Source organism: Pinus tabuliformis, chromosome 5_1 (genome assembly GCF_031772625.1).
Source record: "Pinus tabuliformis cultivar Carrire ecotype Pingquan chromosome 5_1, CPIR1, whole genome shotgun sequence".
NCBI lineage: Eukaryota > Viridiplantae > Streptophyta > Pinopsida > Pinales > Pinaceae > Pinus > Pinus tabuliformis.
Window position 1 is genome coordinate 206,946,218 of NC_142305.1, and position 72,089 is coordinate 207,018,306.

A 72,089-nucleotide genomic window follows, 5' to 3' on the forward strand; every position below is an offset into this window, starting at 1 on the left:
CGGAGCAGCAGCATTTCTTTGAGGTTCCCACAGAGCCTATTCCATATGTCTTCGATCGATGAGCGCTGGTTTTTGAATATGCGTTTGTTCCTTTCCTTCCAGATGCCTCATAGGATGAGCCCTGGGATCATGTTCCACAAACAGTTGAGAAGCTCGCTTTTATAAGGATTTTGCGGCCAGTGTCTTAAGGAGTTGGTTATGTCGTTCTCTATTCTGCATCTTTTTTGACATCTAAAGCTCACCTTTTCCCATAGCTGATTGGCTAGGGGGCAGCTGTCCAGGAGGTGTTGGAGAGTTTCCTCATTTTGATTGCAGTTAAGACAAATGGATGGACCATGAAAGTTTCTTCTCCTTAGTTTGTCCCAGGTGAGGATTCTTTTGTGGCCTACCAACCATAGGAAGTAAGAGACTTTAGGCTAGGATCCAAGACCCCATATTTTGCTCCAGATTGGATTAGAAGGGGTGGTGGTGTTGCATACGATCTTGTAGGCCTCTGAAGTGGTAAAGGCACCCTTTGGTCGGTATCCCCATCTTAGGATGTCATTGCCTTCGTCGTGTCTAATGCTTCTTTTCCGTAGCTCCTTCTCCAACTCCTCAGTTTCCCGTAGGTTTGTGATATTGATAAGCTGATTACCCTGTTTCCATTTCCTAAATCCGGGCTTCGTTTCCTGCATCCAAAAATGTCGGATCTTTTCTTGCTGTTGCTCTAGCCTATTGAGTTCCAGAGGTGGATGGAGAACGTGGGTGAGCTTTGGCATCTGGCTCCATGCATCTGTCCAGAATCTCGTTGTTCTGCCATCCCTTACTTCCCAGAAACTGTGCTGCTGAATTAACTGGAAGTGCTGTTTGGCCGCATTCCATATTAGCGAACCTTTTTCATTGGGGGTGAACCTGATGAGCTCTTCCTGAGGTCTGTTATTGGCATATTTGGCTGTCCAGATTTTTACCCAAGGTTTTTCTGGGTTAGTGATCCACTGCCACCATATTTTGGCGCTCATAATGGAGTTGCTATGCTCTGGGTCTCTCAGCCCAATACCCCCTTTGTCTTTGGGCAAGCAGACTGTGGGCCATTTAACTAGAGCCCATTTTCAGTTAGTTGCCAAGCTGCCCCATAGGAAGCCACGTTGAAGATTCCTGATTCTTTTTAAAACCCATTTGGGCGCTGCTAGGATTGAGAATAGATAAAGGGGCATTGCTTGAAGGACAGACTTAATGAGCACTACCCGACTGGCCAGATTCAGAGTTTTATGCGTCCAAAGGTTAAGACGGGATTCAAGCTTCTCAATGAGGGTTCGCCAGGAGGAATGCTTTATGGCTGAAGCAGTGAGGGGGGCTCTGAGGTATTTGGAGGGGAGTGAGGCTGTGGGAAATCCTAGTATACGAGAAACCGCATTCTTAACAGGTGGAGGCATGTGAAAGAAAAAAATCTGCGATTTGGAACAATTGACACCGGTGCCTGAAGCTTCAGAGAAATCATTGAGTAGGGATTTGAAGCAGGAGGCTTCCTGGACAGAGGGATAGCCAAATAGCATGGTGTCATCAACAAACTGCTGATGAGAGGTAGCAGGGGTGTTGTTAACTCAGAGGCCTTTGAGCTGGTGATATTGGAGGGCGTGTTTGATGTGGCAGCCAAGTCCTTCTGCCATTAGAACAAAGAGGAAGGGGGATAGGGGGTCCCCTTACCTGATTCCTCTAGATGGTTTGAAGGGGTGGGAGGGGATGCCATTCACAAGGATGGAGAATTGTGTGGAGGTAATTAGACTCATGATCCAGCGAATCCACATAGAGCAAAAACCAAAAGCCATTAGCATTTTCTGAATGTAAGTCCAGCTAAGTTTATCAAAAGCCTTAGAGAGATCCAGCTCAAGAAGCATACCTGCTTGCTTTGATTGTTTGAGGGAGTGTATTATCTCGTGCGTGAGGAGAATGCCATCCATGATATGTCTCCCTTCCACGTACCCCGACTGTTCCGGAGATATGAGCAGAGTCAACAGGGGCTTTAACCGGTTTGCGATAACTTTGGATATTACTTTGTAAATGACATTACAAAGAGCAATCTACCTGTATTTGTCGGGGGTGATTGAATCCTCCTCTTTGGGGATGAGGGCAATGAAGGTGGAGTTGAGAGAGGGTAGCAGCCAATGGAGAGCTCTCGACTCTTCGACAATTTTCCAGACTTCCAGTTTTATCATCTCCTAGAAGGTGTGAAAGAATGTGGTGGTGAATCCATCCGGTCCAGGGGCTTTTCCTTCCTTAAGCTGGGACATTGCCTCGTCCACCTCCTGAGGCTGAATTGGGCGAAGGAGAAGCTCATTATGTTCCTCCGTAATGAGCCTTGGCACATTGTTGGTAATTCTTTCAATTGCCTGTCGCCTGTCTCCCTCAGGCTCTTGAAGGACATGATTGAAGTGATTGAGAAATTCCTCCTCAATTTCCTCATGCTTTTCTACTTTTACCCCCCCTTGCTTTTGAATGAAAGGTATGCTGTTGTGCATTCTTCTTTGAATAGTGGTTCTGTGGAAGAATTTAGTGTTTCGCTCGCCTTCCTTCAACCATCTGATTCTGGATTTTTGCTTCCAATACTTCTTCCTTCTTCCGCCTTTCCTCAAGTTGTCTGTGGATGCGTCGTTCCTGTTCCAGAGTCACCTCAGTGTGCCCCTCTATGGTTACCTTTTGTTGGAGGTCCGTCAATTCCCGGTTTAGATCTTGTTGCGCTTTAAAGATGTCTCCAAAGGTTTCCCTATTCCAGCGCTTTAGGTGATTTTTTAGAAACCTGAGCTTCTGTTGGAACTTATACATCTTGGACCCTTCTGGTGGGATAAAGGAAGTCCATGTAGTTTTGACAAAGTCTTTAAACGTGGGGTGCGAGAGCCAGAACTCTTCGAAGCGGAAGGGTCTCCTGGTCAAGTCACCTGGTCTTTGCCATTGAAGGGCAATCGGCCGATGATCCGAACCGGTATGCGGAAGAATTGCAGCTGAAATGTCTCCTCCGAGGTGAACCGCGTTATCTGATATGAGGAAGCGATCTAGTTTGGATGCAATTTGATGCTTTCCTGCTCTGCGATTGCTCCATGTAAAAGTGCCGTTACAAAAAGGCATATCTATGAGGGAGGTGTTCTGAATGAAGTCCTTGAAATGGGCATTTTCTTGTTCCATTCTATTTCTCCCCCCGATCTTCTCCTCTAGCTTGGTAATCATGTTAAAATCCCCTCCAATAATCCAGAGCGGGTGCCTCCTGTTGTTTTTCAAAGCTTCTATGGTGTCCAAAATCGCAATTTTGCTTCCTGTATCCTGCGGTAAATATACATTTGATAGGTTTCCATGAATGTTCGTAACTAAAATGTGGAAGGCTGCCTGGATGAGATGATGAGAAGCGTGAAAATCTGGGAGATTTAACGCTTGAGTGTTCCATGCAATAGCAAGCCCTTCTGAAGCTCCAGAGGCATCTACCGTTACCAATCAACATCCTGGCCAGGCTTTGGAGAGTATGCTACCTAAAGTAGAGCCATTACATTTGGTTTCCTGGAAAAAGCATAGTTGCGGCTTTTCCATTTTAATCATGTTTTTAACATTCTAAGTTTCCCAGGGCTATTGAGCCCTCTTAGGTTCCATCATACAAGCTTCATGGTTCAACTATTAGCAGAGGATTTATAGTACTTTGTTAGTTTAGCATACCTGCCTGAGTCTACCAGGATTTTCCCAATCTCGATCGTTCTCTGTAGATCCGTTCTTCTTCCTCTCTTTTTGGTATCTTTTGGGGGGAGGCTTCTGGTGAGCTCCATTATTGTAGCAATAATGCTACAACTCCTGGGGCTTCCTGTCTCTTAATTTTATCAACCCGGTAGTTCGTACAAACTTGGAAGCGACGGTGCTGTATGCACAAGTACTAGCTCTTGTCGCAGTTGTCACTTGGTCGGCTGGCACAAGTCCACTAGGGCTCAAGCCAACTTCTATAGGCTCACAGAAGAAGATTTATCAATGATGGTCGAAAGCTAGCTCAAAGAAGACTAATCTACTTGGAAAAAATGAACTGAAAGCAAATCAAAACATGGAAACCCTAGGAAACCCTAATTTAACTAGTCTAACCTCTATGATGCAAAGAATGTGAAGGAAACTTCTACCAATGATGTCATTACTTCTAATAAGTGAAAATGCATGAATCTAATCTACTTGCATCTTAAAAGACATGTTTTTGTATTTTTTCCTTTAAGTGGATGGAGTGATTGTGATTTTGTGCTTATTAGGGTTTGGTTGTGCAGATGTGATGCGGAAGGAAGGAAAGCTTGGGAAAGGTTGGGGAGGCTAGGAGAGGTCCCCATAGATCCTCAGCATCAGTCCACAGAGGTTCCTCACATTCAGAGGCTCAGCAACCGAGTGAGTGGCCTCCTACAGGATGTCTGCAGGGGATTCTACAGGAAACGCAGGGATTTCTACAGGATGTGCTGTAAGTGGAAGTTTGAGGATGGATGGTTGATGGAAGATGCATGGATGGTTATGGAGGTAGGATGGGGGTCTGAAGTGATCCATGAGCTGATGGATGGAGTGGTGAGATGATGTGGAAGGCTGAATTGGCTTGAAGGTAGTTGAGACAACAATGGAGAAGAAGGTAAGGTTACTTGGCAATAGAGAAGATGGGAGATGAGGGAACAGACTTGGTGATGGAGGAGCTGATCTGAACGAGGGTCAGATGAACAAGGAGGTGATGAAGATGATAGAGATGCCTTGCACAATGCTCATTTAAATGAATCAATGAATTCTTGCAAACAAACCAAGTCCTAGCTAACTTAATCTAATTGTCAATGAAATAAATGAACAACAGCTTTGTTTGGAAAGAGAACCATGTACTTCACGTGAGAAAGAGCATTCCAAAAGATCTAAATGCATAACAAACTCATACCAATTGATTCTAAGCATAAAAAGCTACGTTACCCATCAAAACCAACTACCATAACAAAGCAAGATCTAAAGAGCAGATTTTTATTTCAAGAACGCAGCAAACACATAAAGATACACAAGGGAGGTACTGGGCGCTTGAGATGGGCCCAACCCCAAGAGCTACAGCCTCCCATGAAAGATTTAGAGCTGGTGCAAAGCTGGATCCATCTTTATTAATCAAGAAATGAAAAGTACATCAAAACTGTCCATAAGGAGAGCTTGAGAATGAGCTGAAAGCAAAGCTAATCCATGGCCTAAAAATCGAACTACAAGCTAGCTAACTAATGGCTAAAACAAAATGACTAACTAGCTACAAAAATGACTACCAACTAGCTAACCAAAATGAGGCCCCAAGCCTTCTTATTTATACAATTTGAGGACCCAACAGTCCTCCTAAAAGTTAGGGACTTGGCTGCCCAAGACTTGGAGTTAACAGCAGTCCAACTTGACTTGCTTGGCTGCCCTTGAGCTGATTGATTCGGTGGCCCTTGAACTCCGAGCTGATGGTGGAGAATTCGAGGTAAGGGCCCATAAATGAGGGGGACACCTTCCTACAAATCCTATAGCTTGTTCTCCCACGAATTTGGCTGCCAAGTGCTCATTAAGACCTTCAAATTTGTCTCCAAGTTGACCAACAAGGCTACACAAAGCACCCATTAGACTTGTTGGCATAATGACTAACCAAATTCACTCTATTAACATAAAAATAATAAAAAACATGCAATAAACAAATGAGAATGGTGGATTAAGTCAAATTAGGAAGTTGAATGAGCCCAAATAATTGTACATTGTTGGGGCTCATCATCACCCCCCTACTGAAAGTGTTGCTCATCCTCTGAGCAACCAAATCTCTCCCCTTGTCTTTGATGGCCTTGGTGACTTCCTTGGCTAGCATTTCGGCCGATTTCTCCTTTGGCTTCCCGCTTTTTAGACTTTCCTGTAGAAATTGTTCGCTGGCTTCCTGTAGAAACAGTCTCTGTCTTCCTGTAGAAACAGTCTGCTAGCTTTTCTTAGTGAATCCTCAGCCTTGTTATGAGTGCACAAGTTTATGCAATCGTATGGAAGAAGTGGTGCCTTCTTCTCTGTCAAAGACAATTTACTAGCATTTTGTGTGAAAGCAAATATACCATCAAACTATCACCTCTCAGCTCCAAAGTAATACCTTCACAGAAATCACCAAAGATGAACACCTTGCCAACAATTCCTCAAATGCTAAGTTGGACCAGTTAGCAGAATGAAGCCATCACCAAATCACCCCACTTTCAAAGGCTTTGGTAAGCAGGTTATTGTGCTTAAGTAAATTGAATAAGTAGCAATATACGAACACACCCAAGTCCCAAGTTGAAAACACCTTCCTCTTTTATAAATTTCACAAACATCAGTGAAATAAGGAGACACAAGACAATCAATTAGAACCAAGCCAAAATAGTGTTTTCAGGACTTCCTGTAGAACTGTCTCAGCATCCTGTAGAGAGGCCTTTGTGTCCAACATTTTCATTCTTTCTCTCTAAGTGGATGTCTTCGGCCTTCCCTGTTCATAGCTGATGGATATTTTTGAAGGAGGCTCCTCCTTTTGTTCCGCTTTCGTGTCCTTAATGACAATTTGCTCCTTTGACAGTGGTTTGGGTTTGCCCACTTTTATTTGTGTGCTCCTTTTTTTTTGCTTCAAAGTACATGAAGGTTTGCCTCTTTCCCTTCCTTTTTGGTCTTGGAGGTGTGCTAATGGTGGCAAGTATGGCTGCTGCCTCCTTTGATAGGATGTCCACCTTCGTCTCTTTGGGTTTTACCTTTTTGGGGCTTCCTGTAGAAGCCTGTTTCTGCAATTTCGGGCTTCCTGTAGAAGCCTGTTTCTGCAATTTTGGGCTTCCTGTAGGGAAAAAACAGCACCACTATGTCCTGCTCGGCTGTGGGTGATTTTCCTTTCAGCTTGGCTGTGGCTATCCTTCATCTTCTCCCCCTTTCTTCTCTTCTTCCTCACGGTTAGAAGGACTGATATCATAGGTGAGGGCTGTTATGTCACTTTCTGCTATCATGTCCTTGAAGGCTTCCCAATTTTCTTTCTAACTGTATGGTGTTCCTGTAACCAGCTTACAGAGGAGCACTTCCATGAGACTTTTTGACCCTTTTTTCTTTTTCCCTTCTTTTTTTTTTTTTTGTTGTTTCTGAATCAAAGTCAGAGTCTAACCCAACGCGTATATTTCAATATGTATGGTGCAAGCCCTGCAAACAAATCAACAGTCATGTAGAAAACACAAATATGAGCATTTTCTTTGATTGGTGTTGTCCTTGTACGATTGGGCAGATTTGAAGAGACACTGTTTTGAGAGAAGGGTTAAGAAGGGAGCATTCTTAACCCTTGTTTCTGATGCCTGCTGACTGGGTAGAGGGAGTGCACTACTTCAGATCTGCTTTACCCATTTGTTGTGATGCCTCTTATTTCAAGCATTAAAACATATTCTATTAGCAAGTGTTTTTCAAGAAAATTCATGCATGGTCACCCTCCAATTCACAACAGCTCAATTCACCACTCTTTTGGAGTATATCATACATGGAAGAGTGTTTTCGGTCCTACCACTTTCGGGATTCCCAATTTGTCGAAGAAAAATCCAAGCTTTTATGCTCTAGAAGGCTCTGCTGTTCTTTCCTGTAGAACGTCTTCCTGTAGAAACACCTGTAGAGTGCCCCTACGCCTCTGAGCGAGCTTGATACGTGGGATAATTTTGAAAACAGGTAGAAACCAGTGGAGGATGACTAGTTCATCACTTTTGGAATCGGAGGATGCATACTTCAGTCAAGTGCAAATGGACAGCAGGTGGTGTGAGGTTCAGCCGAGCATTTTACACTGCTGCGTGATTCTTGGTGAGGGAGTGAAGTGGCCAGGTGTACGTGGCCACATGCAGACTGCAGTTCTATTTATTAACTGTATGTCTCCTTCTATTTGTTAATCAATTGAAGCCCTGTGCACTGAAGTTCAACAAATCTTCCATTAACTGTGTTTTTCAAATTTTTCATGAATGACCATACACGTACGCTGCGTGATTTTTCCTTGAGCGCTAGAGAACTGGGTGTCTTGCTACCTTTCTAACTGAATCTCACCATCTCATCCATTCATGCAATGCTTTAGATTAGATTTATGCAAACAGAGGAACAAGTTTAGTCACGTACCTGCAAGTCGTGCGTGGTTGCTTTGCTGCATGCCTGTGTTGATCTTCATTTGCTGCATGCATGTGTTGATGTAGTTGCATGGTGGCTTGATTGATGATTCATGGTTGTTTTTTTCTTGTGCAGGCGTCCTCTGGCCGGATCCAAGCTCCAGACAATTGTTTCCACGTTCAAATCTGCACGTCCAAGCTGCTGTTGCTGCATCTTCACCAAACCAGAACTTGTTTTCGACATTTCTCCCAAACGCCAAAGCGGATCTAGCTGAAACTTGCTGAGCATGTTTCTATCATCAATATGCATCTCCCATAGCAAATTCGTGATCAATGGATGCACGGATTTCGAGAAAAATAGAAAATGGCTGAAGATTTCAGAGGTCGATTTCTCGAAAACCGTGCATCGGAATCGGCTGAAACTGCTTGGGTAGGCTACTATCATCCATGTGCATCTCCCCATGAAACAGGTTTTGAAACAGATGCGCGGTTATGGAGAAAATGAAAAAATGGCTGATGGTGATGGAGGCTGATTTCTTGGAAACCGTGCATCGGAATTGCATGAAACTGCTCAGGCATGTTGTCATCAACCTTGTACAATTCCCCATAAAGCGGTTTGTCAAATGGATGCATGGTTTTCAAGTTATGGCAAAAACAAATTTGGTTCTATGGATTTTTGCCTCAAGGCTTTTTGCATGTGCTTGCATGGGATGACAAAAAGAATTTTGTTTGTGATGCAGGTATGGAGATGGTGGAGGATGAGTTGGAAGACTGCATGAGGACCTCTGAACCCTTGAGGAAGCTAGCATGTTGGCCAAACCACTTTTTGAAATGTATGCCTAGTTTCCCACAATTTCTACAGGAAGTTCCTGTAGAAGCACAATGAGAAGCAAATGAAGTGGACAAATGATGGAGAAAGGAAAGGGATGGACACACAAGTGCTTGCAGGCCTGACCAATAGACTCCCACCATCACATTCACTTTTGAAATTGGATTTGGCTCGTCCAAAGGTTCTACGAGATGTTTCTTGTAGAAATACAGAGCTTTCCTGTAGAAGACACAATTTTGAGGAAGGAAGCATAATGACATGAAAAAAATGATGGAAAAGGGGTGAGGAATGGAAACATGGATGTGGGAAGGCCTCATGGACATATTACAAGCCTTCAGGTCCTCCTCAGAGATCAATTTGGCTTTTTTGTAAGCTTCCTGTAGAAGATACGAAACTTCCTGTAGAAGGCACAAAAACTCCTTTGTCTCTGATTTGAGTGCTCCTCCTATCATGAAACGTCCTTCTTTAACCTGCAATGTCATTGCTGCAACATGAAATGGAGATTAGCTTTATTTCTCTTTTTCTCTTTCTCTTTTTTTTTTTGAAAAACAACTAGGGCGCCTCATGGAGGTTTTCACCCTAATTGCCTGCCTTGGGCGCCTCCAAGGGAGGTTTTCACCCAAAGATCTTTTTCTCTTTTATTTTCTTTTCTTTCCAACCCATTGACCGCCTCATGGAGGTTTTCAATCAATGAGCCAATCTAAGGCGCCTCCGAGGGGGTTTTCACCTTAGATTTTTATTTTTCTCTTATTTTCATTTTTTCATTTCTTTATTTTTCCTTTTTTTTTCATTTTTTTCTACCCTACCCTACTTGAAAAACAAAATCATTTTCAAGTATAAGAATACTTCCAATGGAGCCATGTGCACATCGAGATTAGAGACAAGATGATGTAAAGGCTCGGAATGCATGCTTTGACAACTATCCAACTTTCAGAGACAACATGATCTGACTTTGAAAGTACAAAACATAGCTGAGGAGGAGAGTACTGCTGCAACTTAGTGACCTTCTGAAACCATATCTCAATATAGCTTTGATATCCTTGGTCATCTTGCTGATTTGGATCATTCTTCATGTCACCTTCTATCATGACCTTCTGATCTTCCTCTTGTTGTTGATTTTTCTCTGGAATACATGGAGGATTTGATGGTAACCATGAGGGAACTCTCTCGATCTCTGATTCTGATCTCTTTTCTTCATCAAGTGCAGCCCTTGGTTCTTTGATCTCCTCTTTTGAATTTTCTTTTGCTGGATGTGATCCTTCAATGCTTCCAAGATGATCTCTTTTTTGCATTACTTTTCCTGAGCTTTGGTGAACATCATTGAGCTCACGAGGAATCATTTGCACATGTTGTGCCTCAGATTTGCAATGGGGTTGAGCTGCTCCATTGCATGGTTTTGGAAATGGAGGTACGGGTAGCTGAGTGGAGGTGTGAAATTGAGATGGAGATGGATGGCATTGTGGTTGGGTAGGAATTTGGGGTTGCCTTGGTGGAGGAGGAGGCGATGGTTGTGGATGAGCAGGTGGTGGAGGAAAATGAGTGGGATGAGAGTTGTACTGGGGCCTCCACTCCTGATAAGGTGCATTCCACTGAGGCTGTGGCTGAGCATAAGAGTGAAACGAATGAGCAGCTGGTTGGGCATAATATGGATCTGTGAAGGAATAAGGAGGAGGTGTGAACCAGGAAGGATGAGCAGGGGGACCCCAAGAAGGCATGAAGGTGGCTTGATAAGGGTCATAATAGGTCTCGAGTGTCCCTTGTAGTTCCTGCTGGTAGGGTATGGGTCCATGTGGCCTCCTTTGGTTTATATAACAGAGTGATTCAGTGGCTCCCTTGGCTCTTTGATATGTAGCTTTGATTCTAGGCAAGGAAGGGCACTGATCTGTAGGATGGTATTCTTCACAGATGAAACACACTTCTAGGGAGTGCATTGGACATTCGTTCCTAGGATGCTTTTTAAGGCACCTAGGACAAAAAATGACCAAAGCCCTCTTGGCTTCTCCTTGCTTCTTTTGGATCCGCAAGGTATCCAGTTGCATGGCAAGAAACTGCCTCATATCACTCTTGAAATCTTCGATCTGATTTTCAAATTCATCTTTGGACAAGATATTGCTCCCAACATCTCTGCTTGTAGCCATTTGCTTCAGAGGAATGTTTCTTCTTCTTCTCCCCTAGAGGTTCTTCAGATATGTCTTGATGTCCACCCAGGGGTCCTTTCATCATAGCCACCGAAGAAGAACGTTGGCTGTGTGAAGAAGTGGGGGTGTTGTGCAATCATGTTTCTAACTTATCTCTACTCCTACAAAGCATGAAATAGATTGAACTACAACTAACTATCTTGCGAAATTGAAAGGACTAATCTATTTTGCTCAAATGAAATTGCAAGAATGAAATGCTAGTCTACGCTTGTGGAATTGAAATGCTAATCTACGCTTGCAGAATTGAAATGCGGAATTGAAAGGCTATTCTAGGGAAGCAGGAAATGCTAATCTATGAAAGCAGGAAATGCTAATCTATGAAAGCAGGAAATGCTAATCTAGGAAAGCAAGAAAGGCTAATCTACTTTTGCATAAATGAAATTGCATAATGGAAATGAAGTAAACTACTTAGAAGAAGGTTGTAGTAGAAAATAGAAGAATAGCAACAATCACCAATACTCTGCCGCTTCCCCGGCAACGGCGCCAAAAAGATGGTGAGCTCCAGTATTGTAGCAATAATGCTACAACTCCTGGGGCTTCCTGTCTCTTAATTTTATCAACCCGGTAGTTCGTACAAACTTGGAAGCGACGGTGCTGTATGCACAAGTACTAGCTCTTGTCGCAGCTGTCACTTGGTCAGCTGGCACAAGTCCACTAGGGCTCAAGCCAACTTCTATAGGCTCACAGAAGAAGCTTTATCAATGATGGTCGAAAGCTAGCTCAAAGAAGACTAATCTACTTGGCAAAAATGAACTGAAAGCAAATCAAAACATGGAAACCCTAGGAAACCCTAATTTAGCTAGTCTAACCTCTATGATGCAAAGAATGTGAAGGAAACTTATACCAATGATGCCATTACTTCTAATAAGTGAAAATGCATGAATCTAATCTACTTGCATCTTAAAAGACATGTTTTTGTATTTTTTCCTTTAAGTGGATGGAGTGATTGTGATTTTGTGCTTATTAGGGTTTGGTTGTGCAGATGTGATGCGGAAGGAAGGAAAGCTTGGGAAAGGTTGGGGAGGCTAGGAGAGGTCCCCAGAGATCCTCAGCATCAGTCCATAGAGGTTCCTCACGTTCAGAGGCTCAGCAACCGAGTGAGTGGCCTCCTACAGGATGTCTGCAGGGGATTCTACAGGAAACGCAGGGATTTCTACAGGATGTGCTGTAAGTGGAAGTTTGAGGATGGATGGTTGATGGAAGATGCATGGATGGTTATGGAGGTAGGATGGGGGTCTGAAGTTATCCAGGAGTTGATGGATGGAGTGGTGAGATCATGTGGAAGGCTGACTTGGCTTGAAGGTAGTTGAGACAACAATGGAGAAGAAGGTAAGGTTACTTGGCAAAAGAGAAGATGGGAGATGAGGGAACAGACTTGGTGATGGAGGAGCTGATCTGAACGAGGCTCAGATGAACAAGGAGGTGATGAAGATGATAGAGATGCCCTGCACAATGCTCATTTAAACGAATCAATGAATTCTTGCAAACAAACCAAGTCCTAGCTAACTTAATCTAATTGTCAATGAAATAAATGAACAACAGCTTTGTTTGGAAAGAGAACCATGTACTTCACGTGAGAAAGAGCATTCCAAAAGATCTAAATGCATAACAAACTCCTACCAATCGATTCTAAGCATAAAAAGCTACGTTACCCATCAAAACCAACTACCATAACAAAGCAAGATCTAAAGAGCAGATTTTTATTTCAAGAACACAGCAAACACATAAAGATACACAAGGGAGGTACTGGGCGCTTGAGATGGGCCCAACCCCAAGAGCTACAGCCTCCCATGAAAGATTTAGAGCTGGTGCAAAGCTGGATCCATCTTTATTAATCAAGAAATGAAAAGTACGTCAAAACTGTCCATAAGGAGAGCTTGAGAATGAGCTAAAAGCAAAGCTAATCCATGGCCTAAAAATCGAACTACAAGCTAGCTAACTAATGGCTAAAACAAAATGACTAACTAGCTACAAAAATGACTACCAACTAGCTAACCAAAATGAGGCCCCAAGCCTTCTTATTTATACAATTTGAGGACCCAACAGTCCTCCTAAAAGTTAGGGACTTGGCTGCCCAAGACTTGGAGTTAACAGCAGTCCAACTTGACTTGCTTGGCTGCCCTTGAGCTGATTGATTCGGTGGCCCTTGAACTCCGAGCTGATGGTGGAGAATTCAAGGTAAGGGCCCATAAATGAAGGGAACACCTTCCTACAAATCCTCTAGCTTGTTCTCCCACGAATTTGGCTGCCAGGTGCTCATTAAGACCTTCAAATTTGTCTCCAAGTTGACCAACAAGGCTACACAAAGCACCCATTAGACTTGTTGGCATAATGACTAACCAAATTCACTCTATTAACATAAAAATAATCAAAAACATGCAATAAACAAATGAGAATGGTGGATTAAGTCAAATTAGGAAGTTGAATGAGCCCAAATAATTGTACATTGTTGGGGCTCATCAGCTTCCATCCCAATGGATTCCTGGCTGTATACCTAGTTGATGCTGCTGATAGGCTCTCGAAATGACCACTTCCAGCTTGCTGAGTTGGGTTTCGGGTATACTATCATATGCTTTCTTTTTGCATGCCAATTCTAGTTCTAGAATGTCTAGGCCGTTCAGATCTATGCTTTCTGGTTCTTCTTCCATCTGTTGCACTTGACTGCTTCCTTCCATATTAATCTCTGAGCTTGGAGGGGGGTCTATCTTTCCATCGACTTCCATATCCTTGTATTTCCTTGCCGACTCTTTCAGTCCTCCTGAGGGGTTATCTGTGATGATGATGGGGATTTGGCGTTTGGTGGGGGAGGATATGGGGGGGGGGGGATGGGAGGAGGAGGTAGGAGGGGCAGGGTTAGACTCGGAGATCGGGGGTTTCTCATCAGAGGATTGAGCAAGGATTTCGAAACTGTTCTTAGTAGCTGGGCCATGGGTGTTATTTTGCTGGGGCTTATTCCCATTTGAGGGTTTCTTGTGCGCGCGCCTTCGGCTAGGGGCTTTGGTGAAGCCGTCCTGGGTTAGGGTTTCAGAGGGGTCAGGAGTATTGGCTTTGGTATTCAGGGGACAGTCTCGGAATAGATGCCCAAGAGCATGGCATTTCCTGCAACGAAAGGGTACATGCTCATAGTCCAGAGGTTGAATCCATTCTTCGTCACGGTGAGTGAGACTTACCGATTCTGGCAGGGCTTCGTTCACGCGCATGAAGACGCAGATGCGAGCATAGGAAGTGTATCTGCACATTTTTGTTTCTTCTGCAACCCTGATGTACTCCCCCAGTCCATTTCCTATATCTTTGAGAATGTCCTCGTCCCAATATTCATCTGGAAGTCTGTACATTTTGATCCAAACTGGCGCCCAAGTGAGATCTTCTTATCCAGGTTGAATCTTTGTATCCACTCCCTCAGATACAGGCCCGCTGAGTTGAAGAAGTAGGGCCCTGTTCCAAAAATTTTGTATTTGTCCTCAAGACAGAAAAAAATTGTTGTGAAAAAGCCTTTCGGCCCTAGCTGCAGAGTAACATCTCCTTTGGGCTTCCATTTCGCCGCAATCCATCTGTATAAGGCTCTTTCTGTCGGCCAGAACCCTATGAACTTCCCAATAAGGGCATGATCCCTCATGAATTCGATTCGCTTGTCAATCTTGTGTCCAGGTAGCTCTATTCGTGGTCGTTCTTTAGATATAGGTTTACATGTTGTCGAGGAAACCTTCGGAATTTCTTCTAGTTTTTCCTCTCTGTCTTCTGTGATGCTGGCTTTGTCCTTCCGACCTCCTGTCTTCTTGTTTTCATGTTGATGCTTGTTCTCTTTGTTCAGTATCTCCTTGTCGACTGATCCAAAGATGAATGCCTACTCAGGACCGTGTTGCGATGGGGAGGGCTCTGACGCCCTCCCCTGAGGAGATTCCATTGAGCTACTCTAGTACCCTGCAACGCTGCTACGCAACAGGTGATTTGGTCTAGTTTGTGAATGGATCCAGTGCTGTACCGTCTGCGCCGTCGACGCTTTTCTCAGAACCCTAATCGCCGCAGAGCCAAGTGAAATTTTCGTTCCAGGATGATAGTTAGTTATAATAACTATATATTACTAATAAGTTGAAATTAAATGGTTAAATAACTAAAAGATACACAAAAATGAATATAAAGTAAAATGAATAAAATATAATTAAGAATGTAGAATAAATAAATAAACAATAAAAATTAAAATAATAAATAATAAATAATAAATAAATCCAAAAAATAAATAAATAAATAATAATAATAATAATAAATTAAATAAATAAATAAATAGACCTTTAAAAATAATAATAATAATAATAATAATAATAATATATTAGTTATGAATATATTCATTAATATCTATCACGAAGAAATAAATAGAAAGAGCGACCTAACATAAAAAGAAAGAGGACGGGAAAAAGTCTAGAGCAAGAAGGATAAACCCTAAGAACAATGAAAGCGAAAAAGATGAGAGGGGGGAGGAAGAGAAAGACTAGGACGAAACGACAGGGATCCAACATCTACTGATCTTCGAGTCGTCATCTCTATTGAGATTGTTAGGCCTAACAATCTCCATAGAGATGACGGCTGGAAGATCAGTAGATGTTGGATCCCTGCCCTTTCGTCCTAGTCTTTCTCTTCGTCCCCCCCCCTCATATTTTTCGCTTTCGTTGTTCCTAGGGTTTATCCTTCTTGCTCTGGACTTTTTCCGGTCCTTCTCCTTCTTTTTATGTTAGGTCGCTCTTTCTATTTATTTCTTCGTGATAGATATTAATGAATATATTCATAACTAATATATATATATATATATATATATATATATATAGTTTTATAAGTTCTATTTATTTATTTATTCTACGTTCTTAATTAAATTTTATTCATTTTACTTTATATTCATTTTTGTGTATCTTTTAGTTATTTAACCATTTAATTTCAACTTATTAGTAATATATAGTTATTATAACTAACTATCATCCTAAAATTACCTTTTATATATATATATATATATATATATATATATATATATATATATATATATATATATATATATATTATAGGTCTTTAATCTAACTAATTCCCATTTAATTTACAATTTTTAAGTATTAAATTATACCTTTTAACTAACTAATAGCGTAAACACCATATAAAATTATGTCATTTATATATAGATATATATATATATATCTATATATATATATATATATATATATTTATATATATATATATATATATATATATATATATATAATTTTAACTTACTAATAATATATAGTTATTATAACTAACTACCATCCTAAAATTACCATATATATATATATATATATATATATATATATAAGTTTGGTCTTTAATCTAATTTACAATTTTTAAGTATCAAATTATACCTTTGAACTAACTAATAACGTAAACACCATCTAAAATTATTTAATTTATATATTTTTTATATATATTTTAAGGTATGGTCACCGATGATAACTAACTTCCTCTAAATTATCAAATTGACTTTTTGACTCTCGTCCCTAAGTCGAAATGAGTCGTTGGTCAAGATAGCTATTGGAGGCTCTGCTCAGACTATTTAACATGCGAAGCTAGATCTGTTTCTTCAACTTGTCCCGATGATGAACCACACTGGTTGGTTCGAAACGCGTCGACAAAGGTCTCTCTATATGTGATTTACGCCGAAGTTCTACTTATAACTAATATACAACTGCTGGTTCGTCTTCCCAAAATATATATGTTCCTTGATCAACTAAGTAGATTATTATTGGATTTCCTATTGGCTTTTGCATTCTTTATTGTCTCTTTATCACTTATGCAGGTACGTAAGTGTTGACAGAAGTAGGAGCAAGTCGGTGACACAAGTGGTTTGAAGATCTGAACAAAGGAAATCGGAATAGCATGAGAGAGAGGCAGGTCATCTCTCTCATTATACATTTCAATTATAATCTAGGAAGATGTAGAGTTGATTGTGACCTGACTTTTTATACCCACTCATTACACTAGTACAAAATGGCTAATTAGTTACTAAAACGATGACTAAAATTTGCATATAAATGACTATTTTTCACTCGGTGACTAGTAGTAGCTAATTTATAGTATCTTATAACATAGCCAACTTTTAGTCATTAATTAATTGTCTCAATTTTATCATCTAGCAGTATATTTAGTCATAAATTTGGTCATTAATTTAGTTATTGATTTAGTCATTAATTGCCACAATTAATGACCAAATATACAACAAAATATATTACTATATGATCATCTGAGAAAACCAATTAATGACCAAAGAAATATTACCAAAATGTTGGTCGTGTTATAAGATACTGTAAATTAGCTACTAATAGTCGTATATATGCAAATTTTAGTCGTCATTTGAAACCAATTAATGACCAAAGAAATATGACTAAATTTTTGTCATGTTATAAGATACTCTCGATTAGCTACTAATAGTAGTATATATACAAAATTTAGTTGTCATTTGTAATGAAAAATTAATCAATTTCATTAATCATTTATATTTTTTTGGTAGTTTCATATTCATTATATAAACGACTAATTTAGTAGTTTATATTCATTTCATTTATTTTCATTAATAATCATTATAAACGACTAATTTAGTCGTATATTCATTTTATTTGTGTTCATCATTAGTCAATATAAACTACAAATTTAGTAGTTTTAGATTGATTTTATGTGTTCATTGTTAATCAACATAGATTAATTAGTATGATTTTTGGACTAAATAAAAAAAAGCAAAACATCATACAATGTGAATTGGTTCATCTAATATGGAAATTCAAAATTACATATGTTAGCTAAAATACTAAACAATATCAAGTGCAACTATAAATAAGTTCAACCACATAAATTATATTATATGAAAACTCGAGTATTACAATATGAGTTTCCAACTTAACATTGGTTGGACTACAATTTACACATAAAATGTTGTTTCATCACTATAAAACATTATCATTGTGTTGTCAAGTCATTGCAGGTGAATTCACCAACTATGAATACTTGAACATCAGTCTCTATGTGTGTTTCTTATGCGAGATATTGGCTTTAAGGGTACCACTAGACTGGTTCTGTTCTCTATCTTTTCGCATTTTTCACTCCAGTGTTAGTGTTCTCCTCTTTCCTCAAATCTTGCTGCTTACCATCAATACTCAGTTCCTTTTCTGTAAACAAAAGAACCTAGAATGTAGAGTGTAAGACATGAAAGACGATGAACACTAGAATATAAATGAAAGTAGACTATAAGGGATTTATATTACATATACCTAAACATCAACAATTTTAAAGCCATTCTTCCCCATAAGAGAAAGAGACTCGAACAAGTTTTCTTCAGTTAAGCGATAGTGGCCACTGTGTGGCCCAATGACCTATATAAAAAAATTAAAGTCACCATAGAAAAGAAAATCTTAGTCACTTAGTATTCAACCTTCAGGGAAAGCTTAGGCACAATCATGCCAACTAAGTTACATGCTAAAAAGCTCAAACTGTAAATAACTTGTTAAAACAAATAATCTGAGGTGTGATGTCTAATCCTTGTCATTTTATTCGCAACAAAAATTTGTTGTCTAATGCATGAACTTGGTCAAGTATATAAACAACATGTTCTCAAGTAACAACATGGAAGTAAACTTTTCTAATAATCATGAAAATTTTTCAATACAAAACTGTTAAAAGGATTTCAATCAATGTCGTGTAATATTAATTTCATCTTCAATCGTTGGTTTTTGTTTAAACAAAAATAATACCAAGTACTTTCAATTTCATATTTAAAATATAAAGAAAAATTGAAATAAATGTTCAAAATACAATTAAACAATAAAGAGAGGATATCATGGAATGGACATTGCAATTATAAAAAAATTGTTTACCTATCCATCGATATATTATCACGCATTCCTAAAACATTTTCTTGCCCAAAATAACCATAAGATGAAAGAATCACAACATTAAAAACCATAGGAATACTTACTAGAAGCATTTCCAAAGTTGATGGCTGGTGTGCCTGAAGGATTTTGTAGTGTCCACTCTAGTTTCCTGACCCTGATACAACATTATCTTAGACACTCTATTCTTTGAGGACCTCAGATTGAGGATCTGGACCCATGACACTATTATTAGCGATTGAGATATTCATGGTTGTGATGTTTATGAATGCTTTCCATTGATATTATGGTAGCATGAATGGTTATGTATCTTATCTATCAGTATTATGATGATTGCAATATTAATAGTTAAGTTGGTCTCTATTTGAAATTATGATGAGGGTAGTAAAGAATATGTATGCGCTCTACTAAAATCATAATGAGGACAAATTTTATGGATAGGTATATTTCTACGATGTTACGATGTTGACAGCTTAATGAATATGTATGTCTCCATTGATGATTATTGATGATAGCCATGAGGGATGTGTCCCCTATGTTACCTACTTCCTTTAGTTCAAACTTACAATGGACAATGATGTGAATGACCAGGAATTTTTAATGATGCTATTATGATAATTGACTAACATTGAGAAACCGTGTTACTGATGATTATTGAGTATGGCAGGGAACCATCAGAGGCACTCGCATATGACGAGTTGATGACACCTGGTTTGACGAAAATTCATATTATCAAGAACTTCCCTAGAAGTTCCAAGGGTGCCACACCTAATAGTTTATTTGTGATGCCAAGGGTGCCAAGTTGGTCGTACCCTTCAAAGAAATTCCCCTGAAGTTCCAAGGGTGCCACAGCACTTGCCCTTCAAGCATCCAGTGATTACGAGGGGAAAATATAGTGCAACGTCATAGACCACTATCATCTCTTATGTTGCCTGCTATAGTGAGACTAATGGTGTCGGGGATCAAGGAATCTGCCTTGATGCGCGCCCCCCGGTAAAGTCCTCATGAGCGACCCAACTTTGGAACCTGCCCTCATGGCATCGTGATCTTGAAGGCGAAGGTGCTTCAACCCTTCCAGCCCAAGTCACGGCGGGAGTGCTAGTGGGTGGTATCAGGGACTCTATCCCACCCCTCCCATGTAGTTCCGTCCACTTGTACAACCCCATCACCCATATGTGAGTCATTCGGTCAAGCAACTAATCTGTGCCTACAACCATTAATATATCATCATAATATAGTTAAACATATATGGCAGATTATAAGATCAACTTAGACTTTCAAAGATAAAATAATATGAATTTTCGTCAATCCAGGTGTCATCAGCTCGTCATATGCGAGTGCCTCTGATGGTTCCCTGCCATACTCAATAATCATCAGTAACACGGTTTCTCAATGTTAGTCAATTATCATAATAGCATCATTAAAAATTCCTGGTCATTCACATCATTGTCCATTGTAAGTCTGAACTAAAGGAAGTAGGTAACATAGGGGACACATCCCTCATGGCTATCATCAATAATCATCAATGGAGACATACATATTCATTAAGCTATCAACATCGTGACATCGTAGAAATATACCTATCCATAAAATTTGTCCTCATTATGCTTTTAGTAGAGCGCACACATATTCTTTACTACCCTCATCATAATTTCAAATAGAGACCAACTTAACTATTAATATTGCAATGATCATAATACTGATAGATAAGATACATAACCATTCATGCTACCATAATATCAATGGAAAGCATTCATAAACATCACAACCATGAATATCTCAATCATTAATAATAGTGTCATGGGTCCAGATCCTCAATCTGAGGTCCTCGAAGAATAGAGTGTGTAAGATAATGTCGTATCAAGGTCAGGAAACTAGAGTGGGCACTACATACAACCCCTCTTAGCAATGGACTTCGTCCCGAAGTCCTTAGAACATAAAGGAGAAACGGTGACACCTAATCTCAGGAACCCTTCCTGAAACTCTTGCCAACCTTCTGGTGGGCAGGTTAAAATTTTCCCAAGTATCTATAACATGAATTCCGTTATAACTAAAGGACTATATCTGGGGAACATTGCAACCCACTTTTTGTATAAATGTACAGAACATACATTATAGATATTATTAAAATTAATAGTGAAAGGAAGCGTCATACATAAACTTTTCCAGCAAAATCATCATAATCAAAATCACAACTAATTAAAGCAACAATTAATAACACCCACCTTCCTTCAATTTACAAATTGACTAATTTAGGAGAAATCTCTCTAGTTTTATTCATTCAATCATGCAATTAAGATAGAAATAATTCTGTATTAACTCAAATTCATAGGGGATGCCTATGCCTTTTTCATAGGAGGAACTACCCACCTTAAGCTTGGACTTCAATATTTGTAATGGTCAATAATAATTGTGTTAATTATTGTTTGATATTTCACCTATGACGTAATCCACCTTTGTTTACCATGTTCTAAATATTCAATTTTGTTCGGAACTACAATCAATACTTTGAAAATGACATATGCCACTGCTTGCTAGGGGAACCTAACAATGCCTACTACACCTTCTTAGAGACTTGATTTACCTTCATGATCCATGTTCTGAAAGTTCAATGTTGTACGACTACCATTAGCACTTAAAAATAAATACATACCACTCCTTTCTAGTGGATACCTAATGGTACACACTATCTAGAGATAAAAAAATGTTAACTACATAGAATGTAATCATCACTTGCAATGAATGAGTAGCCCAAACCTTCATCCCTTCAAACCCAACTACCCTACTTCCTAATCATATGCAAACTAGCAATTGCTCCTAAAGGTGCAAAGATACACCGAAGGAATGGAAAATTTGGGAAAAAATTTTGAACTATTTTTTCCTATATCAAATGGAGTGGGAAAAATTTTCAAGGCGTAGCATGGAAAAATGAAAAACAGATAGACAAATTGTTTTCCTCTATATACTCATTCATTGAATGGATGGGAGAACCTACAAAAAGGAAAGTGGATGCTGATATTGATCGAGGCATCTAAACATTGATGTTGATATTGATTGAAGCATCCAAGAATTTGTGATCCTGTATTTTATAAAATTAAAATCAAGATTTCCGGAAAGTGATGTCGAAACTGATATTGATAATGAGGATTTTGAGACATTGATATTGATATTGGACAAGGTATACAAGAGGATTTCGAGAACCTGATATTGATATTGGATGAGGTATACAACAAATTTGTAAGTATGTATTTTATAATACTATAATCAAGATTTCTAGACGCTGATATATGCAAGTAATTTCTAGAAACTGATGTACTACACAAGTTTGAGAGAAGTATAGAATTTGCACGACTTTGGCTAACACAAGAGTTTCTGAGTAGGGTACTCTTGTCATTCCAACATTTCATCACTGTTAGGACTCAAATTCATGGTAGGCATAATTCCCTTAATGTACAAGTAGTCATATGATTTTGTTTTCTAATTTCAGTATGAATACTTCACATTTTAGTAAAATATGTCTTAACATATCTTGTAATGTTTTTGCTTCATTGGGATGTCTTCATTCGGGGTTTGGAACTCTTGCAATAGGATTTTTTTCACAAAAGGTGAGATTACAAAAATAATGTTCACGACAAATACATTTTATAAGAAAATTCCATAATATTTGATGAGAAATTTCACAATGGTTTGTCTGCACTTGGAACATATTCCCTCTCACACAAGGAATTTCTTAACAATAATCTTAACCTTTATAACTGACTACTCTACGTCTTGTGGACCAAAATATTTAAATTTAAAGTATGACTTTAATTTCATTGTTCTCATTTCTTTAAAAACCTCTTTCAGGGCATTTATAACACTTGGCTTGCACCATATGTTAATGCCTTTATAAGCCATGCTAATAAGTGGTTCTCATTATAAGCTCACTTGGTAGATACACATAATTAATAAGTAAAAATCTATAACAAAGTATACATTGCAACTAAATAATTCATTACGCTAGATGCTTTAAATAACATATTTCCTTTCATAACTTTTCATAATTTTTATTTTTATGTCGAAGCATTGCTATGTGTCTTACTAGTTTCACCACTATTTATTGATAAATCTCTTGCCAAATAAACATGAATCCTTTTATTTAACAAAAGCCAATTTTAAATCTATCATTTTCATGTAACATAAGTCAATCTTAAATTAACTATATGCTCTTCAAATAAACTTACATACACATACTAAAATTCTTTAATCCGGATAAATTTCAACATTCCATTTAAATATATTAAACCCACGTCATATTTTTATTTGCTTTTATAAAAGACACCCATTTTCAGTGTCTTTATATGTTTATAATATCTTTGATAATACCAGAGTAACTAATACTTTCTCTAAATCCTTATTTATAGATTCTAACAAGCATTTATCAAAACATCAAATCAATCACTTAAAAAAAAATATACCATAATAACTAATAAATAAATCACAATAATAAATACCAAATCTAATATTATTGGATAACGTTCTTTTATATTAAATATATATATATATATATATATATATATATATATATATATATATATATATATATATATATATATATATATATATATATATATATATATATATATAAAATACCATAATAAGTAATAAATAAATAACAATAATAAATACTAAATCTAATATTATTGCCTTGAGGTTCGATAACGTTCTTTTATATTTCGAAACTATTTAAGATAAACCTGTGAATACACAATTGATTGGACCGAGTGATACGTCAGTTGGACAAGCAAGAGAGGGAGAGTGATACGTCAGTTAAATTTTTATTTTATTTTATTTTTTATTTTTTTATCATTGAAGCTGTAACATATTTGAACAATTATTGTGAGATACTTCATGAACAAAATCATCATATAACCCAGCTCATTTTACTGGTGGTGCGTACGCACAAACTTTTGGTTATTCTCGCTGACATTTGGGAACATTTAGCAATTTCTGAAGTCAGGAAACGACTATAACTGCTAAGGCCAGATTATAAATGCTAACATTTAATGATCTTGCTGTTTCAGCCATGATGGAACAGAAGACACCTTGACATAATGAATCGTCAAAATCCGATTCGAACAAAACAACTGGGTGTTTACTTTTGGTTAGCTAGTTTACTGGTAGGGGTAGACAAGTAGATTAGGCAGAGGAGGAAATGGTTGTAGTCAGGAGGACACAGGCCTAAGCAGAGCAGGTGGATATTGCTGGTGGTGCCAGAGTGCAAGGCTCTAATCTGAAATGATTTTGTCTCGGTCACTCTTTAGTGAATACATTGTATTTCTTCTTGTCCTTCTAGCCGCAAAAATACTGGAACAAAAGAGTTAAGAAGATGCCTCCAATTAAGGAAGAAAATGTATCTCCAGAAGTAAAACTCACTTGGATGGAAGCAAGTCTCAAGCCCTACAGTAGGGGCATGTGACTTGGTTTGAAAGACTCCTTCCAAACAAGTGTGGCTAAGTCTGTTTATAGTGGGGCAAAGCTCAAAATTCAGCACTTTGAGGGGAAAGTATAGGAAGAAAAACTGAATAATTGGTTAAAGGCAGCTTGAGGTTTATTTCAGCCAAAGAATATAATGATGTGAAAAAATTACCTTTGTTTCCCTTAAACTGTCTATAGCATGCTCCCCTGTGGTGGGAGACCTACTGCCAACATTCGCAACAGCAAAGGAATGCAGCTGAAGAGTAACTTCAAACTTCAAAGATATGGTTTGTGAGAAATTTTCATCGGCTGTGCAACGATGTGTTAAAAAAAAGAAAAAAAAAAATCTACTGATCCAGGAAATGTATCTGAACTATATCAATTGAATTGCCTATGGATAGCCATTGTCTTCTTTGACCGTGTGCAATTTATCTGAATTTGAGCAGGGAAAAGCCTCAGGGGTCGAACTTGGGCACCCACCCGTTCATGGAAATGTATCTGGATGACCTACCTCAATTGAATTGCCTGCAAATAACTTACTCGATTTTGAGTTTGACCTGCGGATAGCCTTAGAATTTGACTACTTTGACCTTGCACAATTGGTTCTGAATTTCAGTTTGAAAACTCAAGACTCGAACGTAACTACACGATTATTTGATTACTTAGACCTTGTACTGTTAATTTTGAATTTAAGCTAGAAGCACCAACATTCAAACATAACTACATGCTTGTTCGGCAACCACGTTTCCACAATGTAAATATCCAACAGTATTATTAAACTGAATCTTGTCATGTTTATTAGATGCATTGACATTTTTTACATTATTCGCTTTCAATTGACGTCCTCTTCCTAATTCAAACAGATTTTTCATTTAGGTATGTGGCCCAGTAGGCAAGTTTTTTTGTCTTCAAGTCAGAGGAAGTGGAAGTTTCTCAAATCAACATCTGACAATTCTGACTGTTGTGGGACTGCTGCAGCAACTTCAGGTTCTATGGATGTTCCTCTGCCATTGGAAAAACTTTCTCGTCAGCTGAATACAAAATGCACAACAGATCCTTTGGAACAAAAACGAATGCAAGTGGTTCTTCTATTACCAGGCAGTTTCAATCCACCAACTTATATGCACTTGCGCATGTTTGAACTGGCTAGGGATCAATTGCTATCAGATGGATATGTGGTTCTTGGGGGTTACATATCCCCTGTCAATGATGCATATGGCAAAAAGGGCCTGGCATCTGCGGAGCATAGAATTAATTTATGTCAGCTTGCATCTGAAGATTCATCATTTATAATGGTGGACCCATGGGAGGCAAAGCAAAGCAGCTACCAACGGACTTTGGTAGTTCTTAGGAGAGTGGAGTCTTCCTTGCGTGCTAGTGGGCTTATGAATACAGAGTCTTTAAGAGTCATGCTACCTTGTGGGGCAGATCTACTTGAATCTTATGTGAATCCAGGAGTTTGGATCCCTTAGCAGGTGAGGGCTATTTGTCGAGATCATGGTATTGTTTGCATTTCTAGAGGAGGAAAGGACATTGCAAAGCTCATCTTTGAGAGTGATATTTCTCAAATGTGGTTTTCAAGTAATTCTGCAGTGAAGCTTGAACAAAAGAACAGTGTCCATGATCATTTATGGCCTTATAAAGCCTTCCTTTATTGTGATCCTGATACAGTTAAATCCAGATATTATATTGTGGGAAACTGTTGCTCTGTATCCAACCGAAAAGCTGTTTGTTGAAACTCGAAAAAGCGTGGAGCATGCATGCTAAATAGTGGGAAGCAGTACCTTCATTTTTCTAGAGTTTTGCAAAGAACTTAAAGCTTCAAGCTTTGGTCTTGTTAGATTCGAACTCTAACAATGGCTCCCAAGGCAGATAAGAAACCAGCTGAGAAGAATCCTGTTGCAGAGAAATCTCCAGCAGAAGAAAAGAAACCCGCTCCAAAGGCAGAGAAAAAGCTGCCTAAGGAAAGCGGAGACAAGAAGGGAAAGAAGAGGCATAAGAAGAACATTGAGACCTACAAGATCTATATCTTTAAGGTCTTGAAGCAGGTTCATCCTGATATTGGAATTTCCAGCAAGGCCATGGGAATCATGAACTCCTTCATTAATGATATTTTTGAGAAATTGGCGAGCGAGGCATCGAAGCTCGCCCGCTACAACAAGAAGCCTACTATTACCTCTCGAGAGATTCAGACCGCCGTAAGGCTTGCTCTTCCAGTGGAGCTCGCGAAGCACGCTCTTTCAGAGGGTACAAAGGTTGTTACCAAGTTTACCAGCGCTTAAATTTGGTATTTTTCTGTGAATTGAATTTATTGGTGTCTTTTGACGCCACCTATTGTATCGAATTTCAAACAAGATATTGACTCTCAGAGTTTGATGGAGACATTTGGTTCGCCGTTATATTTTTTTTTGATCGGGAATGGAACCTATGTTATTAACAAGTTAAGATTCGGCAAGTTGAGATTCTAATAACGTTCACAGGTTGGCATGACCCTGGTTGGCATGATCCCGGACTAAACACGCCCCAGCTTTCAATTCTAAGTGATCAAGAATAGCCTTAGTCCGTGGAAACTTCTTTACCATTCACGATACAATAATCTATATATGAATCTCTGCGATTGTTGCAGAAGAAATCGACACGTAGACTGTGACGGAGATTCATCCGTTTAACTCGCGACAAACTACATTTGACTTATTCATGCCCAGATCAAAAATATGAGAGAATGCCAGACCATTTCAAACAATGTAGAAGCAGAGTCGAGTCGCATATCAATAGGAACAATTTTGTGTAATTAGCTGGGTAAAATTAACAATTTTTTATTTATTTATTTTTTGAAGAGGCTTTTAAGTAAACCAGGGTCCAGTCACATATGTCTATTGTTGAAATCAGTGCACATCCTAGCATATTGTAAGATGTGTCAACTAAACTGGGCTGGTGTTTCATTTTTGAACTGCTATGGATAATGCTTGATGTCTCTATTTCTGATCTGTGACATAAATCCACTCCATTTCTGTCCATGAATTTGGATCATAATACAATATAGAGCTCTTAAAATGTTCCTAAATTGCAATTTTTTTTTTTTTTTTTTTTTAAACTTGAGTAATTTGATTTTAGAGAAATACCCACATAGCAAACAAAACTAGTTATGCATGCATGGGCCCATAGGCCTCAAGGGTTCAACTTGGCCTCTGATACCAAGTGTAAGGACCTAACGATTCAGACTATTTTTTTTTATTTTTTTTTTAGAGTTAACAGCAAATACAACCAGAAAAGAAACGCATTGACATTCCAAATTTATTTAGCACACACATTCCTGACACTCATTTCAGGAAAACATATCATAACATTTACATATGTTTAACTAAGATCAATAGTAATGAAATACATGTGTACCGTTCACCAGAAGGCGAGACTCCGCTTGCTCTGTTGTTGCTGGTATTCCCTTGTAGCTGGTCACCTCCGCGAGTGAATGATGACGCACTTGATCCGAATGCGAAGACTCACCGGTTAACCTCCCAGCCTACTCCTTGGGTACTCTTCTTCCCCGCGGACCCCCGAGCTGCAATGGGGTTGTACAATGGAGACAAGCACTAGCTAGTAGAGGAGAGCACACCTTGGCTCAAGAGTCCCCTCTCTAAATCCTCTACCTCACCAAACTCACTATAGCTTCGTAATCACTGCTCTCACAACATCTCATCCATCCAACAATACGGTTCCCCCAAAAGTCCCTTCTTCCATGGCTTGCCCCTTCTTTTATAGGAGTCCTCATAGGTGACACTTGTCATGTCATGCATAATTAATTATTATTTTTTTTAAATTCAATAGCTTGATTATTCACCCACCCATGTGTCATTCTCACATCAAGGGTCTCCCAAAATTATTTACTTAAATTTTTATTTAAAACTAATATTTTCCTCACCTCAGCAAGATTCCTATTTCTTCTCCTAGTTGTCTCTTTATTCCCTCCTTTTATTCCTTAATTTGTGTTCATTACTTGAAGTCAATTAATGAGTCAAGATTTTATCCCCAATCTACTCCCTAATTTAACTCAGGTTATCTCCTAGATGGATATTCTTATGTTGGTTGTTGACACATGGAGCTTCTTTACATTTCTCTAAATTTAATTTATTATTCTCATTTTAATTCACCTTCCCCTTTTCTTAATTAGGTTTAAATTAGTTTAGGATTAATCTTTATCCTTACCATTATGTTTGTCTTTCCCCTCTTTCCTAATTAAACCACATAATCTTCCTAGTATTTTCCAAAATGGGAAGGGTAGAGTTTTTAAGGTACTCTATTTTAATTCTTCCTATGATCCTCCTTATTCCAAGTTTTATTTTTGATTTAATTACATTGGTTTCTAATCATCATCTACCCTTGATGTAAATTTACCTAGTTTTCATTCCTTGCTTATATTTATTTATTATTATTTATTTTTAATGACTCCAAGGATGCCAAGTTTGGTTGTGCCCTTCAAGAACTTCCCTAGAAGTTCCAAGGGTGCCACACCTAATAGCTTATTTGTGACGTCAAGGGTGCCAGTTTGGTTGTGCCCTTCAAGAACTTCCCTAGAAGTTACAAGGGTGCCACACCTAATAGTTTATTTGTGATGTCAAGGGTGCCAGTATGGTTGTGCCCTTAAAGAACTTCCCTAGAAGTTCCAAGGGTGCCACACCTAATAGTTTATTTGTGATGCCAAGGGTGCCAAGTTGGTCGTGCCCTTCAAGAAATTCCCCTGAAGTTCCAAGGGTGCCACACCACTTGCCCTTCAAGCATCCAGTGATTACGAAGGGAAAATATAGTGCAACGTCATAGGCCACTATCATCTCTTATGTTGCCTGCTATAGTGAGACTAATGGTGTCGGGGATCAAGGAATCCACCTTGATGCGCGCCCCCCGGTAAAGTCCTCATGAGCGACCCAACTTTGGAACCTGCCCTCATGGCATCGTGATCTTCAAGGCGAAGGTGCTTCAACCCTTCCAGCCCAAGTCACGGTGGGAGTGCTAGTGGGTGGGATCAGGGACTCTGTCCCACCCCTCCCATGTAGTTCCATCCACTTGTACAACCCCATCACCCATATGTGAGTCATTCGGTCAAGCAACTAATCTGTGCCTCCAACCATTAATATATCATCAAAATATAGTTAACCATATATGGCAGATTCTAAGATCGACTTAGACTTTCAAAGATAAAATAATATGAATTTTCGTCAAACTAGGTGTCATCAACTCGTCATATGCGAGTGCCTCTGATGGTTCCCTACCATACTCAACAATCATCAGTAACACGACTTCTCAATGTTAGTCAATTATCATAATAGCATCATTAACAATTCCTGGTCATTCACATCATTGTCCATTGTAAGTCTGAACTAAAGGAAGTAGGTAACATAGGGGACACATCCCTCATGGCTATCATCAATAATCATCAATGGAGACATACATATTCATTAAGCTATGAACATCGTAACATCGTAGAAATATACCTATCCATAAAATTTTCCTCATTATGCTTTTAGTAGAGCGCATACATATTCTTTACTACCCTCATCATAATTTCAAATAGAGACCAACTTAACTATTAATATTGCAATGATCATAATACTGATAGATAAGATACATAACCATTCATGCTACCATAATATCAATGGAAAGCATTCATAAACATCACAACCATGAATATCTCAATCGCTAATAATAGTGTCATGGGTCCAGATCCTCAATCTGAGGTCCTCGAAGAATAGAGTGTCTAAGATAATGTCGTATCATGGTTAGGAAACTAGAGTGGGCACTACAGATTTCCAACAACAAATGAATCATATCCAAGAGATGATCTCTATATTGTCTTGCCATCCTTTTTCCAATCACATTTCATGTAACCTGCCCACACCAAAGTCAAGTAACAATCAAATGAAGGAATTGACATTTGTTTTTATCTTTTATATGTATAAACTTTGATTATAATTGTTTTGGTAACATATTAATTCGTATATAAAGCCTTCTCGTCATGAGAATGCATCAATAAAGTAGAACATCAGAAAAATTGACCTCAATGAGGTCCTCTAACAATTTCTACAATATCAATATTTGTCTTGCTTTGATATCTTGGATAAAAAAAGAACATATCTGCAAACGAAAAATCCATACATTACTTATGTTCAAACTATGTATATCTTGTATTCTTAGGTAGCTTTTTAAGATGTCCCTCTGCCTTTACCAAGGAAAATTGTAGCTTGGTTAAACTCGTTATCCTTTCATTCAACATCAATTTCTGCAAGATAAATGTCACAATTATTCTTTTCCATTTCTCAACATGTTATATATGATAAATTGAAAGTCACATAAAAGAAAGAGAAAACCATTTTCTAACCAAAATAATAAACAAACAATGCCTCTAATAAAACTTCACACCTAATAAATTACTCTACCACGTGCTCAGACTAAAGGTGATATTCTTTGAATCATCTTTAGGTCATATTTAATGGGATATTCATATTTTTACCATGATTTCAATTTGGTGCTAAAATAAATATATAAATCCATGTTATTATCAGTGAACTTCAAGTATAATTCAAAAAAACAATGCCATTATAAGGTATGGAGGAAGAAACATCTTCATAACTAGGATTCTCTATTTTAGTTTGGTTTGAGTTGAGTTGCTATTTGAATATATATTTTTCTCTAAAGAAGTGAAATAGAAAGATGAGAATCGAAATAATCGTGTGAATTTTTAATTAATTCATATTATATATCTCTAAAACAATGAGGTCATCCTTCTCTACCATTTGATAGAGATTTATTGGCATAGAATAATAATGAATTAACTATCAAACAAAATAATGAAATATATTAACCAGGGAAAGAAAAATGACATGACTTTGGTATTTATGTGCTTGAAGGAAATCCAACAATGGTTGTGTTCTTTCTTTATCATAAAATAGTATTGAAGACAAATGTTGGTTCAAAAATTGAACTCTGTTACCAATAGTAGATGACCATGTTGGGTAAGGAAAGGATGAATTTAAGGGCTCAAGGTATAGCTCCAATACATAGGTATCCTTGTTAATACAAAATACAAAGTTGTCATCATTTGCTTATCAAGGTAAAAAGAAAAGTGAGTTTGTATTTTTGCACTTGTGATTGTATATGAAAAAGAGAGCACTTGTCGAAATCAAATTGTGTTGTCCCATCATTCAACCTAACAGAAAACTTATATATTTGGTTGTTGACTATAGTGGAAATCAAATGTAAAACCCACCCAACTTGATCTTTACATGACATAGTCATAATGAACTAGTACAATAGAAGCATGCTAACTCATAAACAAGAGATGATAAAAAAGAATAATGGAACATTATTTCCTACCACATAATTGGCATGAATAAAATTTCGACAAAATTCATCCAAAAAATGAGAAGAAGTTATGGAAAAATAACATATCATTATTGTTTTGTACCCTCTTTAAAACATGTAGCCTACAAAAGTAGAAGAGGCCAAATGGAATAGGATTCCAATTGTGTTGGATATAAAAACGTAAATGTGGAAAATCATGCCTGCCAATTCACAAAATCTCATTCTAAATATTAGAACATGTTGAGGATAGTAATGATGAAAATGTACTAAGATCAAGCCCCTTATTGGTCATCAATTAGTAGGGTGACTCGTAATTTTTACTATTAAAAAAAAAATATCATAATTAATGTAATGACTGTGTGGATCTTTTTGTGATTTTTGACATTTATATTATGGTGTCCTTGCAGGAGAGAGTGATGAAAGTTCTCCAAGTTTGGTCAAACTTGTTTCTCCTTTCATATTCTTATGTGAATGGATGGAGAGCTACCTTTCTTCAGTTTGGAAATTTAGATGTCCCTCCCTTTCATTCAATATGTGGAGATTCCCAACCATTGAAGGACCTTGATAGTTCTGAATCCAATCTTACTGTCAGACCAGGAGGTAACTCCCCAAATCAGAACTCATATTATTCATTCAAGTTGTTCATTATTATATACTAGAGGGAGTGACTATTCAGTTCATCTCCCAATGACTCTCTATCTTTATCATTTATTTACATTAATTAAAATTGTACACCCAATCCCTCTGATTAGGTGTCAACATTCTCCCCCTTAATCTGAAGCGATGTTGGGGAGTCCAAGCATCATTCTGAATCTTTCAAGCTTTTCTCTTCCATGTTCTTTGGTGAAGATGTCTGAAATTTGCTCATTAGTGGAACAATGGCGGAGATGGATTGTTTTGGCCTCAACATGATGTCAAATCAGATGATGTTTAGTATTGATGTGCTTTGTTCGATCATGGAACTTTGGGTTCTTGGCAAAATTTATTGCAGACGTATTGTCAATCATGAGTGGAGTCAATTGTACTTGTTTTACCTGCAAATCTTCAAGAATTTTCTTAAGCCACACAATTTATTTTGTTTCTCACCTACTGCCACATATTATGCCTCTGTTGTGGAATCTACTGGAACTGATTGTTTGCATGACCTCTAGGAGACAGCTCTCGATCCAAGACTCATAGCATAACATGAAGTAGATACCCCAGTTTCTTTATCTCCATCAAATTCTAAATCAAATTATCCAATCAAGATGAAGTCGCCCACCTGTGTATACTTGATTCCAAAGTCTTGAGTTCCCTTCAAGTACTTTAGAACTCTTTTTGTAGTAGACCAATGTCCCTCACAAGGATTTTGCATAAATTGGGAGGGGATTCCAACAACAAACAAAATGTCTGGTCTGGTAGTAGTTAGGCAGTTGAGACTTGGTACAAGTTGTATATACTTTGTTGCATCCTCAAATTCTTTTCCATCAATGGATGTGAGCTTTAAGTTTTGTTCCATTGGATTAGTTAGAGGTTGCATTCAGTCATGCCAAACCTGTTCAATAGATCTCTAATGTACTTCTTTTGAGAAAGGAATATGGAATTCAGATATTGAGTTACTTCAATTCCAAGATAGTAATGAACATAGCCCAAATCAGTCATTTCAAACATTTTTTTAATTCCTTCTTTATGGATGCAATGTAGCTTTCATTTTTCCCTGTCATCAAAAGATCACCTACATATACCACAAGATATAAAATTGTTTTTCCAACTTTCTTGACAAACAAAGTTGCATCATCAAGATCATAATGTTTGAAATTGAGTTTTAGAAGATGCTCAGTTAGTTTTTCATACCAGGCTTGTGGTGCTTGTTGAGGCCATACAAGGATTTCATGAGTTTGCATACTTTATGTTCATGTCCTTTCACAACAAATCCTTTAGGCTGGGACATTAAAACATTTTGTTTTAGATATCCTTTCAAGAAAGTAGCTTTTAAATCCATTTGATGAACTTTCCAACCATTCTGAGCTACTAGGGCAAAGAGTTTCTGGATGGTGGCCCATTTTGTTATGGGGGCAAAATTTTCCTCATAATCAACCCCTTACTTCTGTGCAAAACCTCTTGCGACAAGCCTGGCTTTGTGCTTGTCAAGTGAGCCATCAGCTTTATACTTGTTCTTGTAGACCCACTTGCAACCAATTTCTTTAGTTCCCAATGGAGGATCAACCAGCTTCCAAGTGCCATTCTTTATAGGGATTCATACTCCCTTTGCATTATTTCTCTCCATCCATCATGAGAAGCATATTCTTTGAAGGAAGTTGGTTCAAAATCTGTAGAAATATTGAAATCACAATCATAAGAAAGATCCATATCAATAGGTGAATCAGAGTCATCTACATTACCTCCATTTTGCCAGTTTGAATTTCTACTTCCTATCTTTCCAACCTCATCAGGATGAATAATTTCAAGTGCCTTTGTCATCCACTTTGGGGGACCTTTCTCAAATGGTCTAGGCTACTCCGTTGATTGAGTTGGGACTGAATCAAGATTGAGCCTCCCAATTCATTGTTGGAGTTTCATTAGGGGAGAGAGTGCTTCAAAAGAAGATTCCACAGGTAGATCTAGTATAGGAATCCCCCCTTCCAGATGTCAAATCTAATTGTCAAATTCTTGAATTGATTTTGCGTTTATGAATCTATCCAATTGATTAAGTTTCCTTTCAACAAAATTTTTAGTTTTGGATGATTCAAGAAATATTACATCTCTAGATACAACAAACTTTTTGTTGACTTTATCATAGAGATGACATGCTTTGGAGGTGTTTGAATATCCCAGGAAGATACAGTTAAGACTTCTTGCACCGAGTTTGTTTCTATGTACCTTTGGTATCAAGGCATAATAGGTGGAACCAAAGACCCTAAGATGCTTTACCGAAGGAATGTTCCCATACCATATTTCGTAAGGAGTCTTGTTTCCGATAGCATTAGATGGACATCTATTGTTTATATATACAACACATAGAACTACATTAGCCCAAAACATTATTTTTACATTTTTGAAAAACAACATGGAGTGTACCATATTTAAGATTGTATTATTCATTCTTTTAGCTACATCGTTTTGTTGGGGATTATAAGGCACAAATGTTTGATGTTTGATCCAATGTTGGCGAAGATAGTTCTCAAATTCATTTGAAGTGTATTCTTTTCGATTATCAATGTGAATAGAGCCAATATGAGATTTTCCATCATTTTCAATCCATGTATGAAAGTTCTTGAATGTTTGAAAATCATCATATTTGTTCTTCAATAAATAAACCCAACACATTCTGGTGTAGTCATAAAAAAATGTCATCATATATTTATTCCATTTGTAGAAGAGACAGGCATTGGACCACATAAATCTGAATGAATGAGTTCAAGTTTTCTATGTGCTTTAGAGTGTGAATCATGAAAGCACATTTTGTTATGCTTTCCTAGAATGCAAGCACCACATTGCTTAAGTTTCCTAGGAATTGTAGGCAAACTAGTAACACCATTTTTCTTCAATAAGCAGAGGTTGTCATAGTTCAAGTTTCCAAATCTAGCATGCCATAATAAACTTGATGGAAATTTACCTTCTTTATAATGAGAATTGTATTGGAAATGGTGTGCATGAGAAGAGGTACCCTGCAGCTTGAGAAGCCTTTCTTTTTCTATCCCCATCATGACAAGTGAGTGGTCGGATGTTTTTCTCACCTCAAGCTTGCCATCAAAAATATGAATGGAGTGACCTTGCTAGTAGATGTGGACCAAGGAAAACAATTTTCTCCTCAACTATGGGAGATATACAACATGATGCAAAAGAAAGTTTGGAAGACTAATCAATTTAAGCCTGATTGTGCCAAGCCCTGATGGCTTGAGTTTTGATTGGTCTGCAAAGTATACTGCTCCATCAACATTGTTAGTAAATTCTTCAAAAAAATATTTTCTATGAGTCATGTGGCAAGTTGCTCCTGAATCAAGCAACCAATCATTTTTTGAGGAAGCAAGTGAAGCATTAAATAAGTCTTCATTTACTCCAATATTACATTGTGCCACAACATAATGAGTGGATTCAAGGTGCTTTACCTTTGTCTGTGTCGTTAGTTTTACCTCTGGGTTGGTTTCTTTGCTACTAAATTTTGTCCCAATGTAACTTTCATGTGGAGGCATCTTGTGATCCATTTCTTTTGTATCATATGCAGTGCAAATCTGAATTTTCTCCTTGAGAGTGTCTACCCCTCTTCCCTCTAAAATATCTTCCTCTTCCTCTTCTACCACCTCTTCCTCTGGAAGAATCTTAGGAAAGATTCTCTTCTTTATGAGCAAGGCACACAACCTCTTCAGAAGATTCAGGGGCTATCTTGTTTCGAAAATATTTCTCTCTTTCAACAAATTTTTTCACAAGAGAGTCAAAGGTAATATCTTTGAGATTTCCATTTGCTCGCAATGACTCAAGGTAATTGGAGTAAGTAGGATAAGGTGCCTTGAGAAAATCGATCATATGGATATCCAATTAAACCTTAGTGACTTTGATATCACGTCATTATAGATTTTACTTCGGATGCAAAAGCAAGAGGATCATTATTTTGTAATTCAAGGGTGAAGAGTTTAATCATGATTTGAACAACTTCAAGTGCAGAGTGTGAGGAATATGAAAATGGAGAAATATGTCAACTCACCTCTTTGCTTATTGATGTTTCTATCAATGCATAGGATTTCATGTTCTTATTTTCCCAAATTGTGAGTTCCTTGTCTGAGGTAGGCTGGACTGTCGCTTAATCTCCTTCTCCAACACACAGTCCTTTCCATAGCTCATTAAAAATGAGAGTGTGTTGGATTTTCTATTACCATTCAGGATAATTCTCCTTTCTATTGAGAACTATTCCCACAATAGATATAATTGAATGCATTGTAAAATCTGTGTACAGTGGAGAAAAATATTGTTGCTGCAAAATTTTACTCGTAAAATGATTGTTATACCGAAAACGTTCAACTTAAAAACATTCAACGTTCACCCGAATATCGAATTCTAACTGTAGTTGAAGTTCTTTTGTTGCTTTGTATGGCAAAGATAAATGTCGGAGATGAGTAGAGGAGATGAACGGAGGAGGGTCGTCAATGGTAAGCGATCAATGGTTATCACAAGAAAGCCAAGTCAGGGTGATAACCATCGCTAAAGGCGGATTTTGGGTTACAAGCAAGATTTTGGGTAGATAAAAAATGGTAAGCAGTATTGAGAGGGGAGCGCCCGATTCCACTAACCGACTGACACATAGCGACTAGGGGAGAGAGAAGAACCACTCATATTGAGCAGGTAAATCGCATGTAACTAATTCACCCGAAATTGCTATAAACCATCAAAATTGGAGGTGATGATCAACAGTGGAGATTAAAAGGAACTTTTCGGGTGGGTAACCACTGTGCAAGTGGTCCCCCCTGAAATCAATGTCAGCTGTCAAATCTGGAGGTTGAGGTCAACAGTGGAGAACATGCGAGATAAATTGAAACCTCGAGAACTATGTTCGAGCGAGTTTAATGAAGGGCATGATCACATCGCAAACATGCAGCGGTATGATCAAGGCAAGGATACTTGCGATATGAAATTAAAAGCATACCAGACAATATTTATATATGTGGGTTTATAGTATTTGAGATCCGGTCTAAGGGAGGAAATCAGAGTTACTACAACACCTTCGGCTTCAATGCACCATTTGACACAACAATAATGAATGAGATTTTGCAAGGTTTTGATAGAAATTTCAGCCTACAAAAGATGTAAAACAGAGGAAAAACAGAATAGGAGTTACAAATTAAAAGGGAAGCCAAAAAAATGGCTCCTGCTCTTATACCATGTTAGACCAGGAGGTAACTCCCCAAATCAGAACTCATATTATTCATTCAGGTTGTTCATTATTATATACAAGAGGGAGTGACTGTTCAGTTCATATCCCGATGACTCTCTATCTTCTCTATTATTTATTTACATTAATTACAATTGTACACCTAATCCCTCTGATTAGGTGTCAACACATACAAACATAACAGATGGATTTGGTCCAAATCAAGATGTTGCTAAGGTGATTGGAGAGGGAGAAACAACTCGAGAATTGTTTAGTATTCCTCTTATGGAGCTTAAAATACAATGTATTAAAAATGGTGTATCTATTTGTGGTGGGAAGGAGGTAATTTTTTTCCGATTACTTAGCTTAGAAGAAGAAGAAGAGAAGCATAAGAATGAAGATCGAGATGAGGATTTCAAGTATGTGTATAACTTTGCAATCGGATGGAAGCATGCAAGAGAAACTAATGCTTATTAATAATTTGGAGGGCGAAGGTGGAGCACAGGTGAAGAAAGAAAATCCATTCTTTATGATGACAAGCACTATATATCATTATCATCATCTAGGGAAAAAGTTCAGGAAGAATCATATTTACAGTCACAGATTGAGGAACGTGAATCACTGGATGCCTCTTGCAGTGGAACCTTACCAAAAAAAATTGGTGTCGTGATTTTAGTGTCACGTGATGTGCCCCCGAAAGTTCAAAATATGCTAGGAAATGTCAAGGAAAAATTATTTCTCTACTCCTTAACTCATATTTCTCCCCATCCATGTATTGATAGACCAGTTCTCAAGATCATAGAATGATATTTTCTTTAATGAAGCAGTCCAAGGGCTAACAATTTAAGGATATGATTAATTTTATTTTGAAATGGACAGTCTTGTCTGACTTGCAAGGACTTGGGTGTCAAACTTGCTGTCGATCCAATGTTATTCATGTGTCAAAATTTTGAGTATGACTTGGGGTTGAGTTTGAATGAGAGGATTTTGCTTAATATTTTTTAGTCAAGGAAAAGAACCAAATTCAGAGTCCATTTGAATTATGATTAATGAAGCATAGTAATAGAGTTGGTGAGCTTAATAGGGATCATCCTTGTCGTGACATGTTACATTCGAATGGCATGAATGCATGAATTTCAAAAGGTTGAGATATGATATAAATGTTGGGAAATTTGACCAAATAAATAACCCAAACCTAAAAATTGAGATATGATATAAATCTTCAGAAACTTTAACCAAATACATAGCCTAAACCTTAAAAATAGTAGTGTGAAATCCATTGTTTGAAGTGTGGCTACTGAAGAAAATTTTCTTAAATACTTTTAAAAATTAACATACAAATAATTTATAAAAGTATGGAATTTCATTGTCAATCAAATGCCAAACCGGATAACAATTAAAGTGATAACCTGCAATGACAATCCAAAATCGACAAGGCATATTGGAAAAATGTTCAAAACTCATTGGGAACATCCTAATCCTACAACATGCTCATCTAAAGAAAGAAAAGATGTTACCTTGCTAGGGAAACATGGAATGTTAATGATATAAATGACACAAAGATAAATAATTAAAACTAACTATTAGAATTGGTGCGAAAAATGAATGATAAAAAAAATGAAAATGGGGCAAAATGTCACATACCCTCTCCATGAGGCTATCATCTGCTTCCATACTCCATGTTTCCCAAGACTAAAAAAGTCTTTCCACTAGTCTCCACATCCTCGTATCCACAGTATAATTCATCCTCGTATCCACATACAACCTGCATTGGTCATACCCTTCCGTAAAGAAAAATATAAAAGAAAATGAAGCTCGAAAGTTGTTTTACTGGTCAATGGTTTAAAGATTTTGAAGCATGTATTTAAAAAGAATATTCTCATACGAATATCCATGCTTTCTTTGAAACTCTATTCAAATACATCACTTCCTCCAAAAAATTTACATATCGTGGATCATCATAATTCAAGTCATCAATTAAACAAAGTTCTATCATCTCTAGAGCACGAGTGCTCTGAAGAAAGCAACCTAATACACTAATTTCCCTGTCATGAAATTCAGTTACGTCTACATAAACATGTATATATGGAGACAACATATATTTCATTAAATTTGGAAGTACTCCGTGGATCTAAAATTTAGAAATTTAACTAGATTAAATTTTTTCAAAATGAGGCATTAGAAAGTCACTTAGTTCACTAATTTTAATGTAGATATTCACCATTTTTTGTGTAAAAATTTTCATGATAAACTTTATAAAAGAAATTTATATAAACTTGCTAAAGCAAATCTTTCACATTTTAATCATGGATTCCTTACATTATCTATTTTAATATTTTTTATGGTTTATATGAAAGATAAGTTTGTTAAGGTTATTTTATGAAAATAATGATGTGTATGTTACAATTATTAACCAATTTAATTATAATCTCATATAGTAAATATCATGTATGTGTTAAGTTACGATTATTACTAAGATAGTGTTGGCACAATTTAAAAGTCTATCACCTTTGCAACACTAGTAATATAGTTGAAGATTAAAAAACTCTCATAGACCATCCAGTTTATACTCATATTGGAATTAAATTTCAAAATATTTGTTATACTACCAACCTTCTTTATTGTTTAACTAAACAAAATTATGATGATCTTGAAACACTACTTTTAATGTTTTTTTAGCATAACAATAGAATTCGAAATAACTTTTAGTAATATCATTTTACGTTCTTATTTACCATATTTGGTCTTAGTGGATGATAATCATCATTATCACCATCATAATTACATACTATTGTAGGACGTTTACACCATTTTAGAGTTGAGGAGAAAAATAAATTTAGGATCAAATTAAATATTGAATGTGAGTAGTAGCATAGTTTATTTTTATTTATTATTTGTATGTTTATGTTAATGAAGAAGTTGATTGAGGCTCACTTTATGAATGATAGATTAATATGCAAGATATATATTAAGTATAAAGTTATTTAATGACAAATGATCTTAGTAATGTGTCCAATATGTACCATTATTTAGAACTTTCACTAGATTAAGTTTTTTCAAAATGAGGAATTAGAAAGTCACTTAGTTCACTAATTTTAATGTAGATATTTAACATTTTTTGTGTAAAAATTATTATGATAAACTTTATAAAACAAATTTATATAAACTTGAAAAAGAAAATATTTCACATCTTAATCTTCGATTCCTTACATTATCTACTTTAATATTTTTTATGCTTTATATTAAAAGATAAGTTTGTTAAGGTTATTTTATGAAAATAATTATGTGTATGTAACTATTATTAACCCATTTAATTATAATCCAATATAGTAAATATCATTTATTTTATAAGTTACGACTATTACTAAGACAATGTTCGCACAATTTAAAATATTGGAATTAAATTTCAAAATATTTGTGATGCTACCAACCTTCTTGATTGATTAACTAAACAAAATAATGATGATCTTGAAACACTTCTTTTAATTCTTTTTTAGCATAACAATAAAATTTGAAATAACTTTTAGTAATATTTTTTTATCTTCTTATATACCATATTTGGTCTTAGTGGATGATAATCATCATTATCACCATCATCATTACATACTATTGTAGGAAGTTTTCACCATTTTAGAGTTAAGGAGAAAAAAAAATTTAGGATCAAATTAAATGTTGAATGCAAGTATTAGCATAATTTATTGATTATTTATTATTTGTACTTTTATGTTAAAAACGAAGTTGGTTGAGGCTTACTTAATGAATAATAGATTAATATGCAAGTTATTTATTAAGTATAGAGTTATTTAATAACAAATGATCATAGTAATGTGTCCAATATATAGCATCATAGATCCATTTTAAGTGCAAATGTAGGGATCAAATTTCTTCACGTGCAAACATTTTTAGAGTAAAAGATACAATGTGTTATTTTTAATTGTTGAAACTATATTTTTGAATGCTAAAAAGAGTATATATACGACCAAATAAAGTTTGAACCATAAATTTATTTATTTATAGATATATATAAAGTTGCAATTCACATAAATTAGTTAACATAAATCTTCGAATAGTTTCTTTGTATCTCTAGCTTAAATATTTTTGAAAAGTATAAGATTTAGACATCTAATTCATACATTGTTTTTACTTCTAATTACTTTACAAAATATTCATTTTTATATTTAGAACATAATTTTTATTTTAAAGGGGCACAGACGGACAGACAAACTTAAACATCCCCTCATATTGGGCTGTAAAATGAGCCTCTCATCTCAAATATTAATCATTTTAATGATAAAAATCAATCATGAATTGTAATAGTAACAAAGTAGTACAATTTGATTATTTTCAAATACAACAAGAAAGAAAGAAACTTGACTAAGATATTTATTACAAATGTTTAGTTTTTATTCCTGTAATGTTTAAGGATATTATATTGAAAAGAACATGTTAAAATTCATCTAAAACTTAGAATCCTTACCTTATTTATATTATCATTGACATTTATATTTATGTATTAAATTTGACTCATGAATACTAGATTTTGTAAAAAAAATCTTACCTATAAAGTTATTTAAAAATATATTAATATTGTTTTTCTTACTATTATTGACCATTTTAAATTGACACTAACTACTTTTCCTAAGTTGAGTACAAATTAATTATACTAGTACAATGTTGTCACCACTTCAAAATCTATAAGAGGAAATATTTTATAATTCTAATTATGTTGTTCAATGATCAAAATATCTTTTTTTATAAATTAGAATGCAAAAAAATAGCAAATTTGATTTATATCAATTATAATAAGGAAAATTAAGGAAAACTCACCTCGAACATTTTATCAAGTGTCTAGCATTTATTCATTAAGTGTTTAAATGGTTTATATTAAATAGAATACTAATTAGGTACTCCACTATTTTTTAATAGACCAAGTTTAGAAGATGTTTTTAGGTTCATTATTGAATTTGATTATGCATATTTGATATTCTGAGAAGTCATGCTAGTCAAATAAAGCTTTGAAAACTTAAATATTTTATGGCATTGTCATGTAATTTGTATAACACATGATTACATTGAAATATTAAATAATATAAAACTCCTTAAAAAAGAATATGAAGAGAATATTTGATATACAACGAATATGGAAAAGTGTGTCTGAATGTATATTAATAGATGCTTAAAAAAATAATTACATTCATGAATCAGATAAACCTACTCTTAAGATATTCACTCAAGAAGATCAAGAGTGGCTTCTACACCATATTTTTTATCTCAATCTTCTTGCAATGTTCTTTCTTTAGCATCCATGCCCACACTATGGTATTAATTGGAATAGAGCCAAGTTCTGTGTCATCAAGATTTGGTAACCAATATCGCTCTAAAAATTTTACATCGTATTTCCCTGACATAGGCTTCCACCAGTCAACCTTTACATGAACAATCACACTTTCATTATCCCTAAAGATATTTGAGATGGATTTTTCCATCCAAATCATCTCTCCTGCATCCTCATTTCCTGATCTAACTAGCAACATCTTTCCTTTCTCAACATCAATCATCGGATTGAATGTTGGCTTTGGATTGTTGCATTTGGGTCCAACATATATTGGTTCATCTATCGCATTATGAAAATATCCATCCATAATACTTGAGATTACTTGTAGTGCATTACGATCAACATCAACAATGTGCCTTGTCCTGGGCCAAAAATTCTCAGAAGATGAATCACTTCCATCTATTATTCTATGATAATTATAGATTCCATCTAATGTATATGGAACTTTTTCCCAATACACTACTTTATTTTTCCATTCCTCTGTAACAATTGGTGAATCCTCATTCCCAATAGTTTCTTTCAACATTTTTATGTATGATGTTATCCCTTCCTTTATTTCTTTTAAATAGACATCATTCTATTTGGAAGATAAGAAATATGGCTTCCCTATGGGAATTATAGGCTAACCTCCATCATCTATATTCCATAGCTCAATCGGTTCTGAACACTCAATATCTCTAATTGACTCTTTGTACCTTAGTATTGGAACATCATTGAGTATAAGAAATTGGAAGTATTGGACATGAAGATGTCCAACTAGTGGATTTTTTCCCTCCTTAATGTATCCATTAAGGAAACTTTTGAATTCATAGACCTTGTCAATAAGTGTAGGTGGAAACACTTGATTTTCTTCAATTATGCGATATATATCCATCATTTAAGGTAAAAAATAAATATCTTTACTTTTTAGGTTGGAAGACATTCTTCCATATGTTCCATCTATGTCTTCATGGGCGTGCCCCACAGGCAAGAACCCAACCTCAATAGTGATGAAGACACCAAGTTCAGTTAAAAGTGATAGAAAAATCAAAAGATAGTGATTCTTATTATCACTTGCTGCATTGTCCAATTGTAACAACAAATGTGGAGGAAAAGGTTTAAAATCAACACTTTGACTTTTTGAACATCCATGAGATATAAAATCTTGCTTGTACCCTTGACATTTTGAGTAAATAGAGCTGTTAAGTAATGCATTTGTAAGTGGGTTTCTTGAAATTCCACTTTCATAAAGTATATCACCATACATATCCATTTGTGGGTATTCAAGGTCCCTTAAGCACTTTGCAAGGGATGTAATAGTAAACTATCATCCTATATGGACAAATGGTAGGGAGAAATGACCAAAACCTCTCACCTTATGCCCATGTGTAAGCATACATATCAATGACAAACCTAAATTTGTTCCTACGATAGATTTTGATTTGACACGTAGCCTTGGGATTCAAGTCTTTGTTTTGTCCATTTTATGATGGATAATGCTCAAATTCTCCTTTGGAAACTGCTCTCACATAATTCTATGGGCATAGTAGCAATATCTTCCACACATAACAATCTTGTTATGTTTCTTCAACCTACCTCATGCCTTTTCTTCCAACTCTTTTGTAGTTGTTGACTTCATTTGTGCTTTCAACACAATGCATTCACTGCATTTATTGAAGTCGGTGTTCTTTCAAAATGCCACATCTCGAAACTTAGTATTCCAGATCTTGCTCATTGTTGGTTGTGATATTGATGGGTAATTGAGATTTTGAAGAGCCTCATTGATCTCTTTTAACAAAGAATTTTGTGTGTAGGTCGAAGGAAGTAATCTTAAAGGAGTAGATGTTCCATCTTTTTTAACTTGACGTGTTTGCTTTGGTGAAAAATATGAATTATACATTACAACTTTCTACAATATTTCTATCGTTGCCACTGTGTGAGCTTGTGCTTTGCATGTTTTGGTGTTACCATGAATATCTTTGATCTGTCCATGTTGGAAATAATGTTCGTAGTTATAGAATGTGCTTTGAGGAATTTTATGTATCTTATACCATGCTTTCATACAAATAATATTCCCATTAAATCTCATGTCCTTTACATTTCTAGCAATAGGTGGCAGGCCATGGCCATGGCCATGGCCTTTTAACATGACTGTGTTTGACATGAATGAATTCAAGACAAATTATCTAATATCATTTGTATTTATTTGTCTCATACCCCTTCTAGCACCTGCAATGGCCTTCCTATCCACATGTTGAAGACAATCTTTTCTACAACATACATCTACTGTCAAAAGTCAAATTTCTTTCTCTTCATCTATTTTTTTTTGACATTTTGCAACTTTTTTTGTATCCATAACTCATTTAGTCCTTTTATATTGCCTCATTACATGCATATCAATTGAGCTTCTACCTTTTTCATTACAAAGGTACCCATCCCATATCACCATTTCTTTGGGTGGCTCCTTGAACTTTTCCTTCATCCTTAATATCACACCTTTGTTGTCCACCAACTTATTTATTGGCCATCTAACCAAACACTGTATAGACTTATCCCCAATTCTACATATCTCACAATTTCCATCTACCTCTTCTAGGAAACACGAAAATCCATTTCACCTAGTGTTTCACCCTCAACAATGTCATCCTCGTAACTAGCATTCCTTTAGAAATGCACATGCTTGTTCCCATGCATTCATGTGTAAGAGAAACCTTTGCACATATGAATCTAACCTTGTCTTGGGGAATATTTATGCCATGATCATGACAATGAGGCTCCAAATATGATTCTGGACAAATTTCATAAGATTCTAATGCATCCCCAAGTTTATGCTCAAATTCTGTTGGATGTGGTAGAGGAGCATTATTTTCAACAACTTTTCAATTTTAACCGCTATGCATCCTTTCTTTACCATACTTCCATGCACTTTATGCCCAAGCTCTATATTGAATATGGAGCCCTCACCCACCTTCACTCCATGTTGCAGAAGATTTACCTTGTCTCCAATAGAAAATATAGAAGAAACATTTGTACCTATAAATGAATGTAAATAACGTTAATATTTACTCAAAAAAAACATTTATTATAGTATCAATAATATATAGCACATGCTTCAATATTTTGGTTTACCTATGTGGTGTCTCAATTCCACAATATTCCATGGATGGATGTCCCCTTCATTAACATCGTCATCAATTAAATGTGGTTGAGTGACATCAATTATCAAAATTGCAACATAACTAGCATTAGTCGTTTCTCAAACATAATAAGTTCTAGACTCTGCAAATTCGACCCTTCCTAGCCCAATGACTTGATCATTAATAAGGAGATCAACACAGTCCACTTTTGCCAAAATTATATTTTCCATTATAGCTTAAATCAATTCTGTAACAACAATCAAATTGTAACTTGTAATTAAAAGGATGAACCATGTAAAGCGCGACTTTATATTTTCCCAAAAACACCCAACTTATGAAAAGTTAATATAGATGCAAAAATAAAAATAGTATGGTAGTCATATTGTATGTAATGAAACATTGTTTCCTCAAATGAAAGCTAACAATCACTATCATTCCTTCTACTACAAACATAAGCATATTTCTAGAAGCAACATTACATGGTCAAATAAATCTAGCACATGCTAGATTTCCTTCTAGCACAAGCACAAAAACATTGCCAATAACAATATTCTAAGGCGAAGGAAATCCAACACATGCTAGATTTCCTTCTAACGTAAATAGAAGCATATTACTCACAAAAACATTTCAAAGTAAAAGAAATCTTACACATTCTAGAGTTTATTGTAGCACAAACACAATCACATTGCCAAAAACAACATTGCAGTGTAGAAGATTATACGCTTGATTTACTTCTAGAGTTTATACGCTTGATTTACTTCTAGCACACACAAAAGCACATTGCCAACAATAACATTGTAGGGCAAACAAAATCCAACAAAATCCAACAACTTCTATCACAAACAAAATCACATTTCCAATAACAACGTCGCAATGTAGAATATTAACGCATGCTAGCTTTACATGTAGAATAAATACAAGCATACTACCAAAAACAACATTTCATGTCAAAAGAACTATAGTGCATGCTATATTTCCTTATAACACAAACCAAAGCACATTACCAAGGTGAAGGAGATCTAACACATGTTAGATTTCCTTCTATAATAAACAACCAAATTGAAAACAACAATATTGCATAGCAAAAGAAATCTAGCACAACTTCTATCCCAAACACAAACACAACATTTCCAATAACATTGCCAAGTTGATGGAAATCTAACACTTTCTAGATTTCCTTCTATCATAAACAACCAAATTGACAACAACAATATTGCAAAGCAAAATAAATCTAGCATAGTTTCTAGCCCAAACACAAACACATTTCCAATAAAAATATTGGAAGGTGAAAGAAATTTAACGCATGTTAGCTTTACATGTGGGACAAATACAATCATACTATTAGCAACAACATTGCATGCCAAAAGAAATCTACTACGTGTTATGTTTATTTTAAAAAAAATCAACAAAGTGTAATGGTGATTCTCTGTTGTGAAGACCCATATGAAAAGTGGCATAATGCTAATAAGACAAATGCAACTACTACGAGGATACCAACTCACCTTTCCCTTTATCCTACAAAAACTTCTCAGGTGTGAAATCCTTTTTTTTCCAAGTGTTTGCTTGTAAAAGGGGAAAGTAATGAATAATTTTTCCTGCTAGAATAAATTTCTTTGGGGAAAACGGGGTGGAAAACATGAAGCCTCATCTCCTTACCAAGAAAGTAAGGCTAACTAGGCTTGATTGATATCCATGCCCAATGAACTATATTAGTGGTAAAATTCATTGTTTGCACTATGATTGGTAATGTACCTTGAAAGACACATGTCCTATCATCTTCATAATGTTAACAATTACACATCCATGACACCTCTAGTTCTTCCAACTTCTATGACATAATCAATGTAGTTGAAGCCTTTGAGATTTCTGGATCCAATGTTCTTAGAAGAATGTGGCAGGCTTAAAAGTTCGTGTCCAAGTAGTTACTCACCTTTATCACAAGTTGACCAACTAGTTTTCTTGTTCTGGATTACTCTCAAGATATCATTAGATGCCACAAACAAAAGTAGGTATTTTAAATAAAATCTCTCTGTTTCTAAAGGAAAACAATCTCTGTTTAATGACAAAAGATATTCTTTTGTTATTTTTGGAACAATTGCCTTGAGAACATTGCGAGGGAAATCATAACACATGAAGAGTTTATATACTCTCAAAATCTTCCAAGATCACGTAATCACAATTGAGCCTCAGGACCTATACAATTATGACGCAGCCTAACCCATATTCATGTAATCAATTTTCGTTTAGATGATTACGTAATAAACAGCTATACAGACAAATATGCATTCTATTAACAAGAATCTATATACCCCTATCAAGGTCTTACAAGGAAAGCAACATTTGTAGCAAGAAGATCCACCTGAAGAAATCAATTCCTATTGGCTCAACCAACATAGGTCGTTTTGCAATTTGCAGGTACCAAGCAATATTCCTACACAACAGTGTCTAGGTTTTGATAGCATCTTATTAAAAAAAGTTTCATTTCTCCCCATGTAGGTTGACCATACCAATGTAAATTTTCATTGTTCAAAAGTTTAGGGCCTCCTTGGTAAAACCATGCATGTCATATTCAATGACTATTGCATATTTTGATGTAAATTCAGTAATAAATTTTGTGCATCAATAGAGTTTTGGCATTTTATGTCTAAGTTAAGGCACCAACACCACAACTATTATGAATGACCTAGTCAAGTCTCAAGAGAGAACCTCTTTTGTCTCCTCTCTGTATCAATCCATGAAATGGTGGAGAGCCTAACAACCTTCTCTTTTAATCACTCAAGATAGAACAAATTGACAAGTTGTATTCCTACCTAACCAAACATTTTCCATGTTTTTGCTTCCTCATAAAAAGATATCAGTTTAGGGGATATCCTGATGCAAAATATACCTCTTGGAAAACTATGTTAATACCTTGTTTTAGGAGATTAACCTAATGGCCTTTGTTCTATGGTGACTTTCCAAACCCAATAGCTCCTCCATAATATTACTCTCGTATTGAATCTAAAACCATTTAACTATGATTAATTGGTAGAACATGTAATTTGCAAGGAAGGGTCATAGTTTCAGGTTTGGACCATTTAGTCAGGTTTATAGCTTAAATGGCAGTTTCATTCTCCAAGTTAGGCGAACTTTGACATATATGGAACAACTGCCCTAGTCCATTTTTATGTCACTACTACAACAACCCATGAAATGTGCATGCAAGGTCTAAAATCAATGCTTAACTTGGCTTCCATGATAATGTTCCACATTTGATTGGACTTCCCAAAAGATTGCATTGTGTTTATATAATGATTCATGCATCTATAGTAAAAACTAAAGGCTAGATGCCAAATGTGTTTGTTAGATGTTGCTTATGAATGCATAGATAAGATTTGTGTATTTCATATATTCTCATGCATGTATAGTAAAAACTAAAGACTAGTTGCAAAATGTGTTTGTCAGATGTTTTTTGTGAATGCATATATAAGATTGGTGTATTCCATATATTCTCATTACAATATTGAATGTTGGATCTAACTCTTCAATGGTCAATGGATTGAGTTTTAACTCGTTGAGGTATCTCTTACAATGGGCCAGTATCTTGAGCACTGAGGAATCAGATGAACTTGCAACTGATTTTATCTCTCTAGAGGTAGTACTGGTGTATTTTAGCTATGTAAGTGTCATTTAATGAGGTTGCAACTTTTCACATATTACAAAAATACGTCAATATATGGAAGGATCTTCTGTGTGCCAGGTGGTAGAGGGAGTAAAAATCCATTAGCATCAAAAGGCACAGGGTACAGTAGACAATGATGATGACCAATTTTTCTATCTTATTGATGTAGAGACCCAGTTGTTGCCACAGAAGTTCAATAGCTAAATTTATACTCGTGATTATAATAACACTTTCCTCATGGTATCTATAAGTTGGTACCTAATCATCCTTGCACTCATTAAGTGAGGAAGAAAGAGAGCACAACTCCTGAAGTACCCTGAGAAATATAGCACTAGAAATTTGACTTGAAAGAAGCATGGCTTCTGCCTCAGCAAAAACACTGGATTTCATTCACTGAAACCTTGCTCAACCTTTTTTTATAGCATTTGGCATTTTGGTTATGAAAATATGTCAACGAGGAGGTGCCAACTTCACTAACTTAATCAATACATCTACATCATGAGAATATACAAGGTTTGACAACCCTTCACATGCTAACAAGGATTATAACAATATAACCTCTATTCAAGGAACACTAAGCAACACTGTTCATAAAATGCCATTTCTCACCTCAGCACAAGCACCAAACCAACTCATTTTTGTGGTGTACACTTATGCTGAAGAAGCCACAAATGCATAAAGATGCACCCTAAATAGATGTGCTAATACCTTCCGTTCATCCAATGAAGGTGGGTTGGCCCTCAGAGTTGTTTTGAGATTGCATGAAGATAAGGCTAGTACTTTGCCTCTAAATTTAGGATCATTCAGCCTTTCTGGAAAGGAGAAAAATTAAATAGGTATAGGAATGAGTTTGGATATTGGGTTTTGATGTTTAGAATGATCAAGTGATATGTGTTCTCCAAAACATAAGTAGAAGAGGGCTTTTCTGGGACACACATTTTAATAAATTCACAAAGTATTATTTCCATCCATTAGGAATCACATGCTCAGGTGCTTGAGAATAAATAATAAGACAGTCATATGGATAAGCAGGTCTAACTTACAGAACCTCACCCAGAATCTCACTCAAATCTAACACAAGGTACAGTAGACAATGAAGATGACCATTTTTTCTATCTTACTGATGCAAAGACCTAGTTTTATGCCATAGAAGTTCAACAACTAAATTTAGAGTGATTATAATAACACTTTCATCATGATATATATAATTTGTTACCTAATCATACTTTCCCTCGTTATGTAAGGAAGACAAAGAGCACAAGTCCTGGAGTACCCTGAGAAATGTAGCACTAGAAATTTGACTTGAAAGAAGCATGGCTTCTGCCTAAAAAAAAACACTGGAGTTCACTCACTGAAACCTTTCTCAACCTTTTTTTTTATAGAATTTGGAAATTTGGTAATGAAGATATGTCAACAGGGAGGTGCCAGTTTCACTAACTTAATCAATACATCTACATCATGAGAATATACAAGGTCTGAAAAACCTTCACATACCAACAAGGATTATAATAATCTAAACTCTGTTCAGGGAACATTGAGCAGCATTGTTCATAAAATGCCATTTCTCACCTCAGCACAAGAACAAAACCAAATCATCACTCTGGTGTACGCTTGTGCTGAAGAATCCACAAATGCACATAAAGATTTACCCTAAATAGATGTGCTAGTACCTTCCGTTCATCCAATGAAGGTGGGTTGGCCCTCAGAGTTGTTTTGAGATTGCATGAAGAGAAGGCTGGTACTTTGCCTCTAAATTTAGGATCATTCAGCCTATTTGGAAAGGAGAAATATTAAAGAGGTATAGGAATGAGCTTGGACATTGGGTTTTGATGTTTAGAATGATCAAGTGATATGTGTTCTCCAAAACATAAGTAGAAGAGGGCTTTTCTGGGACACACATTTTAATAAATTCACAAAGTATTATTTCCATCCATTAGGAATCACATGCTCAGGTGCTTGAGAATAAATAATAGCACAATCATATGGATAAGCAGGTCTAATTTACAGAACCTCACCCAAAATCTCACTCAAATCTACTAGTATCATTTCCATGATTTAAATAATGAATGAAGGAGTCTTAATACTACCATTCATTTAACATAAAAGTGACTAAGATGGTTAGAGGATAATACCACATGACTCTCAAGACATATGTGTCCTATTGATAAAATTTGTATACCTCGATCAAGGTCCGGCAATGCAAGGGCATCGATTGAGAAGAGTCTATATACTCCACACAAAGTATCCCATGTTCTCAGAGTTGCAGTTGAGCCTCAACAACTGTACATTTTTGAGGCATTTAAACTTGTATTCTTGTAACTGTGTTTTTTCTTCATATGATTAAGATAATAAGCAACTATATAAAGTCAAACAAGCTCTACATTGCAATAATAAGAATCTATATCCCCCTGTCCAAGTCTTCCAAGGAAAGGACATACACTGAGAAGAGTTTATATACTCTCATAACCTTCCAAGATCACATAATCACAGTTGAGACTTAGAAACTAAACAATTACAAGGTAAACTAACCCATATTCTTGTACTCTACTTTCCTACATGACAAAGTGATAAACAGAGGAAATGAATATTTTTTGAATATTTCCACCATTGATACAACCCATATGCAGTTCTAGGTAGGTAGAAACCATGTTTCTACCCCAAAAGATCAACCATATGAAAAGTATGATGAAGATCATGCTTTCCTTGCTAATAATTTAAATCCTGAATACACTTTCGAGGCCACAGAAATGTAGTTCAATAAACTAATCCTATTTTCACATACACTGAAAGTAAGGGAGCTGTAGAATTTCATGGTAATACACTTGTCACCTTAACATTTCATTGTGAGTTTGAGTAGGAGTAATATAACCCCCATGTTGGAGTTTGATGTTGATCGTGATCGTGTAAGAAATAAATGGAAGTAATCATGGTTTCCTAGGTTTGATGTCAAATAAACTTTTTCAATGCCAGCAGAACAATAATGTGACCCTTCTGATTATATGCGTGAAGAAATAATTAATTTTATAGTTCAATCCTAAAAGATAGTATATCATGGAATCCAACAATCCTACTATTTTTTATGCCTACGATCTAAGTTTATTCCTCAAGCCAAATGGGATAGGGAAGTCTCTTCATTTTACTATCAATACTCATCTGGAATACAAAGTTATTGACATATGTGATGGACATTCCTTGGTAGAAAAATAAAGGGTATGTTATAAACACATAATTATTGAAGATTTCAATCATACAAATCCATTTCCACCTATAGATAGCTCTATTGTTGACAGATAAAGTTGGACAGTTTGAGAAGATTGATTAAACCTGTAATGAAACCCTCGATGACATATACAACTACAGTGTTGAGAATGAAAACGATGTCAAGAAAATCATTGATGAAGAATACAGGCTTGACCAAATAAAAAATTTCACTCTAGACCACATCAAATGCAAATATGTTCTCTTCTCCATGAACACATTGTGGACAATCATTCATGCACTAGATTTTTAAAAGGAAACATAGACAACAAACCTCTAACAAATCCACATGAAGTCAATGCTGAGGGACAATTTTGGGGCCTGGAAAAGGTGCACTCTAGAATGATCGATGATATAGGTAAAAATGCTCTTGAAACGAGTAAGAGGACATTTTCTCAATGTAGTCATAAACAAGGTCTGGCTGCTCTGACCACTCAGCTTATCGGTTTTAGGCTTTGATGGTGATACAAACATCGTTATGAAGTGTTGTTTTGTTTTTGTTTATCAATTTCTGGGCATTATATTTCATAAACATACTCTAAGACATTACTTATAGTGGACCACTATAAAACAATCAGGTTCCATCTTTCTAATTCCCTTCAATGTGTGCTCAATTTTTGAATGAGAAATTACTTTTTTTGGGTATTAATGGTCTTTTGGATCAACAGAAATTGCATTGGATATTCTATCGAGTTCTAAGAGATTTGTTGGAATCATTCTCATTGTAGATGATGTACTAAAGCTCTATGGACCATACTACCATCTACTACTTATATTGCTTACCCATAGGATTGATAATTGCAATGTATATCTACCATACATTTTGGGTATTCTCTACTTCACAATAGTGATTTCGACACTATGATTTGTCATTCTTGCATGTGACATTATTTGATGTATGGATTCTCATCCACTATGTGGTTTCTTCTGAATATTTTTGTCACTGTATATGTTGGTCTGGCTTTCTATTCAAGATAGTGGCATCATTGTAATCCCAAACTAAAGTATTGATATCTGTACTTTAGCACATTGGCATCTCAGTGAATCAATTATCACGATGGTATGGCAACTTAGGGATCGTGTTGAAGGTGTCATCACTATTAGGTTTAGTCTTCGATTAGTTAGCATTGAATATAGTCTCACTGCACTTTTAATTATGCATAGATACGTTTGGATACTTGCCAAATATATATAGTTAAAATCATGAACCAATGATGATACCTATGTTACAACTTGTTTGACCGAGAGAGTGTTATGCAGTAGTCTTCTTCCCAAACAAGATTGTGAAGAAGCCTGATTAACATTAATGAAGATTCATTCATGAGATTTTGTATGTTGTATCTTATTGATGAACTTTTGATGACAACTAGCTGAAGAAGAGCAAGGAACGGGTGTAAGAAGGACCAGTTGAATCCAAGCTCTGCTCTTTGCAGATTCTTCTCTCAGTACAATTTTGCTTAGCATATATATCTTTAGTAGAACGACCAATATTGGCATTAAAAGCCAGCACCAAAAGAATAATTCACTGTTCTCTTTGAAATCAAGTATGGCCTTAAGGAACTTTAAAAGATTTGGTAAGCAGACAAAATTTGAAAGGGCTTATGGGCTTATAGCTTATTTTATTCTTTTAATGGTTGATCTCATTTGCAGGTGGTTCTCAACATGTCATAAATTCTGGACTCTGAAGTAGTCAATGGTTATACTCCATCTTTAAGATTTCAAACCTCTAAGATAGTTCAAAATTCCTAGTAATGCATCAAGATTAAAATAGAAGGTTCAACCCTCCACTCACTGTGATTTACCTATGTTTTCAACATTACTCACTAATGTACCACATTGCTCAACTGACTTATATTTATGGTAGAAGGGAAAATAGATCTAATTTTAACGTCTCCTAAAATCCAAGATCAAAATACAGTGGATTCAACGCTTGTTGAATTTGGAGTTTAAAAAGGGAGTCTCCCACTCTGATTGGTGATCACAAACTCAATATTTGGCACTATTTTAGTTTATTCCCACCCATTCAACATTTGATGTCGCTTATGGGTTTGGAGTTTGCAATCAAAGATCCTCAATATGACTAGTGATAGCAGCCAAGCCATGAGATAGCATGTGAAGAAGCCTCTCATCCCCCACACTAAGGGCTTGCAAAATTATACAATTGTGTCCACATTACAGTTATTTCAAAATTTGCAAAGACACGTGAAGCCATTGTCTCTCTAGGTTTGATAAAGAGGTGTGTCCTTTCTGATGCCTCAGGTATATTGTTAGACATATAGTATTGGTTCTTGGTCCAAAAAATTGTAAGCCAAGATAAATGGACAAATCAACAACTTAACTAAAACCTTTAAAGCCAAAAATGAGATGCCATCTTATTATTGTCTCAATAATGTTGGTATTCAAGACCATAACCTTGATTTTCCTGTGATCCAAATAGGAGCATGCTTAGAGAATGTGCAACCACAACAAGAAATCACAGAGTTTAATTAATTGTGGACACTTGTTATATTATGGAAAGACATATAAGATCAACAAATCAAAAAATCCACACACAATGCAGGTCATCAAGGAAATGGCTGACTCTTCAAATAAATCAAGGATCCCCAGGTATGAAGAATCAAATGTTGTTTTTGATAAGATAAAGAAGTGTTACCTTGTATTGGCCCTCCCCTTCAGATTTTTTGGCAATCTAGCTTATTGATTGTAGTGCCTCAAGGCACTCGATCGAATAGAAGGGTGCACTCTCTAATTTGGTAGAGATGGAAACAATCATGGGATTATAATTGGAGTCGATGCCACCTATCCTGGAAAGGGTGTAGGGAATGTTAGCCCTCAATTGAATGAGGGTAACTCGATTCATTTACAAAATATATTTTATGTACCTGATCGCAAGAAGAACCTGGTGTCCATTTCGGCAATGGAAGTCATACGTTACATGGTGGCACTCATCTATGGAAAGGTGCATGTTTGAAAATAGAATTTTCAAAGATGTTTTTGAGTTCAAGGTTGTATCAAGTTGCAGGAAGTCCAATGGGGACCATTTCCATTGACAGATAACACCGGAGGTCTATGAGTCAAATGGTGACAGGGATGCCTAAATTCAAAAAGAGCATGAAAGTACATGTCTAAGATGTACCGAAGGAAAATATTACAAAGGGACCATTCCCCTCATGTAGCAGGTCCATAGGTTCAGAACAACTCGAGGGGTTTGAGATTCATGATTAGGAATCTCACGTATGTAGGTGGAGGAAACCCTTCTATGGCTTGAAGCAAAACTCCCCGGGCGTAGTATGAGGGGATTGATAGTTGTCATATGAAGCTGAGATTCACTAAGAGTGAAGCCGATCCAAACCATTGTTTGAAGGTTGTGGATGATAGACCTCTCATACCAACACCTTATGAGGATGACCTATTTCAAACAGGTGTGGATCCTCTCACTTGTAGAAGTAAGTGGGAGTTAGATTCTAGATGTGGAATGGTAAACTGCAAGCCCGTGACTAACTCGAGGATCTTAACTTTCTGCAGTTATATGGTGATGATGCCGAACAAAATTTGGTAAATGCCTCTGAGTTTCATAAACTTTTTTGCATTGATGTACTTGGTGAACGTTTGTCCGGACATATGTTTTGTAGCTAGCATGGTGAGATCATATTTAGTTGAGCCTCACTGGATTGGTGCCAAGAATTTTTTTGATATCTTCGGGGCATAGTCTCTCATGGATTGAGATACACTGCTAGAAATATGAAGCTACATGATTATTCGAATTCTGACTCGGCAGGTAGTGTGGAGGATCACTAGAGCACTTCTTGGTGTTGGTTCTCTTTTGGTTATGCTTCGATATCATGGATGAGTAGGAAGCAGAATTCAATTGCTATAAGCACCACCGAGACCTAATACATAGCTACGAGTATGATCTCATATAAATTTTCCTAAGTTTTGGAAGCTCTTTAGTGAGTTGTTTGTACATATGATGAATACCACCATGATCCTCTGTGACAACCAGGGGGGGATTCTATTATTGAGGAATCCCATATTAGATTATTGCTCTAGAATATAGACATCATATACTACCTTGCGGTAAGTCGATGAGCTAGGAGGCTCTATCACATTGAGACTGATGTATAGGTCGCAGACATTTTTTCAAAGCCCCTGGGCAAGTTAAAATTCTTGACTTTCTGAGAACAACTTGGTGTTGTTCAGAGACCCTCTTATGAGGGTCACGTGTGATGCACACATTGAGCTTTGGGAGCTCCAGGGGGCACAGGGTACTTCTTGGAGCGACATATGACCATAGGGTGATTCACCCTCCCCTAGTGGTCTGCTATGTAAAGGGTGATAGGTCCAACCTTCCCTTGTGATACCCTATGGCGACAGTGGAACAGGACGATTAGTTCTCCTGTGGGCCAGGATGATCAGTTCTCCCATGGCAACTGTGGAATAGGATGATTATTTCTCATGTGGGTTGGGATGATTAGTTCTCCCATGGAAACTGTGAAGCGGGATGATTAGTTCTCCTATGGCAACTGTGGGACAAGATGATTCGTTCTCCTATGGACAGGATGATTAGTTCTCCTGTCAAGGCATCCTACCCATGCAGTCTGGGACTCATGGGAAGTACCTCTCATGTTATCAATGAGTAGGGAAGTGGGGTTAGGGACCATAGTAGTACTATCGATGGACACTCTGTTGTATCTACCATACTCCCTATGCTAGGATGACTTCCACTGATCTGGGATCAGTATGAGTGGTTTGAGACACTCTCTTGTGATATTGATCTAGGATCAATAAAATTGACTTCAGGTCAGTAAGAGTGATATGACACACTCTCTTCATATGAAACTGACTTTGGGTCAGTAGAGAATGGTATGAGACATTCTCCATCAATTCTTCTTCTTCATGGTTCAACGGAGTAGAGCAGAACTTAGCAGACCTCAACAAGGCAAAGAAAAGCAGAGCTCAGTAGAGCAGAGCAGAGTAGAGCAGTATAGGGCATTGACGGTAGAGGTAATGTAGTCGGACATATGGATCAACGAATGGAGTTCTCCCTAGTTGCGAGGGAGTGTGAAAATTGGAAACTAGGGCCAAACTCCATGTGGGTCATCTTATTAATGGAAGCTAATATTTTTCTTGGATCCCTCTCATTGAGAGGTGTAGGATTGATCTAAATATAATCCGATTCTGATAAGTGTCATGGAGATATGAATTTATTTGTGTTATGGGACAATTTGTCAAGGTTGGCCAGCAACCAATTAAACCCCACTTGTGCTCAACGTTTTAGTATAAATAGACGTGGCCTTTAAGTCATTTCAACACACTTGGGATATATTCCTCTCTACTTGTCTTTGGGTTTTAGTAGGAGGAGAGATCCAAAGGGATAACGCTACCCTAATCGAGAGGGTAGAAGCCCGAACTTTCGGGAACTACCGCAACAACCTGTAATGTTGATGCAGAGGGCAGAAGCCAGAATTGTTTAGAATAGTCGGAACTGTTGGGAACAGCCGGGAAAGCTGATATAGAGGGTAGAAGCCGGAACTACCAGGAACAGCTGGAACTGTCGAGTACTGTCGGAACTACTAAGAAAGCTGACGTAGAGGGAAGAAGCTAGAATTGTCGGGAATAGCCAGAACTATTGGAACTACTAGGAAAGCTTATGCAGAGGGTAGAAAAGGATGACGCAGTCCCTAGAGGCTGATGCTGGGGTTTTTTGTGAGGAAGATTGGAGTTGAGGAGATGCTATAGTGCTTATCTAGAGTTTTAGCACGAGCATTTGTCTCGGAAGGAGAGCAGCATGGAAGGGACAATTAACTAACATTGGGACAAATGTATGGTACTTAGTAGCAAGTACACCAAGCATGCAATGTTATACCAAGCATGCAAGGGACAACAAACTAAGATTGGGACAACAACATGATACTTAGTGTAGCAAGCATGTATTGGTACAACTAGCATGCAACAACAAGAATGCTAAGCACAACAAGCATGCTAGGGACAAAATGCAAGCAAGGGACAACAAGCAAGCAAGATGCAGCCTGAACATAGGTCAGTATGGAAACATGGTGCAACAATGGCACATAATGTAGTACAATGATGGGTACAATCATGATTAATGAAGCATGATGAGATGCAACATAGTGATGATGGGTGCAACATGGTGCAGCACGATGAGGTGCAACATGATGACGAAATGTAGCACAACGATAGGTCAAGGAGTCACCTTGGAGAATCAGTTGAAGTAGCATGTCTTCAACTGATCTCATGTATCATCTTCTTAGAGATGATCTATGATCTTATCTGGATAAGTAAAAGTGTTGACCTCCATTGTAAACGTACTATCTCTCTCTCTACTGAACTATTGAATAATAGATAAGAAGAATTGATCAAGGGTTTCCCCATATTGCGGTTTGTCCCTAGATAGTGCGACATCTTGTGTCCTCTTGTCTTCATTTGTCTTCTCCGATTTATGTTTATGTTCTAGCCATGTTCCTGAATACCGTTTCATACAATCATCTACAATGCTCAGCCTGTCTTCTCCATCCTAGCTACTGGATGGTTCCATAACTTGTATGGGTGCAATTTCATTTGTCTGTGCATGTTGCGCCTTCTGCTGTGTATGTTCGTGCTGCGACTCCTCCTGTTGTTTGTGAAACTCCTATTCTTCCTTGAGTTGCCACTTCAGCACCCTTAACTCCTTCTCTATTTCTCTCTATGCCTTCATGAGATCCTCTTATTGTGTCATTGCCTCATAGCCTCAATCTGCATAGATGCTTTCATCAAAGATGGATATGCTTGAGCTTGCAACTTTGTTTGGCCTTTGTGTTGTCAACAACCTTCCTCTTCCATTTGTTGTATGAACATGTGCTACCTTCTATTGTTGTTGATGGTGTCACTTGGTATGACACTGTTGCCATTTCATCTTGATATCCTTGTCTATGAACAACTTGATGTCTTCATAGATATGCAAGTTCATAGACACTTGATCGACTGCATCCCTAGTAGTGCTTTGAATGGTGTCATTGAATCTTCTCTCCCGGAAGGCATTGTACTTGTGTTGCTAAGAGGAGGACGAACCCCTATGATAACTGGAGACATAGAAACACTCATGCCAAGTAATATGTTAGTCGAAAATGGAAGCAAACTAGATGCCTAACATGCAACACACCTGTGTGTTTGTCTGTGAAGATTGTGTAATTTTCACATGGAAGTTGGGAGATTGATTGAAAAAACTGTGAAAGGTACAATTTGGGCTGTTGTGAGGCTGACTCACTCTTGGAACTGTGCAATGCATAGTCCAGGCTAGTTTTTTGAGGACTAAAATTGCACAATGTGTAATTATAGTCAATGGTGACATGCAAACGAGCAAACTGCGTTGCACAATTTCTAGTGCCAGCAAGGCACTACCTCCCAAAATTAAACAATGCAACCATGGAGGTTAGTGTTGGGCCAGAATTGCGCAACTTTTGGAGGGAAGGTAGAGCCTTCACTTCTAGAAATGTGCAATGCTAACCAAGCAAGGCAAGGTCTGGTCTAAGGCAGTCTTGACCTGTCGACGGGTGACTGAAAACATGAAAAGTCTCAATGCATGGTGATATTGAGTGTTAAAAAGAGTGAATGATCATGAATTCAAACATTAAGTGTAGGATTCATAAAGAGAGAAAGCATGAATGTGTGTGAAGCGCGTCGCCACATCGATGACCATGGGTGCAAAAATAGTGTCATGCATGCGACAACAACAAGATGTGAACAAAAACCGAAACGCTTCTTCTACAAGCTAACATATATTAATATGACAACAAGTGCTCATTGAAATCAAGCAGACACCACTCACACAATGCAAAACACAAAAAGGGAAAGAAACTCAATGGAAGACTTGACAAGAAGACCTACCCTCAAACAAGTAAGCTGAAAGTGCCAAAGACTCCTAGATGTAATGTGGGATGTTAGAGATGCAAGATTGATGTGAGGGATGAGATTTGCAACATCCGGTTGATAAGTTTTGATAAGATTGAGGTTATGACGTGGATGCGACAAATCTAGGAAAAGGAGACACTCAGTGAGAGGTTTGTAAAATTAGATTTGCATGTAACCTCCAACTACTAAGAATAGATCCCTATATATAGGGATGCCTTTTTCTTGCTTCCTTTTCCTATTTCGAGAAGAGAAACCCATGCATGCAAATAATTTTTTCTTAGTCCTAGAGGGAATGCGTCAACCTGAAGGCACATGCAATAACCTTCTTGAATGAGAGAGGTATTTGTACAATTTCTGAGAGGAACTAAGCTGGCTATCTAAGAAGGATTGTACAATTTTGGGGAGGAGCATGAGATTGCCTCCAAGAATTACACAATTTCTACGACGAGCTAGGCTGGCTCTCCCAAATGGATTGTGCAATTTCTGGGAGGAGCGAGGCTGGCTATCCCAAAGGTATTGCACAATTTCTAGGAGGAGCAGGTGATTGCTTCCCAAAATTGAGCAATTTTTGGGCTGAGCTATAGCATTGGCTAGATTGGGAAATTTTTCCAGCGAAGACTATTTGACTACTCTACGCAATTTTGGAGCTCGGCAATCTGCCCAACTGATTTTTGCAATTTTTGGCTAAGCTGCAATGCTAGGCCAAATTGCGCAACATTCCCAAGGAAGACTGTCTAACTGCATTGCACAATTTCTAGGCCCGACAGGCTGCCCAATAAATTTGTGCAATTTCTAGAGGGAAGGCTAGTTCCCCTCTAGGATTGCATTATTTTCTGAGGGAGCTTCTTAGCCAAAAACTAGCCCGAGTCCAGAATGGTAGCCTGTGAGGGGAGTGAAGCAAACTTACATGCACAGGCTGACAAGTTGCTGAGAAACCAATCAAGCCTATGTACTTGAGAGTGCAAGACACGCTTCGAAGATGGTTGGTAGGGAGGCTCCAAAACAGAGATAAGGAGAAAATTTTGAGGTTGGTTGTAGCCACAACAACACTTGGTGACACATTGGTAGAACTCAAACTCTCTGAATGGACCTTGTTCATGAAAATGAAGTCTAACACCTATGGATGTGTTGTTTCAGATCTTTTTTCATCTTGGTTTTCACACTTTCTTGATTGTAAGATATAGCATCTACGAAATTCTTGGTTAGTTGACATGCATTCCAAGACAAGCCAACACAATTGCTTTGATTGGGGATGAGGGGTATATTGATGTACAAGCTTTATCATCATTAGAATTTTAGTTTGATCTCTAGTTTTTCTCTGCTGTGAGCAGCCCTTGACATTACCTCGACAAAGTGATGCAGGAACACAAGCATCACTCTATTGCCAGCGAGCCTTCTTAGTGCCCCAATAGAGTTAGTTGCATCACCTCACTATGTAGGAAGCCTTTCTCTTCTTTTGCCTTATTCATTTTTCATTTTTTTTTTATTTTCTCACATTTTCATTTTTCATTTTTCATAACTGTGCATAGCACTTATTCATTTCAAAGGTGGAAGAGGGATCCCAACTTATTGAGAGTATAATAGGTTGTTCCTTTAGAGAAGTAGTTTATATATACCTTTGATGTGCTTGTTAAGGTTTTCCCCCTCACCTTACTCTAGTTGACTGAGATGACAAGGATTAACCCAAAAACAACTAACTAGAGGAGGTGATACTAGTTAGTGCGCAAGCATTGTGTTTTCGCCAAGGTTCACTTCGAGCAATAGATATTTTCCATTGATGTATAATGGAATGAAGAAAAAAAGTTCTTCATATCGAGGCAATATGATAGACAACCAGGTATTGAACAAACAATAAAACAAAGAAAAGGAAGAAGTAAATGCATAAGCAAAGTCAATAAGAAAACAAGAAGACTAGCAAATGAACATGCAAATTTAGAAGAAAACATGCATGCAAGAAAAAAAACTAAAAGCAAACACTACTCCTACTACTAAGCTAAAGGTGCATAGGTCTCCTCATGTGAAGTGATACTTCCAATGCAGCCATGGGCACATTGGTCGACCCGTGTTGGTGAAGGCATGGTTCGTGAACAACACAACTATGTGAACCAACAAACATGAAAGATATATCGGTGAACTCAAACAGACTCCGATTTTCAATATGTCCACAAAAGCGAAATGAGAGAAAGTGCACGACATGCACTCTGTGGTTGTGCCATGGTGTTGTGCTACACTATGTGCCCATGTTAATAATACACATTCTATTGACTATGACATGAAAGAAAACATGAGAAAGGTAGACCACTTACATTGCACAAGTGTGCTTGCTGTGTAAGATTCCTCCAATGCAAGAGTCATGGGGTCATGTAGTTCGAGTGGAGGAAGCGAAATATAGGTGTTTGGTTGATATTCAATGCAAAGCAGAGAGTGATGAGGAGCCTTTCATGTTTCAACAATTTTGTGATTGGAAGTGAAACCAACCTTAGGACACCAAGGGCGGGACATAACCATCAACTTGGGTTGAAGTGCCTTGAGAGCCTTCAAGTTTTTAGCTTCTTCGATAGGTAGATCATCGGAGACCAATGGCTTAGGTAGATTAACAGTGAGTGAATCAACATCGTGATCAAATGAATAAGTACAGAGATCATGATAGCCACAATAAAAGAATTTGGGATGTTTGTCGACTTCCTCATTGTTTAATCAATCGTGTAGAGGAGTAGATGAGAAGCAAGGACGTTCACCCTTTGTTTTTTCAGAAACAAGAGATGACAGATTGGACGAATTTTAAGAGGAAGATGTGTCCCATCCATAATGTAATGAAAGACTCACATCCGACGTGTCCTATGAATGATCAGAGGTAGAAATATCCAGAAATGAGTTTTACTGGGGGAATCAATAGTGGTAGAAGCACAAGGGATGTCAGGATAGAATGGGTGAGACATGGATGGAAGGAAGTCATCCTTCACCGCGAGTTATTATTTAGATTCTTGCACACACTCATGACGAATGATGGTGGAGGTTGGCTGCATAACACCAACTTCATCGGCAACTTGATCCTTGTTCACAATAGGCGAGGAGCTCGGAATGGAAGAACAAGATACAATGCAATCGAGACGATCAATAGAACGTGGGGACGAAGGTTGAGGGATCAAATTCACATGACAACCATAGGATTGCAAGACAAATATCTACATATATAAATAGGAGATGAGGTGGGAGGATGTGATAATCCAACAAATGTGTGTGCATGTTCTACCACATCACTCTGTGGTGGTGGAGTTGTTCGATGAGGTGAAGGTGGAAAGTAACTTGGGAAAACAATTGTTCCTACCTATGATTGTGCAGCTCCATTACCGAAGTGTGCTGAGAAGATTTTGGATTATTTCAGGAATTGCATATTTTTGGATATGCAAAGAAGATACTCAAATCTTCCACCAAGAAATTCCAAATCAATTTCATCTCGGGAAATCAATATGCAAGATTACAAAAGCGTGTGTGAAACTACTCAACATATTCATCAGGTGCTTTTCATAATTTCATAATTTCCTTATTTGGTGCTTTATGGTTAAAGTGATTGAAAGCATGGTCCATCTCTGTGACCAGCTAAGAAAGAGAATGAAGATATTTTTCGAGTGTTGGATTGTGTTATATTCTTTCCACGACTAACTTATGTAGTGAACTGGGGGGTTAGACGCGGGGCGGAGCACCCACTTCATTGCGTTGATTGCACAGCGGGCTGGTCACAAGGGGGTTTGACGTGGGTGGGTAGCCCCCTTCTAAGAGGTCTGGGGCAACGCCCTGAGAAACATTTTTTTGGACCCTATATTAGGTTGGGTGGACCTACCTATGGTGTTCGGTCGATGGTGTTGGATGCTTCAGCATGTATAAATATGTATTGTAACATTGAAAGGAATATAATGAAAAATCAAGCTGGTAGTCTCGGTTTCGGGATCCAGGGGAAATCTCTATGTATATGTGTTTTATGTGTTATGCTCTTGCATTGTTTATTTTCTGTGTTTTAGAATTTGTATGCAAGTAATTTTTGTATGGGGTTAAAACCTACATTCGGTATCAGAGCTATTTTGGCTTCAAGGGGACACCTTTATCACTGAGGGGTTTCCCTCAAGCCTATGGTAGTCCCTGTTCAGTGGGAGATTTGCGGGATCGATTCTGGTGGTGAAAGAAGATGGTGAGCAGTGGAAAGATAGAGATCGAGAAATTTAATGGTCAGAGTTTTGAGTTGTGGAAACCTAAGATGGAGGATCTGTTGGTGGATAAAGATTATTGGATCACGGTAGATCCAGGTACTAAACCAACAGGAGTGCCCGATGAATAATGGAAGAAGTTGCATCAAAAGGCTAAGAGCACAATACGATTGTATGTCTTAGATTCAGTATTGCTGAATGTATCAGGGGAAGCTACGATGAAGGCTTTGTGGGACAAGTTAGGGACTTTGTACCAATCTAAGTCTCTGGTGAATAAACTATTCCTACAGAAAAAGTTGTATAACCTGAGGATGAGAGATGGAGACTTGGTGATAGAGAATCTGAGCACATTTAATACAGTGGTAAGTCAGTTATTATCTATTGATATTAAAATTTTATATGAAGATAAGTGCATTATTTTGTTATGTTCTCTACCAGATTCGTGGGATAGTCTAGTTATTGCAATAGGTAGTAATGCAACTGCCTTGCAATTTGATGAAATAGTTTCATCGTTGCTAATATAGGAGATGAGATGGAAAAATATGGAGAGCTAGAATGGTGATGCCTTGTCTGTATGAGGACGGTCCCAGAACAAAAACAAAAATAAGTCATCGAGTGGGAGATCTAAATCTAGAGGGAGATCTAAATCTCCAGGAAAACTTGGAAAGGTGGTGTGCTAGAAATGTGGAAAGGAAGGGCACTACAAAAGGGAATGTAAATCTAAAGCTCCTCACAAAGGAAAGGGATCTGATGATGCTTCTTTTGCAGAGGGAAAAACTACCTCAGATGAAGGTGGGGATGTGTACTTGGCTTCTTCAAGTACACATGTAGATCATGAGGCATGGTTGATTGACTTAGGTGCATCCTTTCACTTCGTTCCCCATAGAGAGTGGTTCTCTGAGTATGATAAATGCGATGGTGGTGATGCCTTCCTAGGGGATGATAGGAAGGCTAAAATCATTGGTCGCAGAAAAGTAAAGTTGAAGTTGCAAGGTGGAAGGGTTAGAACACTTTCGGGTGTTCTGCATATTCCTGCATTAGCCAGAAATATGATTTTTGTAAGCAAGCTAGATGATGCAGGTGTAAAACCAGTGTTCGATAAGGATACTAGCAAGATGGTTCGAGGAGCATTGGTATTGATGTGGGGAGTTCGGACTGGAACTCTATACAAGCTGCAAGGTAGCACTGTTGTTGATGGTTGCAACAATTTTGTGGTTCTTGAAAGTGGAGCAGAGAATCTAGTGGTCTCTAGAGAGAATATCATGTTATGGCATCAAAGGCTAGGACATATTAGAGAGAAGGGCCTTCGAATACTTCACGGTAAAGGTATTGTAGAAGGTATGAGTAATAGCTCTATGGATTTTGATTTTTGTGAAAATTGTGTATATGCGAAGCGGAATCGGGTGAGTTTCCCCTCTGGTGGTAAGAGGGAGAAGCAAATATTAGAGCTTGTGCATAGTGATGTGTTTGGACCTGTGAAGGTTCCATCATTGGGTAAGTTTGTGTACTATGTATCATTTATAAACAAATTTTCAAGGAATACATGGACATATTTCCTTAAGAACAAATCTGAAGTCTTTGACAGGTTTAAAGAATTTAAGGCTCTAGTGGAAAACCAGACAGAGAAGAAGATAAAGGTGCTGAGGACAGATAATGGTGGAGAGTTTTGCAGTAAGGAATTTTAAGAATTTTGTAAGAAGTGTGGTATCGCACAACAGAAGACTACTCCATATACACCTCAGCAAAATGGAGTTGTAGAAAGAACCAACAAGACGTTGATGGAAAGGGCAAGAAGCATGCTCAATGGAGTTAGACTAGGATAGGAATTCTGGGCAGAGGAATTGGAGACAACATGTTACCTGGTCAATAGATCACCTTCATCAGTGTTGGAGGATAAGACTCCACAAGAGGTATGGAATGGTAAGAAACCATCTCTTTCACATCTGAGGGTATTTGGATGTGAAGACTTTGTGATGGTAAGCTTATACAGTGCGAAGTTGGGCAACTGGACCTAGTGGGGTGACGACATGGGCGAGCCGATGTGAAGTTGGGGTATGGTTGGTCAAGTTGGAAGGTCGACCTGCGCATGCCGACCCACCTTCATCCTTGTGGAGATTGTATAAGTAGGAGACGCATTTGAGGAGAGAAGGAAAGAAATCAAGTTCAAACATTCTATATGTGAAGCCTAAGTGATGTTGGATGAGCCTAAGGGTGGACGAACAAAGTAGGGCGAGGTGCAGGTGGCTCTAGACTAAAGAACCCAGCTGACGAAGAAGTCCGAATAAATGAGTGAACGAAGGTGTGAATGGGCTGAACGACAGTTTGAACGCCCAAGCAAACAGATGTATAAATAGGCTGAACAATAGTTTGAACGACAGACCGAATGGAGGTTTAAATGAGTTGAATGAAGGTCTAAACAACCGGGCTGAATAGAGGTCTAAACGGGCTGAATGAGTGGCTAAATGACCGGCCGAATGGAGGTTCAAATGAGAAAAATGAAGGTATGAATAACTGAATGAATGGAGGTCTGAATGGGCTGAATGAAGGTTTGAACGACCAAGCCGAAAGGAAGTTTGAACGGGCTCAACGGAGGTCTGAACGACCAAGCTGAATGAAAGTGTGAATGACTGAGATGAACAGAAGTCTGAACAATGAGGCCCAATGGGATTCTAAATGATGATCCGAATGGAAGTCTGAATGAAAGGCCAAATGAAGGTCTGAACGACGAGCTGAACGAGCTGCAGGCAACCCGACCAGGTAGGGGTGGGCACTCCTGAATGACAGTTGGGCTGTGTTGAACAATGCAGGCCAAATTGTGGTGTTTTGACAAAATTGTTGAGAGGAAAGTTGTGGTTCCTTCACAAATGTTGTACTTGCATATTTACTTGTAAAACATTATTATTATCATTGTTGGGTAGACCCTTATTAGGGAGTTGCGCCTCCCATTAAAGATTATATTTGTTGTGCATATGTTTATAAATGATGAATGTATTTCCATTGTGTTAAAAAGATGAATGCTTAGTAAAAAGTGAAAAATAATCTAAGTGTTGAATGTTAGGTGTAGTCCACACTTGAAAGTATTGGTGAAAATAACTTAGGTGGTGGTGTCACACCTGCTTATGAGTGGTTGAAAGACTACCACCAAGATAGGGGTGTGACATTGATGGTGTTGAATCCATTTCCACCATAAAAAATAATTCAAACACTCCAGCGTTCAATTTTTTTGAATTTTTTTTACGAAATTCTAACAAAAAAAAATTCTATAATATTACCAAATTTGTGATGCCTATAAAGAGCACCTATATATATATATATATATATATATATATATGTATATGTATATATGTATATATATATGTATATGTATATGTATATGTATATGTATATGTATATGTATATGTATATGTATATATATATATATATATATATATATATATATATATATATATATATATATATATATATATATATATATATATATATATATATATATATACATATATATATATATATACAATATTACAAAAATATACATACAAATCATCAAAAATATCGAATTCTAAAACTATTAGAATTTGAAATCCCGTATACTAAGCATCATAACATTACATAGTATACTGAAAAATAAACTGAACACGTTAATTTTGGAAATAATAATCCCAACCATCGTCTTGGAAATAATAATACCAACTACTGTCTTAAAAAGCCTAACAAACACCATGCTTGCCGAGTCAACTACTACAGGGTTACAATTTTGTTTACAGGTGAAAGAACTGAAGTTAGAGCAGAAGTACAACGCTTACCATTCACAAGTTAAGGCACTTAATGAGGTTTGGTAAACAAGTATGGGAAAGTATTCACTCCGCGAGTGTTTCCCACACTCCACAACACCTACATGTTCAGAAAACCATTTGTTATGTAAAAGCGTCCATGCTGTGTATTAAATATTTTCTTTGTCATATATTAATATCAAATTTGTATGTTGAGATAAATATGAATGTAAAACTCATTTGCATAGTTTGGCAAGTGATAGAGCGAGAGAGGGAGATAGTTTGTGAAGTAGTGAGGAGAAAATCGTGGAGGAAATATTTGTGGGCGTGAGAAAACCAGTTTTACCCTTTTTTTAGAGAGATTTACTCTGCAACCCAAGTGATGTGTAAATCGCAGTAAGTATTTTGTGTTTTCACTTAGAGTTGTATCCTCCATTTATCACATGAATGTATTTTCCTATGTTTTGAAATATAATACAAAGTATGTTATGTTGTGATGTGATATTAAACCTTCATGAGTAAATTTAACGCAACCTTTCTGTTTCTACTCTGTTTTGTTGTGAGTTATTTCCTATGTATTATTTAAGCCTCTATGTAGTTGTGATATCCTTGTAGAAACATAAGTTTTACTTTTCAATTCTCTTCTCCTCTGCCATTTTGGAATTTTTTCTAACATGGTATCAAAGCACGTTAAACTTTGTTAGCATAAAAACAAGTGTTCTTACTAGCAATTAAAAATTGTTTTGAGGGTAGAATTTTTGAAGTGTATTTACCAGCAGGTAGAAAGTTTTTTCTTTCACTCAAAAATGGAAACATCAGACAGAATATTGACTAATATGGAAAAAAACCTCTTCTACATTTTTCAAGCAGTTCATGAAAGTATTTTCCCAAGGGTTGCAATAGTAAGGAAGTACAAGAAAGCATGGAACACCCTTAAGGCAGCCTACTAAGGCATGGTAAAAGTCAAGATAGCAAAGCTGGAAATGTTGATAAGAGACTTTGAAAAATTTTGTAAGAAAGAGTCTAAGAATGTCAACTCATTTTTTACACATGTAGTTTGGTTGGTTACTCAAATGAGGTCTCATGGTGAGAGACCTGAAGAAAGGAGAATAGTTGAGAAAGTTTTGAGAAGTTTTCCAGCAAGGTTTGATGCCATTGTTGTGGCCATAGAAGAGACAAATGATCTCTAAAATTTCTAAGTAGATGAGCTTCATGCATCATTGATTTCTCATGAAAATAAACTGAATAGAGCAACAAGCTTCTCATTGGAGCATGCCTTCAAGATACAAGTTTCATTTGGTCAAGGTAGAGGCAGAGCAAGATCATATGATAGAGGAAGGGTTAGAAGCCCACACAGAGGTGGAAGAAGCAACCCTTCAAGCTCAAGTGGAAGGGGCATCAATCAAATTCCAAGTCAAGGCCCAAGCCACAATCAAGCACAAGGTTAGAGGTATGATAAATATCAAGTCTAATGTCATTAATGTAATAAGTATGGTCAATATGAAAATGAATGTAGAATGACACTAGTAACAAACCAAGTGTAAATTTCACAAAAGAAAATCATAACCATGATAGCATGCTTTTAGTTTTTAATGTAGCACAAGAAAAACAAAGTGATATATGGTATCTAGATTCAGGGTGTAGCAACCACATGTCAAGGAACATAGAAATGTTTTCCAATCTAGATGAAAGTGTGAAATCTGAAGTGACATTAGGGACTAATAGCAAAGTCTCTGTCATGGGAAAAGGAAGAGATAATATCCTAACAAAGAAGGGGGAGATGAAGTACATCTCAAATGTTTACTTTGTCCCTGGTTTAAAGAATAACCTCATAAGCATTGGATAGCTCATGCAAAAGAGCTACAATGTCTTTTTCAAAAATGATGAGTGAAAAATTTTGGATAGGCCTCCAAGCAGACAACTGATTGCAAAAGTTGAGATGACAAACAATAGAATGTTTCCCCTAAAGGTAAGATGATATTTGAAGGAAGAAGGTGCACAAGCACAAATATCAACGAACTCACAAGAGGATGGAAGAAAAGAGGAAACTGTCACACAAGTGAACTATCAAGCAGAGTCCAAAGATGAAAATTGGTTATGGCATTTAAGATTTGGATATCTCAACTTGGGAGACTTGAATTTCCTAAATAGGAAAGGCATGGTGAAGGGATTGCCATTCAAAGAAAAGATGGACAACCTATGTGAAGGATGCATCTTGGGCAAGAAACATAGAGAGAGATTTCCAGCAGGAAAGTCAGTAAGAGGAAAGGGACCTTTGGAGATTGTCCATTTAGATTTCTATTGACCTGCTATCACCCCAACAAACTCTCCTAGGTTGTAGATCGGAGATGCTCGGGACATCACAAACTCAACTTGTTGTTGGAAATGGATGAATGGAAGGAATGATGCATATTCAAGCCAGATAACCACTCCTACTTTGCTTGACTCCAGACATGCTTGAGCACCCCTAGACTACAAGGCTTTAGACCACCATTTACTCACAATTTAAGGATTGGATGAATATGGAGAATACTGACCACACCAACAAATGCACAGGACCTTGTGATGGCTGGCTGCAACCAGTAAAGAGGTTTGCAAACCTAATTCCCTAGTGCACAGACAGGATGACAGCTCTCTATCACTAAGTGAAAAGAAACCTGATTGACAGATTCACGGATACATACAATATTATAACACAGACGTGGGATGACAACCCCTCTAATGCTAAACATCAAGAGTTCAAGAAGAATGCAAATCAATCCAAGCCTAGAACAGAAAAGAGGTGGAAAGTGAGCAATTAACAACAAAACAAGCTTTTATTAGCTGAAAATGCGGACGAGACGCTGCAAGTATCAAAGCAGTTACAGTCTCCAGAAGTTGAACCTTACATCAAAACAACAACCATCAACCTTGATTACATATGTTTTTTGGGTATCTATAGAGTTTGATTACAAAAATGTTCTGCTGTTCTAGGAGTGGAGGGGTCATAATGGACCACCAAGTGCTTTAACTGCTTGGCAGAACTTCTGAGTGTAATTGCTTGCTGTAGTGAACAAAATTGATATTCTTGGACGCTCTGATGTACTTCTCAGGAAGGTGGACTATTATATGGGATGCAATCCCATAACCATTGAATGCATTTACCTGCTTGGTTCTTTACCTTTCCTTCTCGACCATC

At 37.0% G+C, this 72,089-nt stretch overlaps 1 protein-coding gene and 1 pseudogene across 1 annotated transcript; both read left to right on the forward strand.

The window, feature by feature from the left end:
* Positions 1–25,409: 25,409 nt before the first annotated feature.
* On the forward strand, positions 25,410–26,202 carry LOC149164109 (nicotinamide/nicotinic acid mononucleotide adenylyltransferase pseudogene; annotated as a pseudogene).
* Positions 26,203–26,322: 120 nt separating this feature from the next.
* Positions 26,323–26,748, forward strand: LOC149164110 (histone H2B.4-like). The gene has a single exon (XM_089430862.1). The coding sequence runs from the start codon at positions 26,323–26,325 to the stop codon at positions 26,746–26,748; it is 426 nt and encodes a 141-aa protein (XP_089286988.1).
* Positions 26,749–72,089: the final 45,341 nt, after the last annotated feature.

Excerpts from the sequence above, each read along its gene's own strand:
- LOC149164110 (XM_089430862.1), top strand. The coding sequence starts at position 26,323 with ATGGCTCCCAAGGCAGATAAGAAACCAGCTGAGAAGAATCCTGTTGCA.